Source organism: Cavia porcellus, unplaced genomic scaffold (genome assembly GCF_034190915.1).
Source record: "Cavia porcellus strain 051 isolate PalLab524CR breed Dunkin Hartley unplaced genomic scaffold, mCavPor4.1 scaffold_6, whole genome shotgun sequence".
Classification (NCBI taxonomy): Eukaryota; Metazoa; Chordata; class Mammalia; order Rodentia; family Caviidae; genus Cavia; species Cavia porcellus.
In genome coordinates, this window is record NW_026947489.1 from 37,828,840 (window position 1) to 37,900,928 (window position 72,089).

Below are 72,089 nucleotides of genomic sequence, written 5' to 3' on the forward strand. Positions count from 1 at the left end.
ACATCAGTACAACTTGCTATCCCAGCAGGTAGATGAGGGGATGAAACAAATTCATGATGCTATTGAAGCTTTAGAAAGCTCGATTGACTTGCTAGCTGAAGTGGCCCTTCAAAACTGCCAAGGGTTAGACCTCCTATTAGCTGAAAAAGGAGTATGCTTAGCTTTGGGGGAACAATGCTGCATATATGCTAACAAGTCTAGGACAGTAAGAGAAAACTTAGCCAAACTCCAGAGGGGCCTTGAAGAAAGGGAAGAGCTAAGATGGGGAACTTCAGGATAGATGGAACAAATGTTCTCCTTACCATGGGTAACTAGTTTAGTGGCGACCCTAGCTGGCCCCCTTGTCATGATCCTACTACTAGTCACTCTAGGCCCCTGTATAATCAATAAGCTGACTGCTTATATTAGACAGCAAATGCAGAGTATAAAACTGATGATGATCTGTCAACAGGCCTATGAGCTTATTCCCCAAGATCTATAACATTAGGCCAAAGGCTTGCCTCATTCACAACATCAGAGGGGAATGTTATGGCCTAGCTCTAACCAATGCACCTCCATCCTATTCTGTATGTGCTGTTTTGATAGGATTAAATTTCCATTTCCAGTAAAGACTTAAGTTTCAGCTTCTTGTAAATTCCCCTAACACCCCTTCCGCATGTTTCTGCAAGGTGTGTTTTTCTGGGAAAATGTTTAACTGCAGAGAGCAATGAAATGTACCAAGAATCCCAGATGTTATCTGAAATAGGTCAACAACTTTGCAGTTTTTAGCTTTAAAAATCCCACCCTTAGTCTGTTAGGCACACAGTCTTCCATATTGGCTACTGGAGGCTGTGTCACCAGGCCTGGACATAAAGCCTTTGTTTCAAATTTCTTAATTTCTTGCTTTCTTGGATTTGATTTTGGGGTCCAAGCTATCACATAGTGATCCACATTCCCCAGTGAGCCACATGATTACTATGGTAAGCAGGCCATATGTTGCTAAGCTAAACTGTAGGTTAGGTGTTGTAAGGGCATATTTGATATGCTCTTTCCAGTTTATGATAAATCTATGAGGTAATAATACTATTGAAAGTCAGGGACCATCTGTGCTTCTCAATGGATCATTAGTTTAGTTGTGCAATAAGTGATGAACTTAGACTAAAAAAATTCTAATGAAGTTTGTGCAATAGCAATTTAATGAGTGATTTCACTAGTTATGTACAAAAATGTGTGTGTGTATCTAGTATATGTGTCTATACAAATACATATTAAAAGGTGAAGTTTTATGTTCTAGTTTTTTTTTCTATTGCTGGATTTCTCTTTCAATTTCAGGTCTGAGCCATTTGTGCATTCATATATTCTTGCTTTGCCAGCTGTTTGATGTGTAAGCTCCAACTTCCCTCTTTTCTCAATTCATTCCATAATTTTGGAGAATGTCTAAGTACTATGGAAAGGAGAGATCTTGAGACAGGGAAGCACTTGGCCCCAAGAAAGAGATTTTGATTCACAGTCTTAAAGGTGTATCCCTGTAGGAACTGGTAAGAGTCAAGAAAACACCTGCACTAGATAAGGATTAGAACTAGGAAATATTCAACCTTGCACTGAATCTTAGCTATCAGGGCCTGGCCAAGATCTCCAATCTCCCAAATGAGTGTATTCAAAGACTTAAATGAATGAGACATGTGGTATGATTTTAGGGTTCCAGGGGGATCAAAACCCTCTAGCAGAGTTTGAGACTAGGGGCTGAGACAAGGAATGTCTCTGAGTGGCCCCTATTTACTATTCAAATAAAGAAGGGAAGTATAGAAAATGCAGGAAACAGAGCAGGACATTGGGAGTGGTTCAAGAACTTTTCCAAGTAACAGGCTATGTTAATTTAGGAGAGATATCTTATGTTAATTTAGAAGAAGTATCTTATGTTAATTTAGAGGAACTATCTTAGGATAAAGTCCCCAAGTTGACTTTCATTACAGGAGTGCAGCTATAATCTCTGTCTTGTTAACTGGGGTTGGAGCCTGGTTCCTTAGTTATGGCCTTATCTTGCCATTTGAGGTGTCTTTTTGTTCTTGGGTTAGCCATACCCTGGCTATGTCCCAGCCCTGCACATGTGTTCAATTTCCAGTTTCAGTGACACTCAGAAATCTGAAAGAGTTTAGACTGGAGATGAGATAGATGAAAGGAGCCAACATCAAGAGAAAGGAAGGGATAGAAGAGGGCCATTGATATATAGTATATCTACTGTAATATTACTGTTCATCTCTTTATCATCAGCAAACTCTAAAAAGTTCCATTTCCAACAACTATAATGATGATCACAAACCTAGGAGAAGAATATGGACACAATACTATACCCCTAGCCATAGCTTCTTATTCTATACTTCCAGTTACCCATAGTCAGTTATGGTAAAAAAATATTCAATGAAAAATTTCAAAAATAAGCAATTCATGAATTTTAAACTGTACCCTTTATGATAAGCAGCATGAAACCTCATATTTTCCTGCTCTGTTGTGCCTGGGGTTTGAATCTTTTATCTAATATATCCACATTGCCTGTGCTACTCACCTATTAGTCATTAGTATCAGACATCTGATCAACTCTTATGATGCTGTACGGCTTGTGCTTATTTTTCATAAGTAATGCATATTTTGCTTTATAATGGCCCAAAGGGCAAGAGTAGTTGATAGAATTTTGAGCATGGCTAAAAATATAAGAAATATGAAATAAAAGTGGCCTTTATTTTAAGAATGTGGAGAGAGACTCTATGACATCTGGGGTCTGGCATTCTCTCTGCCCAGCATGTGGTGTGGGGGCATACAAACAGCTTAGGCTTGGGGTGGTACCTAAGGGGCATTACTGATGCACAGGTAGGCCATTGGAATTCATTTTTCACCACAGGTAAATTGCTTAGGGGCAGGGAAGATGACCTCAAGATAGCCTCTTGGTTCCACCTCCCAGCCTCCCACCACTGCAGCTTCCGATCTAGGGCAAAACCCTTTCAGTAGAGATACCCGACAATTTCATTACAATAAGCTAGTATAGTTGTTCTGTTCTATTATTATTGCTGTTAGTCTCTCAGTGTGTCTTTTTATAGATTAAACTTTAGCATAGGAATGTATATATATATATATATATATATATACATATATATAATATATATCAAATTTAATAGGTCCTAGAATGTATCCTTTGAAGATGAGGGGGGCTACTTAAAGTCAGTTGGAACTGACTTTCTCATCTTCATAACTTCACAAAGAGAGACTGGGAAGCCCTCCCCTTTATACGTCTTGCTCATATCCCAGTTAATAACCATCCTACTAAGTCCTAAGGACAATTCTTAGAGCTTACACAAGCATCTTGTGGTATTAATATATATTCTATCCTTGTTTTTGTTTTGTCATATCTTTGGGCCACATCTACATTTTATACTAGGTTATTTTATGCTCACCCTTATGCTATGGGCCTTGTGTGAATTGCAGATGTGAATGTAGAAAGCAGTGTGAGAATAACTTGCAAGAACCATGCTATGGTTCTTGATATGAGGTCAGGTTAAGAGATAACTTCAGTAACAGAAAAACTGTACTATGAACAGTTTAAAAATCATTTTGGGAAATGAAACCATTTCTGTCTCTTCCTTTTTTTCCCTCTTTGCACGACACCTTTCCTTTGCTCCTTAATCCTTCCAAGACATCTGTTATGTATTAATATTGATTCCTTATTTTGTTTATAGATATAAAGCATTCCCTTGAAATTTATGGTATCAGTGATGTTACATGCAGCATTGATTCAATTGCTATAGATAAGGTACTTATTGGGCAATTAAATAGCCCTGGGAAGAAATTTAAATACCCTTGAATAATTAATATCATAATGTAAGTGGCCATGTCTAACTTTTTGGTTTGCCTTGGGCAAGTGGCCTGCATTTCATTGGTAGACATGTCTGATACAGCATTAATGCCATTTTTGCTTTTATTATCTCTTTATTTTCTTTCCCCTGGAAACTTTAGAGGTACTGTAACTGATATGGGTGGAGTTAATCACTTGGTTGTGTCAGTGTTTGTGTTCCTTGGACTCCCGAATTCCTCGGCAATTCAGATTTGCTTTTTTGTGGTAACCTCCATATTTTATGTTGCAAGCACAATGGGAAATTCCCTCAATGTATTCACAGTGGCTTCTGACCTTCACTTATACTACCTTATGTACTCTCTTTTGGCCAGCCTATCCTTCATTTACTTGGGTGTTTCTTCTGTCATTTCTCCCAAAAAGAGTTTGATCTCTTTAAGAAGCACAAAAGTTATCTCATTTAGAGGCTGGATCATTCCTCATCCATGCCATTGGTGCTGTAGAGATGGTGCCACTCATAGCCATGGCCTTTGACAGAAATATTGCTATATGTAAGCATTTTCACTACTTGACTATTATAAAGCAAAAATTGGGTATTGTACTTTTGGTTGCTGTATGGATAATTGGCTTAATCCACTCTGTAATTTGACTGGCTTTTGTTACAAAATTGCTATTCTGTGGCCCCTAATGTATTGGGCAGCTTTCATTGTGACCTTGTTTGGTTCATTGAACTTACCTGTACAGACACCTGCCAAATGGAATTCATGGTCATGATCAAAGCGATTTGCATCACTGGGATCATTCTTCATTTTGGTCATCTCCTATATTTCTTCAGGTGGCTCATCCAAGGCCATGTTGACCCTGTCAACTCACATCATGGTGGCGATTTTGATCTTTGGTCTGTGTATTTTTGTTTATTCTTGGCCTTACCCTATGTTGCACATAGACAAATTCCTTGCCTTTTTTGATGCAAATTTCACTTCTATTTTGAATCCATTGATCTATGCATTCAGGAACAAAGAAATGAACATGGCAATAAGGAGATCATGTGGACAATTTGTTGTGAATAGAAGGATTTCTGAAATGACCAAAGTGTTAGAAAGTTTTGTTACTGACCTGTAGTAACTTTAAATTTCTCTGATTTCATGTCAGGAGTGTTTGACTCTCAATGTGATATTTTGGTGTCCCAGATTAAAATAACATTGTTCTTTTAAAATATACTGGGCTTCACTAAAAATACCACCAACATACCTTATGGATCTAGAGAAATCACTGCTCAAATTCATCTGGAACTAGAAGAGACCTAGAACAGCAAAGACTGTTCTAAGCAGCAAAGGCAAGGCAGGAGGCATGTCCCTGACTTGAAGTTATACTACAAATCAACTGTAGTAAAATCAACATGGTACTGGAATAAAAACAGAGCCAAAGATCAATGGAAAAGATCAGAAGATACAACCACAACTGCAAACACACTCAGCCACTTTATTTTTGATAAAGGGGCCAAACATGTTCACTGGAAGAATGATAGCATCTTTAATAAATGGTGTTGGAAAACCTGGCTCTACACATGCTGAAAACTAAAACTAGACCCATGCCTATCACCATACACTAAGTTAAAATCTAAATGGATCAAAGATCTGCATATTAAAATGGAAAAAGTAAATCTATTGGAAGACAAATTGGGTAAAAACCTTGAAGACATGGGGGTAGGTAGTGAATTTATGAACAGGAATCAAACTGCATGGGAAATACTTCCCAGAATCAATAACTGGGATCACCTCTTATTAAAAAGTTTCTGCACATCAAAAGAAATCTCCAGCACAGGGAAAAGAAAACCCACAAACTGGGAAAAAATCTTAGTAAACTCTCCCTCAAAGGACTTTTGTGTAAATCATATAAAGAATTTTAAAAAATCAGACCCCCAAAATTCAAAGATCCAATCCAAAAATGGGCATCTGAGATGAATACCCACTTCTCAGATGAAGAAATACAAATGGAAAATAAATACATGAAAAAATGTTCATCATCATTACTCATTAGAAAAACACAAATTAAAACCATATTGAGATTCCATCTCATTCCTAAAAGAATGGCCAAGATTAAGAAAATTACCAACAACAAATGCTGGAGAGGCTGTGGAGATAAAGGAACTCTCCTGCACTGTTAGTGGGAGTATAGACTGGTGCAGCCTTTGTGAAGGTCAGTCTGGAGATTTCTCAAAAAGCTGGGATTGGAAGTCCCATTTGTTCCACCTATTCCACTTCTAGGCATATACCCAGAAGAACTGAAAACATCATACCACAGTGATATATGTGCACCCATGCTTATAGCAGCACAGTTTGTAATAGCCAGATCTTGGAAACAACCTAAGTATCCATCAACTGAGGAGTGGATAAAAAAGATGTGGTATTTTTATACAATGGAGTACTATTCAGCTATAAAGAATGACTACACTGAGATATTTATAAATAATGGGCACAGCTTGAGACCATAGTAATAAGTGAAATATATCAAACTCACAAGTATAAATACCGAATAGTTTCCCTAGTGTAAGAAATGTAAGAATACATAAAAGTATGCAATAAACATGATTCCCCATTATATTGCTTTGAAGCCTTACAATGTTTTCATTAATTGGAGTGATTCTATTCTGGATTGTTTGATTTAATTTTCTGTGATCATATTAACAGTTATTTTGAAGAAAGCAAGACAATATAATAGCTAGTGCTGATATAATGTCGTCTTATTTTGAAGTCCCATGAAAGTTTTGTTCTTCTGTCTCCACCTGTTTATCATGTTGTATCTTATTGGATTTTATTATATGTGATAGTATAAATAAATTTTTTATAGACAAGGGGATAATATAGAAACCATTGTTCATTTTCTGTTGGTTGGTTCTAAATACCCTGCAATACTTTCATTCTTTGGAATGGTTTTACACTGTCATGTTGTGATGCTATGATATATGCAGTTATACTCAAATATTTCAAGGAAAGAGACCTATAGTAGCTACTGTTATGTCAGGTTATCTTGTGGTGAAACACTATGTTGCTTAAATTGTTCTGTTCTGATCTGTGTTTTATGTTCTTATGTCCTCTTTTATCTTTATGTCCTTCTTTCTTTTAATTTTTTTAATAAAAAAGTATACTGGGCTCAAACTTGTCCTCCTCTTACCTAAGTCTGCTAGACTATCATAGACAACACCACCACAGCTGACTTTAAAATCTTAAGTAAGAAATTTTATTGTTATCCACACTAGGAAGAAGCGTATGATACAGTATAGATAATTTTTTTTTTGTCTTTTTTTATCGGTACCGGGGATCGAACCCATGACCACACACTGGCAAGGCAGGAGCTTATGCCACTGAGCTAAATCCCCAGCCCCATATGATACAGTAAAAATATTTCCAGAAGGCCAATTATCTGTCCTCTATGAAATATTTCTTTGGTGAAATTTCCATGATCAAGACTTCAAAATTGAAATTGTCCAATGTCACAGAATAGTTGTATAAAGAAATGCTTAAATTGAGTGATAGTAGATAAAATGATATAAACCAAGATGTCAGTGTATTAAGTTTTCATACAATGTCTATAAGCAGCCTGAATTTCTGCTTAGGTTTAAGTCATTTTCCCCTAGAGGGAAGTTTCTGATGATGACAGTATTTCTGAACAGATAGCCCAAACATAGGGTATTAACAAAATTTGTCAAATATTTAATGATGCCAAATTTTATACTTCTTATATTTTCATGTTAGACTATATCTGACATCACAAAAGCAAAAGTAGAAACCTTAGGTCAGGGCATTTTTTTTGTCTGGACAGTGTTGGGTGATTATCACAAGGCTATGTCTTGACTCTTATTTGTATGATGCTTCAGGCAGTCTAACCTCTATCTTCTCAAAGGGATCTTATATTTACATATGTGGATATCCAGATAATCCTTTTACTCCTGATAACACAAGAATATTATGGTTGCAGGCTGGGAGTATGGCTCAGTGGCACAGCACCTGCCTGGCCAGTACAAGGACCTGAGTTTGATTACTGGTACAAAAAATAAAAAGAATATTCTGGTTGCATTTGTTTGTTTTGAGTCATTGCAATCTAAATTTTTAGTTTGGGAGGATTTTCATATGTGACTATATCATGAAAAGGAATAACTGCTTTTAGTACATACCTACTATGTTGCCTGTCAAAATCAGCAACAGTACTCTTCTGATAAGTTTACCTATCCCTTACAATGACAATACATTATGCTTGGATAATGACATGTTCTGTAGATCCCATCCTTCTGTTTCTACTGATTGGTCAAATATTAGGTTTCTGAACAGGTCCAAGTGATATATCTCCTAGTCACAGTGCAGCTATAACTATATGACTAAGATAGAGCAATCTAAAATCTTTCTTAAGATAGCAAATTTAATAGTAGAGAGAAAGTAGATCACATTCCATTTTGGAGCTGTGATGTATTGAAACCTGTGGCACTATTTTCTGGTTTCAAAAATCTAATGTGGTATAATAGGAAAAGGCAGGAGCTATAGATATAAGGATAATAGAGTCTTGACAATATTCCAGTGATTGTTTCCATCTGTCATGAACACATTATTCCTACCCTCTATACAGGTAGACTGCTAAATTAATCCTCTTGTCTGAGTTTCCTAAAGTTATCATTCAATCTAAATTCTTCATGGATAAATCTAAACTAGGTATTAATACATTTCTAATATTAATACATTTCTCATATTATTTCTCATTCTTTTTAATGCTGAGATGAAACACTCCATATTTTTCTTCTTTCTTCAAAAATATTTTCCTCTTAATTACAAGAAAACAAACCTCTTTTACAAAATTTTGTGGAAATTAGAAATAAAATTACTAGAAATATTACTAGACACATTTTGATATATTCTTTTTTGCTCTATTAAAATTTTGTTTCATATTTGGAAATGACAAAAGACATAATACAGAATTTTGTTGGATAAAAAGATACATATATAGTTTTAAATTTGTATTCCTACATGTTTGCATTGCATTCACTGTGGGGGAGTGTATATGTACATAGTACACCTTAACTTTTTATGTCCCCCTGTTTTTCTCTACTTCTCATGTTTTCATATTCCTAAATGTAAATATATACTTAGAATATTGAGATCTTTTTGGTCACTATACTATTTATTGCTTTTTTATTAATACTTTATCATGAGAACTGTCTCATTAAATACAGTGTATAATTGAAAAATACATGTATAATTTTAATATGTACATAATACTGTGCTATGATATTATCATATTTATATTGTTACTAGATATGTAGTTTTCATGAACATTTTGTTCTGCCTTTAAAACACTTGCATATACCTCTTTCTTTTTTATTTAAACAAGAAAAACAGAAAAAAGGGTATAAATGATACAGAATTTCAAAAATAATGATAAGAAATCATCTCTAGTTGATGTATTACATATTGTTACATTAGAAGTAGTTGTTCAAGTTACAAAAATAAAGCATAAAAAATGAAAAATCAAACAATGACAGCACAAACTATTCTGTTTAATTAACTATCAAAAACCTAGTATAGGGGTTAGTAATATGGGGTTAATAAAAAAACCTAGTAATATGGTTATCTGTCTTGCACATTTAAACACACATACAGTTATATGTGTGTACCTACAAGTTGTTCTTTCTTTTTGAGCTGTTTCTCTCTTTCATTATTACAATATTTATTATACATTTTGGATCGTATTACTTTCAGTTTTTTATTATTATTTATTTTTTATAATAGGCAATATGATATTTACAAATGTGGGTGTGATTTATTTCACTTATGAGGATAGTCTCAAGTTGCCTCCACTTACCTACAAAAGTCTCAAGATCATTCTTTTTTATAACTGAGTAATATTACAATGGGTAAAAATACCACAGTTTTTCATCCATTCTGCAGTTGATGAGCATTTTGGTTATTTCCAAAGTTTAGCTATTACAAATTGTGCTGCTATCAACATGGGTGCACATATATCACTGTGGCATAATTTTTTCAATTTCTGGGAAAATACTCAAGAGGAAATAGCTGGATTGAATGGAACTTCCAATTCAAGTATTTTGAGGACTCTCCATAATGATTTCCACAGTGGCTGCAACTAGTCTACACTCCCACCAAGAGTGGGGTGTTCAACTCCACCAACTTTTGTTATGAGTTGATTTCTTGGTGGCAGCCATGTTTTCTGGACTGAGACAAAATCTCAGTGTTTTAATTTACATTTCTCAAATGATCAGTGATGGTGAATATTTCTTAATGTATTTATTTGATATTTGTATATCTTCATCTGATAAATGCATATTTATCTTAGATACCCATTTTTGGGGCAGGCCTTTGAATTTGGATGGCTTAATGTTTTTTAATTCTTTGTATGTTTTGGATATGTCCTTTGTTGGAGGGAATGTGGGCTAAAATTCTGTCCCATTCTGTGAGTTTTCTTTTCACTTTGTTGGTGATTTGTCTTGAAGTGCAAAAGCTTTTTAATAAGATAAGATACCAGTTGTTGATTCTTTGAATACTTCCTGTGTGGTTTACGTTTTCTTCATGAACTCTTTGCTTACCCCTATGTCTCCAGGATTTCTACCTACTTTCCTTTCCAGTAGATTTATTGTTTCTGTTTTAATATTTTGGTCTTTGACCCATTTTGACTTTAGCTTAGTATGTGGTAATACACATGGGTCTAGTTTCAGTCTTTAGCATGTGGAAAGCCAATTTTTCTGACACCACTTATTAGAGATGATATTCTTTTTCCAGTGAAAATGTTAGCCTATTTGTCAAATATAATGTGGCAAAGTGTCTTTGAGGTTGTGTTTGCATCTTTTAATCTGTTCCATTGATCCTCGGGTCTATTTATTTGTCAGTGCCATGCTGATTTTATCATTATAGCTTTGTAATACAATTTCAAGCCAGGAATTGAAATGCCTTCTGCCTTGCTTATTTTGCTAAGAATTTTCTTTGCTTTTCTAGGCTTCTTCTGTTTCCATATGAATTTTGGGAATGTTTTCTCTAGATCTGTAAGGTATGCTGATGGCATTTTGATTGGGATTGCATTAAATTTGTTTAACAGTTTAGCGAATATGGGCATTTTTACAGTATTGGTTCTTCTCAGCCAACAGCAAGGAATATCCTTCCATTTTGTAATGTTCTCTTCAGTCTCCTTTTTTAGAGTGGTATAATTTTAAACATACAGGTCTTTACATACTTGGTTAGGTTGATTGCTAAGTATTTCACTTTTTAGATACTATTGTGAAAGGCATTATTTCCATAACTTCTGCCTCAGTGAATTTACTGTTTGTGTACAGGAATGCTATTGACTTTGTATCCAGCTACACTGCTGAATTTGTTTAATAACTCTAAGAGTCTTTTGATGGAATTTTTGGGGTCTTCTATATAGAGTATCACGTCATCTGTAGATAGTGATAATTTAACTTCTTCCTGTCCTATCCTTATTTCTTTTATTTCACACTCTTGTTTAATTGCTCTGGCTAATATTTCCAGATCTATATTGAATAGGAATGGTAATAGTGGACATCCTTGTCTTCTTCCTGATTTTAGAGTGAAAGGTTTCAGTTTTTGTCCATTTAGTGTAATGTTGGCTGTTAGTTTATCACAGAGGACCTTTATCCAAATGAGGTAGATACCATGTATTCCAAGTTTCTGTAGAGATTTTTTATCATGAACAAATGTTGGACTTTATCAAAAGCTTTTTCTGTATCTATTGATATGATCATGTGATTTTTGTCTTTGGTTCTGTTTGTGTGATGTATTATATTTACTGATTTGCATATGTTAAACCATCCCTGCATTCCTAGGTAAATCCCAATTGATCATGATGTATAATCTTCTTGATGATTTACTGTATTCTACTTGGCAGTATTTTATTGAAAGTCTTTGCATCAATGTTCATTAATGAGATTGGCCTATATTTCTCTTTTTTGGTTGGATCTTTCTTTGCTTTTGGTATCAGAGTAATACTTGCCTCCAGGAATTAGTTAGGGAGGATAGCTTCCCTTTCAATTTCACTGAAGAGTTTGAGGAATATTGCATTAAATTTTCTCTAAATTTCTTGTAGGATTAGCCATGAATCCAAAACCTTGGTTTTTCTGTTGGGAAGTTGTCGGGGTCGCTCCCGGCCGGCAGGAAAGACACACGACAGATTCTGGCGGTGTGCAACCTTGCCTTTATTTGTCTCCGCGTGGGCCCCGCGAGGCCTCTGCTCTGTCACCAGCCCTTTGTCGCCGGTGGACTTTCTCTATCTCTCTTTGTGCTTCTTTTCGTGGCGGGAGAGGCATTCACTTTTATAGGGCAACAGTAGCCAATCAGTTCAAAGCGCGCGATGCGGGCTGACTGGCTAACATCAGCTGTTGCTAGGCAGACTATCTTACAGAGCGGGTTGTTTAAGTCGCCAGCGCAATCAGGGGGCAGGAAGCAGGCGCCAACTTGACTCACTCGATGGGAGGGGCAATCTAGCTCAGGCTCCGCTCCCACCCACAGGCCCTACGTCCGCCAAGTAAGGCGACCGGTGTCGGCTGCGGCTCCCAACAGGAAGTTTTTAATCACATTGTCAATTTTAGTAGCTGATATTGGGTTATTCAAAATTGTTAGATTTTCTTGATTGAGCTTTGGTAGTTTATGAATTTTAGAAATCTGTCCATTTCCTCTGCATTTTTCACCTTATGTGAGTAGAGATTTTCAAAGTAGGCATTTATCGTCTTTTGAATTTACATGGGATCTATAGTATTTGCTCTCTTTTCAGTCCTTATTGTGTGATTTTTGAATTCTTCCTTTCTTTTTCTTGATAAAGTTGGCTAGAGTTTGATTGATTTCATTTATTCTCTCAAAAAAGCTCTTGGATTCATTAATTCTTTGTATTTTTTTGACTTCAATTGCATTAATTTCTGCTCTGATCTTTTAAATTTCCTCTCCTCTATGAGCTTTGGGTTTGACTTGCTCTTCTTCTTCTAGAAGCTTGAGATGTAGCATTGGGTTCTTTATTCGTGTTCATTCTGCATTTTGATGTGACAATTTATTACTATATATTTCCTTTTTATAACCACTTTCATTGCATCTCACATGTTTCAGTATGTTGTATCTGCATTTTCATTGAAATGTAGGTATTGCTTATTTTCTTTTTACTTTCACTTCATTGACTGTTCATGAGGTTGTTATTTATTTTCCATGCATTTATGCAGGTTTTGAAATTTCTTTTATCTTTAATTTCTAATTTCAGTGCATTATGGTCAGATAATATGCATGGAATTTAGTGAAGAATGTTCTGTGGGCTATATATGGTCTGTTTTGGAGAATGCCTCATCCACAGCTGAAAAGAATGTGTATTCTGATGTGTTTGAATGGAATATTCTGTAAATGTCTACTAAGTCCATTTGTTCACAGGTTTGATACAGTTCTGTTATTTCTTTGCCAACTTTTTGTCTAATTGATGTATGTCTTTGTGACAATGGGGTATTAAGGCCTTCTGCTACAATTGTGTTTTTGCATGTTTTGCTTTTAATATCTACTGGTATTTTTCATATATAGTATTTGATGCATATATTTATGATTATTAGTTCTTCCTTGAGCTATTCATCTATCAAGTATGTAGTGACATTCTTTATCTTTTTTGATAATTTTTGGTTTAAAGTTTATATTTTCTGCAAATAGAATAGTTACCACTGCTTTTTTCTGGGTTCCTCTTGCATGGAATATTGTTTTGAGTCCTTTGACTTTTAGTCTTTGAGTTTCTTTTTGAGTCAGATGTGTTTTTTGCATATAGCATATTGTTGGACCCTGTTTCTTGATTCATTCTCTCAATCTATTTCTTTTAGTAGGTGAATTGAGGCCATTTACATTGATGGATATAAGTGATATGTACTGGCTCGACTTTGTCATGTGGTTTATCTGCTGTAGGTTTTCTGCTTTTCCCCCTTGTTTAATTGTTTGTGCAGTCTCATGGTTTCTTTCTGTTGTTGCTCTGGAAATTGTAGTCATTTTTATCTCTATCTAGTATGTCTTGATTTAGTAGATATGAATTTATTCAGCTATTCTTTGTCATTGAAGGATCTTATTTTTCCATTAAATTTGAAAGAAAGATTTGCAGTGTAGATCAATCTGGGATGAAAGTTTTTTTTTTTACAGGCTTGAAATATTTCACTCCAAGCTCATCTTAACTTGAGGGATTTCACTGAAAAGTGTGCTCTGATTCTAATGGGCTTTCCTTGATAGGTGAGTTGTGTCTTTTCTCTAACAGCTTTTAGAAGTCTATTTAGATGCTGTATGTCTTGGATCTTAAATATTATATATTTGGGTTTAGATTTATTTTAGTTGTGACTGACATTATATATGCTTCACTTATCTACATATAAGATTCTTTCCCCATGTTTGAGAAATTTTCTGCTATTATTTCTGTGAATAGTTTACTAATGTCATTGGTGTTGACTCCTGCATCTTCACTGATACCTATTAGTCTTACATTGTACCTCTTGGCATCATTTTGAAGATGGTAAATTATCATTTTATGCTGCTTTATTATTTTTAACAGATCTTTCATTATTGCTAGCTGTGATCTTGTCCTCAAGGACCAAAATTCTAACAGCTTCATTCAAGTGATTTGGTCATCATTCAACAGAATTTTTTTTATTTCTTGGATATCTCTTTGAATTTGTTTCATGCATTTATATTTTTTATATGTTCTTCATTCAAGGTTTCCATAATTTTCCCATGCTCTTGTACTCTTTAATGTATGTTTTCCCTAGCTATGCTGAGCAACTCCTTTATTAAGGTTGTCATTTCTGTCTTTATGTGAAAGATTATTTTAATCTGATTTCCTCTATAGCATCATGGATTTATTTCTCTATTTCATGTACTATCTTTTTAGAAATTTTAGGTGTCTGACTTTTAATGTCCTCTATTTCAGTGTCTCCTGTACTTATTCCTAATGGACTAGATGTTTGAGATTCATTTTGCTTTTTTGTTTTGCTATTTTTACCTTTTGGGCTAATATTTGGTTTTTCAGTCTCACTAGTCTCAACTGTGTATAATGCATATCTTAGGGTTTTACTGTGTGTTTGATGTTTGTCTGATTGTTGGGTACCACAATGAAGTGTAGGAGATAGTCTTCTCCTTTCCTCCTGCAGGGCCTGGTGGGAGATTCCTATATTCTCCCTAGGCTGACTAGTTTAGGAGTGTTGATGTAAGTCAACCCTTAGTTCCTGCTGTTACTATGCCTTCAAGTTGTTCCAGTCCACCAGATCTACCTGTCTATAGAGTTTGCCTCATCTGGGACCCTGCTTTGTTATTGGGTGTCTCATAAGCCCTTTTGATTTCCTCCAGGTTGGGGAAGGCCTTATTGACACACTCCTCAAATCACCTGATATTCTCAGCATGGAGGAAGGACTTGCCCACACTCTTGCCAGGGTCACAAAGTCCAATGACTGGAAGGGACTTTGCTACTACTCCTGTTTCCCCACTGACGACCTCTATTTTAGGAGTAAACTCACCACATTGCTGCAAGTCTGCTGAGATCCTCTGTTTGGATGAGGGGTTACTGAATCTCTCATCAGTACAGCAAGGTTAATGCACTGCAATAAATGGGTCCTGGGAGGAAGAGGGGCAGCTGAAGATCCAGGGAGGTAGAGAGGAGAGGCCAATGGTGTCTGCTGACCCCTAGATCCATGGAGGGTGTGGCGTGCCTCAGGCCATTCTTTGTTGACTCCTATGTCCACAGAGGATGGGGGCAGGAACAAGGCTCTTGTCAGCTAGCCTTTAGGTCCATGGAGGTTGGGTATGGAAGTAAGCTGGCTCCTATGTCTGTGGAGGATGGGGGCAGTAGTGAGGCCATTTTCAGCCAGCCTCTCAGTCCATGGTGGGTGGGAACAGGAGTGAGGCAGTTGTCAGCTGGCCTCTAGGTCTATGGAGGGCATATAGTTATTTCTTTTCATTACAGATAATTTTCCATATGAGTTGGTATAGTTGAAATGAACAGTAATGTCTCATAGTTTTTAATATTATCATTTCTCTCAAAAGTTTTGCAGATGAGTGCATGCATTACAACACCTTATCAATAGGCTATGATCATTTGTAAAAATATTTTTAAATTTGGAAGGTAAAAATGATAAACATTAATTGAATTCTTTGACATCTTATACATATTTTTCAATGTTACTAATCAGAACTTCTTGAATTAAAATTTTAGAAGTCCATTCCAAAAAAAAAATTAAGTAACTAAAACAGAAAAAGGTCTTTTTCAGACTATTAAGATTCCTAGCTTCATGGACTGCAAGAAGTCACTCAATATCACACTTTAGGATTTTGCTTTTTTTTTTTTTCTTTTCCTTTTTTGGTATTGGGGTTCAAATTCATGACCTAGCACATGGTAGCACTTAAGCCACTGAGCTAAATCCCCAGCAAGATTTCACTTTGTGCTTTAGTCCCCTTTTCTTCTTTTCCTCTCTTTGTCCTCTTTTCCACCTCTTATCTCTTCTGATCACTGTAACTTGATCCAGATAGTATAAACATATAAAGTTAGGTTTAAGGGTGACAAAGCTTAATAGTTAGATTATTCATGTTGTCATTTTTATTTTACAGGCACACCCATGTAAAAAGCTAAATCTTTCCATTTGAGGTACTTGCAGGTATGTTCAAAAACATAATGGGAATATATTGAGAGGCATGGCTAGTGAGACTGATAATTATAACTTTTATGAATAATCAAAACTTTTAAAATAACAGATAAAGCCAGAGACTCTCAGCAGAACCTGGGGTTGGTACAGTATTTAGAGTTCCCTCTTTTTATTTGGCCTAATTTTAAATTTATTATTTCTATATTTAGTTTTTTTGCCTGGGTGTTTAAGACCAAGTCGAAGTTATGAATTTAATTCACCAAAATATTTTTCAAGATTAGTTAAGGCTCTTGAGATGTTACTTTTAGGGCATATGAAGCGCTTCTTAGCTTTTTTAGTTTTTCCCTCTATCAGTTGTGTTATCTGTCAGGATGAGTCCCAATCTCTGTTTGACCACTTGACTTCTTGAAGCCTGTGGACATTTCCCCCTTTAGTCACCCTCTTTGTAGTGCAATGTATTGCACTGACTATTTTCTGTTCCCTGGATCCATAAATATCTTTGTTTACAAGATTGGGTGACTCACCAGAATTGTAGGATCCTTTGAAGGGGTCCTCTTACATCTTGAGCCCTGGATGACCTTGGAGGGAGAGAGCCCAAATATTGGCTGTCTTCTTAGCTCAGTTGCCTTTTTAGTTTTGGTCTTTAAGCCTCATTTTTGAATGCCCATGGCCTCATTCCACCAGTATTAATGTGGAAGCAGTAAGTTTAACTACTATAATATTGTCTGGTAATAGTGAGCACTTAGAAATTGAAAATATTGTCAGAGAACTAGTATTATTTTTACTTTTTACCAATTGTGTTTGTCATGGAAGTCAAATTTTCATAAAATGTTAGTAGATAAAAATTACAAAGCATTACAGGGAAAATTTGAAATCAAGAGCAAGCATAGCATTTTAGCATAATAATGAGAATGATATTATGGCAGAACCATTCAATTTTTTACTATCTTTTATATACATTTAAATTTTTTATTTCTTAACTGGTTCTGTTTGTCTAATTATAAGATGTTAAATGATATAACTAATTCTTATTGAATATGTCATTTAACCCAATCTGTACTTAAGTCCAGACATTTAATTAATGTCTCTTAGTTTGCTGTGTTTTAAGTATAGTATACTTGTTTGTAAATGTAACTTATGAGTTGTGAATACCAAATCTATCATGACCCAATGTGGCTCCTGAGGTTCTTGGGGTTGAGGACCATGGGAGGATGACAAAAATAAAGAAAAGACAAAGTTGGAGACCTTATCCTCCTGATGGGAGGAAAGGAACTGCTCAACCAATGCAGCATGTTTACTTATACCCTCCAAGGAAGAATGATAATTTCAACTCCACTGCCTAGTAACTTGTTTGCTGGCCCAGGCCCCTTGTCTTCTTGATGTTGGAATAACTTATTTACATAGCTTGTTTTGGTCTCTCTGTATTTTCTGAGCTGGCTTACTTTAGCTCCATACATGTGATCATCCTCTAGCTTCAATGGCTCCCTATACCAATCTCTAATCATAACAGTGACAGTGTGCAAATGATATAATGTTTAAGTACATCTAACTATCATAATTCAATTATATAATAATCACATAAATATAAATCTAAAAAATCCACTATAAAAAATTTTAGTCGAAGTCATCAGAGTAACAAAATTGTTTTAAAGTTTTAAATCTTAGAAGGTTTTCATACTTGGGATACATAAATTTATGTAATATAAGATAAGGGTGACAATAACTAGCATCATGGCTATATACCTGGTATAACTACACTGGAAAATCTTTAGACATTTTAGAAGTTTAAGAAATTATGCTAATGACCATATGCTGTATAGACTTATCTGAAAGAGTTTTTGGTGTGATAAAAGAGAGAATATAAAGCAAAAGTAGCCTTTGCTCCTAGGACTTGAAGAGAATTCCATGACCACTGGCAACCTGGATTCCTCTGCCAGAATGTGGGGCATGGGATATATATATAACCTCTGAAGGAGTGGTGCTTAGGGTAGGCATTGGTGATGCACAAAGAGCTGATTGGAAATTTCTGGGCATGCAAACAGGAAGGGAAGTTGCAATTAAGGCTGAGCAAGAAGCAGGAAGTGGTAGGCATTTCTAGTTTGGCCTTCCACCTCCTTAGACCACCACCATAATTTCTACTAAGGCAAGAACCTTTCATTCCCATCTTTGTATTGTTAGGAAAAGGGTGAAATCTCTCTTACTGATTCCTGCTGAAAGAGGGGGTGTCATATTGGGGTTTAGAAAACTTGACAGGATGATGATTAATGCCATGTAGAAGCTAGTACTAGGGTTTTAGTCAGGACAACTTTATCATTGGTGAATGCCTACATCTTAGACTAAGAAAAAAAAAAAGAGACAAGATGCTATGAGGCGGCAGGCCACTTATCATATTTAAGGACCCAGGGGAGGTAGAAGGAAAGGTGTCTTTGATTTAAATATGCCATTCCATCAGGACCAAAGTGAGGTTGAATTCTGAAAAATAAGGGGGGGGGTTATAAGGAGTGAAGTTATGAGAGGTGATTATTTTTTTTTATCTGAAAGGGTAACAGTTGAAAGTATAGGTAGGTAGGGTTTGTCTTGGGTCTAGAAGTTGAGCTTAAAAGAATAAGAAGGGTGAGGAAGGCCATGGCTGTGCGGGTCTCATGTTTGACTATACAGCTGAGGATAGAGAGAACTAAGACAGTTGTCATGTAGAACAACATGAAGATGATCTTACGCGTGATGTGGGAATCTTTAGGAAAGACTGTCAAGAGTCCTGCTGTAAAAAAGGTAACTAATTTATAGAATATAAGGAATTAGAAACCAAATTGGATAACAAAACATGACTTAGCCTGAGAGTTGTGGCTGGAGGCCTTGGTAAGTTGGAGATGAGTGGGCAGTAGATGATGAGATGACTATTCAGGATGGTTACATTTAGGGCTGGGAGGCCACCACTTAGCTCAAGTGATGTGAAACCAGGATGCAGTCCAGCAACTTTGACTGCTATTGGGGTTTCCAAGAAGACCAGGTAGGTGCCACTCCACTTTGATTGTAGTGCTGGGATGATTTCCTGTAACCGAACTTTAATAAGTATATTGGCAGTCCCCCTGATTTGTGGGAAAGGCTTTTATGTATCCTGAAAAAGTACAAACAAAGGTGAGAAGATATTTGAGAGGTTTGTGTCAGGGCATGTGTGTAAAATCTACCTGCCAATCCTCACCAGCGTTGTGTCCATGAAATTGATGAATAGGAAACGAAGCAGGTGCTATGTGTCCCTGAGGAGATGTTTTACTATAGAGATGACAGCTATAAGTTGTTGAGACCTCAGAGTGTCTGAGTCAGTCTGCATACAAACAAAGGAATAAAAAAGGCATTTTAAAATCTATGGCTGTAAAGTGAGTGGTGGAGGGCAGGATATGAGAGAGCATGGCATAAGAGTTTGGCACCACTGAGTGGATTGGGGTAATGTCATTATTGATTACCCCAAAGTCCTGACTATATGATAAGACCCATCAGGCTTGAGTACTGGGAAAATGGGAGTATTATAGGGTGCATGGGTAGGTTTAAGAAAAGCATTGTCTAAAAGGTGCTTAATTATATGTTTAAGTCCCTATAAATGTTTAGGAGCTATGAGATATTGGGGAACACAAGGAAAAATTGAAGGATCCCTGAGATTGCAATTAAAATAGACATGGCATGGGTAGCGCAGGTGGGATTGAAGATATCTCAAACTATGGGATCAACCAGAGAAGAAGGGAGTCTGAAACCTGCATGGAATAGACCCTGTCTGCAAAGGCTGCAAGGGTGGCTGTCAACTACCATTTCAGAGACTAAGGACTTAATAGAGCAGCCTGAAAACTCAGGAAGAACACTATACATGGCCTCTATGTACACAAGTAAGAGAGAATGTCTTACCTGAGACATCCAGTGGGACTTGGGGTTCTGAGAAGGATACCTTATTGGAGGGCTGTGGACCCTGAGCCCCATCAGTCTTTAGCAGCAAGTCTGAGTAGATCAGTCAGCAATAAATCCAGTGGTGATGAGATCTCCTGTGAGGGCAATGAGTTAGAGGATGGTTTACCCACTCTCTGGTGCCTAGAATAGTTTCTCTTTCAATGGCCCTTGAGATTGCAATAGGGACAAGGCCCCAAAAGGACACCAGGGTTGGGGCACTCTCTTGCCCAATGTCCTTCTTTGTTGTGCTTGAATCATGGTCTGGGAAGGGCTCGGGCAGCTCTGTCTTGTCTCGATTTATTTGTCTCAGAGCTCCAAGTGTCACTGCTAAAAGATAACAATCTGATCTTTTCCTTTTGATTTTTATCTCTGTTGAAAACATGAAAACTATATTAAGGTCTCCCTATGGGGTTTGAGGGCCAAGTTTAACCTTTTGTCTTGGAATCTGGCCCACAGTGGAAGGCATCTGTCTCCTCCACAGTCACAAGTTATCTGGTTTTTATCTTGAGCAGGTGTACAGCTTTAAGGCTGTAGGAGACAAAGGCAACGAGTCAATTACATATGCAGGAGTCAAATAATACAATCAACAGTGTATTTATGATTGTATCTTTAGCAGTAGCTTCCCATAAGGAGGATAAGAATAAGGTCCAGGGAATTTTAGAAACTGATATGTCATTCATTTGTCATACACACATTTAGGTTTTAGGTTTTATAATTGTATAAGTATCTCCTGTTGTTAGAATGTCTAGTGCCATCTGATTTTTGGAGGATGGCCTGTTTTATTAATTTTACCTTTTACTTATAAGAATGATCAGCTGCAGTGTCATTTATCACCAGTTGAGTATAGTTCATTATTGCCCCAGTATGCATCATATAACCTTTTTCTGGAAAAGATTGGGTGGATCCCAGCAAAGGGAATCCAAAAGGAATTTATAATTGTCTCTTAATTTTAGTTGTTGAACATTTAGAAAATAGATGACAGTACAGTGCAGTAGAGGCAGTAAGCTTAGCATAGAACATTAAAGGTAACTATTATTTTCTATTAACTATGGGCGTGTTAATATTTGAGCACTGAAGAACTTTGTGACATTGTTGGACTGCTCACTATTTAAGCATCTCTAAGTATAACATATACATTACATAATTTTTTTTAAAAAAATTATCATTTGACTGGTGATCTTATGTTGGTCTGACCTGAATCTCCTGGCTGTAGTACAAGAAAAAGGCAGATGTCTGGATCTGAAAGAAAACACTTGTCATCATAAACAATCCCAATTTTATATTTTAAGGCATGAATATACCATTAGTACAGCAACAATGAATTATCTTAGTCATATGAACTTTAGTTAAGGTGTCTCTCATAAGACTATGGAGATTATTGAGGCCTCCGATTAATGAACAAGAGCTGTTAAAGTTATCAGGTGGCCACTTTCTTGTTTATCAATTGGAGTCCTGTGTAATGTATCCTCACCCCAAGGGATTTTGTTTAACCAATTTTAGCATCATTTTTCCCAGCTGGCAATCTAAGTGGAAGCATGGTTTTTAAATCTATAACTCAAATAAACTTTGATTAAATGATCTGAAAATGTAATCATCTTATAAAATTAGAGTGCACTCATGTATATTTGGCCAATTTGAACTATAATAAATAGACTAGTGTGAACCCTTTTGTGGATCAATTAACAGAGATCTCTTGAAATAAGAATATCAGAAAAGTAACCTAATTTATGGCTAATGAGATCACTCAGAAAAGAAAAAAAGGAATGTAAATATTAGCTAATCTCTCAGGAACGGGGCCAACCTGTTCCTGAAGCAGGAGCAGAGACTGAGGCTGAGAAGGCTCTGGCCACTGAGTGGCCAACTATCTGGCAGATGTGTGTGGGCAATTATCTGATGATTGGCTATAAAACAGGTGCTCATCACCCTGTGACAACAAAATGCAGGCTGTTGGCAGGTCACCAGGTGACCTGCAGCAGCCTAGCTGCTGCTAGCAGCACAATGAGTGAGTGCAAGATGGAGGTTGGTCATTATGTGACCCACAACAGGATGCCTGTTGTTGATCACACAAGGAGCCACAAGAGGGGGTGGCCATTGACCCTGAGATCTGTTGCAAGATGGCAGCGCTCTGTCACATGTTGGAAGGCCCCAAGATGGCAGCTGTCCTCCACGCAAGCTGCAGCAACATGGCTGCTGGCAACCATGTGGCCTGCCAGAAGGCTGGAATGCCTGAGACCAGCTGGTAGAGGTGACGCAGGGGAAGGGGACAAAAAACCCTCAGATGGAAAAGATGGCTCAGGTGGTGGGTGGATTGAGAAGTTGGAGACTGGAGAGAGAAACTAAGGGAAGGATTAAAGGCCTCTGTGGGTGGGGGACAGCAGAGGGGTCAAAGAAATCTCTGGCTTAGAAGGCTGCAGGGTTTGGTATGAGAGATGCAGGGGAGGAGCCATAAAAACAGAAGCCACATCATTTAAAGGAGTCTGGAGGGGAGGGGGAAAGATCCTGGTAGATCAGAGTGAGCCAAAAATATTTGGGCCACCGTAGAAGACTGGGTGAGAGAAAGACACATCCTTAAAGTGAAAAAGGCCTAAAGATGAAGGGTTTCTGCCAACTTGCCACCATGGTTATAAAAGCATAAATAAAAGATCAGCTTTTTGGTTTTTATAGCCTTCTAGAGGCCAAAAGCACCAAGGTTATGAACCAGGCACCCCAGAGGTGTGTTTTTTGGGGGACAGGAAGTGGTCCCCATGACCAAATTACAAGTGAGTTGGGAGAACAACTTCACCTTGGGATATAAGAGCTTTAGCTCTCTCCCAAGGAATGTGGAAGCTGCTCTGGGTCACACTTAATAAAAGAGATAGTCATCTATTTTGAAAGTGTGACACAGAAAGTCCCAACACCCATTCTTCTTGGCAGGGTCACCAAAGACTGTGGGAGGCATCCCAGGGAACAATATCAGTCTTGCCTCAAGCTGTATGGCCTAAGGAGTGTGAAAACTGATATCCCTGTTTGGGGACAACAGGATGGGTCTTCTGTGGCAAGCTTGCTAAGGAACAGAAACAGAAAACCCCGGATGGATGGTAGCTCGCCTGTGTTCAGTGAGGAAGGTCCCTGTTGCATGCAGATTAGCAACGGCAAGTAAGCAGTACCAGAGGAAGAAAAAGGTGGTTCTTAGGAAAGGGGACTCAAACTGGGAGGGATTCCCAGGAGCTACTCACTCTGCCATCCGAGTCACATGGGACCCATTATCAAAGAGCTTTTGGCATGATAAATAGAGAATATAAAGTAAATATAGCCTTTACTACAAGGATGTGAAGAGAACTCCATGACGTGGGGCATATAACCTCTAAACGGAGTGGCTCTTAGGGTGGGCATTGATGATGGGCGAAGAGCTGACTGGAATTTTCTGTGTGCCCAAAAAGTTGCAATTAAGGCTGAGGAAGGAGCAGGTAGTGGTAGGTGTTCCCACTTTGGCCTTCTGCCATATTAGACCACTGCCATAATTTCTACTAAGGCAAGAACCTTTCATTATCTAATACTAAAGACTATCTCATACAGCAATAGAATACTGATATAATCAAAGCTGATATATGTAGACTAAGTTTTAAATGACAGCTCCAATTTTAAAGAGATGCTAAAAGTTTTGATAATTTTATTTGTCCATGGTGTCTAAATGTAATTTATATTGTACAAAAGCACTTATAGTTATTTTGTATTTCATAAACTTCACTTTAAAGCTTAAATACACAGCATGTTTTGTCTTTGGATATATATGCATCTTTAGTCCCTAGTATATAAGATGTGTTTTAAACTAAGCTATTTATGTGATCAATTGTAAGTTGGTTATTGAAAGCATTTTACAACTTGCCATTAAATAATCTTTAACTCATAAAACTTAGTTTTGTAGGAAACCAAAAGCCTAATAATGGAAAATAAAAGAAATCATCTTAGAAAAAATAAAACCTTTGGTTTTAATCTAGTTTTAAAAGTACAGCTGAGGGCTGGAGATTTAGCTCAGTGGCACAAGTGCTTTCCTGGCAAGCACAAAGTCGTGTTTGATCACTAGTATAAAACAAAAACAAAAACAAAAATCCAACAAAAATTATAGCTGAGAGTATTTTAATATTTCAGGAAATTTTTATTGTTTTTGACATATAAACAATCTTTTAATTATAATCAATGTAATTACATATTGTATATATACTATATGTTTTCAAATAATGTTTGATGGCATGGTGCTTAGTAAGACTGGTGAAAAACTGTAGAAACTATATCAGTGGAGGAAATTTTAAAAAATTGTCTTAGGTATCTGTTTTCGCTGCCACAGAATGTAGTTTTTGAAATTAGTTCCTGAGGGGAGGGGTGGCTGATGCTCCTGCTGAACTGTATGTGAGAATGTTACCCATGAGAAACAGAGTCAATAAACAAGTGAACTGTATTTTATGAGATGCAGAGGTGAACAGCAGGCTTAGGCTGTTGGAACTGCCGGCTTTGATCCTTTGTTCTGTTTTCTTTATATACTCATGTATGAGTTCACAAGGTCATGGGGTTGCCATCAATGCCACTTTTAAGCCATCATTGCTTTGAAATGTTGTAAGACCTTCTTACACATCTGATTAATTAACACACAGGATATGAGCATCTGGCAGTTTAGTCACCTTGAGATAAAATTGTTCCTCTTTTCATAGTTTTATAGCCAATTAAAGGAAAGAAGGATTTTTTGGAATTGGACCAAAGTTCACTTGCTATTTAAAGTCTTAACTGTTAGCTACGCTTCTAAGCTAAATCTATAGGCTATAAAGTAAGTGAAGTTTTTGAGACTAGGGTTTGGGGGGTTTGAAGAGAAAAGGGCCAAGAAAAGAAAGCAAATAGTGGGCATTTGAGGTTATTAATGCCCTTCCAGTGCCAGCTGCTGAGCTTCTCCAGGTTGGGTAGAGGGGTGGCTGACACAGTCACCAGCTGTGATGTTTCTCTGACTGAAGCTGTGTGTGTGTGTCAGCATAATTCATAATAGTTATATCTTGGAAATAACATATCTGTCCACTAGTAGGTGCACTGGTAAAGAGAGTACCCACAGTGCAATGTTACTGTTCCATAAAGAAAGATTAACCTGAGTTATTTATAGGAAAATTGGTGCTCTTTGATACCTTAATGTTAAGTAAAATAAATTAGACAAATAAGCTTAAATGTCACAAGATCTTTCTAGCATAAGAAATCTAAAATATATAAATAAATACCAGAATAAAAGGCAGAATCAGAAGTAGGAAGATAGATCCTTTTAAAAGTGAAAGGGTATCAAGTGCTGGAGCAGAAGAAAGAGGTGAGAGAAAGGATGAAATAAAAAATTAAAATGTTTTAGGTATATATACAAACTCCTCCAAAAATGTAAAAAATATGTATTATGAACACGTGCTAATAAATAAAATAAAATTTAAAAAGGTGAAAAGAAAGAAAAGTACAGATGTTCTTCAAAAACTGTGAATTAGAGTTACCATGTTTTCTATTAATTCCATTTCTGGGTATATGTCCAATAGAATTGAAACCAGCATGTTGTGGTTTCAATGTATGCACTTCTATGGTTGTTTTAATATTATTTCCCATCATTAAGACATAGAAGATATATATATATATATATATTCACAGATGAATAAATTATATAGTATACATACATTTATGAAAACAATATCTATGCTACTCTCAAGTTTAACTGCAGCATTTTTCATAAGAATGAACATGTGGAAACAACCTTATTTTACACTAGCTGATGAATGGATAAAAATAGTGTTATTGATTCTCTCCTCTTTCTCCTTTTCTCTGTTTATTTCTAAGTATTTTGGAATTTTTGGATGGTATTATGATTGATATCGTTTACTTGATTTGTTTTTTGGGTAGTTTATTGTTAGTAAATAGGGATGCCACCAAAAGTTATATGTGAATTTTTTATCTGCAACTTTGCTAAATTCACTTTTACTTCTAAAACTTTTTGGTAGAGCTTTATGTCTTTATATTAATAGATCATGCCCTATTTGGGTGAACCTGGAGGACACTATGCTAAGTGAAATGAGCCAAGAACAGAAAGACAAGACAAGCATATGTGCAGACTCTAAAAATGTCAAGCTCATAGAAAGAGAGTTGAGTGGTGGTTGAACAGGAGCTTGGGTGCTGGCAGAGTAATGAGAAAGATTGGCCAAAGAGTGCAACGTTTCAGTTAAATGAAGTTAACAAATTCTGGAGAACAACTTGTACAGCATGCTTACTATTAGTTAGACTAAAATAGAAAGTTGAAAATTGCTAATTGTGTAAATCATAAATATTCTTGCCACAGAATAATGTCAGACATTTAATTTTTTAGTAGATTGTTTAGTCATTTAAAATATATACATATATCATAAAATCAGATTATACATATTAAATACATGTAATTTTTATTTGTTAGCTAAGAAAAAGAAAACAGAAGAAAAATAAACTATAGCAAAATAAACAAAAGAAAATTTTCTAACACTCAAAACCATTCTGGGAAATGACAAGCAGTCTTCTGATCAGCAGAAATTTGCAAATCTCTGATTTCATGTTATTAACAGCTTCTGTATTTTGCTACCATGGGAAAACCTCTAGGGAATATTATTTGAGTCTCTCAATCTGGCAATCCTAGCTCTAGGTAGCATCATTTGGTCACTTTCCTTCAGAGCTGTAGTTAGTTTCTCCTCTTAGTTTGACATTGTGCACTGAGGTGTGTGTGTGTGTGTGTGTGTGTGTGTGTGTGTGTGTGTGTGTGTATTAATGCACAAGATGGGTTGTTATTCTGGAGCAGATCACACTTGAATATTTAGTGATACTATTCTTAATTCACTTGACAAAACAGGTAGGTGAGTGGAGAAAACAATAAAAAATAAGAAGGATGGAGTTTCTCTGCTATAAGGGTACACACAGTTTTAGTGAAATGACAGATTTTAGTTTAGATTACTTTTATTGCTGTCTTAATTGGTGCCTAATAGCACTAGGACTGCTTTGACTTTAATCATCTTTATCTCTTTTTTATCCTTTTCTTAGTCTGTCACATTGATAAATGAGTAATAGTCCCTGACCACTGTTCTTATCATGAATTCCTTACTGCTATATCTTTATGTCTCTTTATTAGTTTAGTCACCTTAAAGTCTAAGTTCAGGAAAAAGGAATCTCATTTTTCTTTTTCATATTATTTTCAAATGTTACCATAGACAATTTCTTTTTTTGAGATTACCTGCACCCTTCTCCATTATTTCAAGGTGCCTTCAATTTACCTTTCTGTTCTGCTCTATATTGTACTTTCTCCTTTAAATGATTCCTCAAACTCTCTTTAAACATTGCAATACTTCGCATTGGGTAACCCAAGTTTAGTACCATATTTTCCATTTTGTTTTGTACAATCACAGCTATATTCATCTCTTTCTATTTAATTCAGGAATTACTGAGTCTGTGACATTTCTGTGACACTGAAAATACTGTGTCTATCAGATATGCATTTAAATGTTGGATAGGTATTGTCTTTCTAAGTACTTAACACAGACTAGGTTCTTAGTAAATTTTAATCAAATAATGAAATAAAAACATAGGATGGAAGAGAAATAAATAGCAGTAGGACTGCTTTGACTTTAACTGATCATTTGCATCTGCATAATCATTTGTATTATTTGATGTGTGTAAACAAATGGTCTTTGCACTTGTATACAACAAGAACTATGTTTAAAGAATGTTTAGTGATGGGTGAATATGATCAACACGTGCTGTAGCATCTATTGAAGTATTTCAATGTGTACTATTAGTATGTACAATTGATGTTTTAATAAAATAGATATTAAAAAATAATGCTAAGTGGACATTGAAAATGGTAGTTTGAAAACAAGATACACATTGTATACTGTTGCCTATATCATCTTCTGTTTTGAGAATAAAATCTTATTTCCTGAGATGCACGTATTTGTAGATTTGCCCGTCATTATTAGGCAAGTTTATACTAGTTTTTAAAAATAAAATGAACAACTACTTTTCAAGATCCCATGATGCCTCCATCCTGATGCAGATATAAATGACCAGCATTATCTGAGGTAGAAATTGAGAGTCTTCAAGAGTTTTTGTCTAAATTTACATAAATTTTCAGCTGTAGGTACAGTGTGAAAAGTGAGAAAATGGCACAGCTAGATTTATTCTTAGAGCTAGAACTCCTCCAAAGCAGGCCCTGCTCAGTGAATTTGTGTCCACATTTAAAAGCAAAATCGTTCTGTGGACAATATCAATGATAAAGTCTTTGAAAACACTGGATACCAGTATAATAAACATGAATCATAACTTAAGCCCACCTTTACTTAATCAGTTAATAGTAATTTACTCAGATATGCTGCTGTATCTAACATATATATATATATATATACACAAACAGTTGGAAGTGAGTACAAGGACATGGAGTTTCCTGACCCTTTATATACATTAGGTACATACCTTGAGAATGTGTTAGACTCTGTTTAGTTATGTGTCACATCTATCATTTTACTAGTACTCACATCTTGTAAGAGAGAAGGGAGTTATTATCTCCTTCCACAAATTAGGAATATGAAGCTCAGAATTAAGGGAATGTCCCATGATCACAGAGTAAGCACATGATATTTTCAAAATGTAAGATTTCCAAGTCCAAGACACTCACAGCTCTGCTGTAACATACAAAAGACAGTCAGTGAAACTTTGTGTTTTTAGTCTCTTTTTTCATGAAGAGGAAAGGTGTAAATTTATAGTTTCTGAATTTTCAAGTGTGAGTATTTCATGTGGAAAATATGTTGTGAAGATAAGCTATGGTTTTTGGAGCTTAATTCACTGTAACATTCTACTAGTAGTTGACTGGATGGTGAATCCTAGGTGGAAGACTACTGATGAGCATGCCATAGAAAATAGCTACTATATTAGCAATTTGTGTTTTGCCAGTTGTTTTGTTTGTTAGCAACTCACAGAAGTTACAAATCTCCTGTGTTATGAGCTGAAATTATAAAAAATATTAGCGTGAAATAATTTAGAGTTTTAATTGATTTTTGAGGACATTAAACATTTAGATGCAGGAAAATACAATAACACAGATTATTTTAACTCTTTTATCATTGCTATGTTCTTTCAGAAGAGTACTACAGTAATGAATATACATAAAATATAGTAGCAAAAATGATCTCATTTGTCTACAATTCATTCCTAATACTTAGTCACATTTTATATTAAATTTAGTTATTTTGATTAAACAATTTAGTGCAAAGAATAAAAAATTTGAAAATGCTTATGAGTGGTGTTGAGTTTAACCCAGAAATTATGTCTAATTTTGATGTTTTATTATTCTTTTTCAGATCATTTTTATGGCATCTGTAATTTCTTTTTTACTGAGGGGGGATTTTAAAAAAATTTTATTTAAGGAAAGACTAAACAAAACAGAAAATAGGTAGAGATAATACATAGGTTCAGAGAAAAAAATAAGCAGTAAGCAATCACAAGTTGATGTTTACATATTGTCATTTTAAAAATAGTTGTTCAAGGTACAAGAGTGGAATATGTAAAGTGGGAATTCAAACAGCTAGACTGCAAACAGTTCTGTTCAACTGTCCAACAAAAACTTAGTAACATGGTTGTCAGTCCTATACACTTAAACATACATGCAATTACCCATATCTTCTTTTATGTTTAGATTAAACAAACTAAAGCAGGTTAAAATCATTCTGAACAAAGAATAATAGTATTGCTGGATTTCACATCATGACACTGTAATCAGCACTGGGTACTGTAGTGCCTTTTTAAAAAAAATTAATTTAAAGAAAGACTAAACAAAATAGAAAATGAGTAGAAATAATACATAATTTCAAAGAAAAAATAAACAGTAAAAAATCACTAGTTGATGATTACATATTGTCTTCTTATAAATAGTTATTCAAGATACTAAAGTGGAGTACATGAAGTGGGGATTCAAACAGTGAGATTGCAACCAGTTCCATTCAACTATCCATCAAAAACTTAGAAATACAGTTATCAATCCTATACACTTAAACATACATTCAGTTATCCATATCTTCAATTATGTTGACATTGAATAAACCCAAGCAGTCTAATATCACTCTGAACAAAGAATAATACTATTGCTGGGTTTCATATTATGGCACTCCAGGATCAGCAGTGGGTATTTTAGTGTCTTTTTCTTCAAAGTATCTGTTCATTTCATCATGTGTCATAGGATCAGTTCTCACAAACTGTTTATAGATTCTACACATTCATGAGTCTTAACATGTATTTCTAGCCTTTCTATATTAGAGGGAGAAACAAAACAAAGCAAGGCAAAACAAAATATATTCCTATAAACACACAAAACAAAATAAACATATAAGACCATTGTACAAAGTGTTCTACCATGGTTCCTATGTTGTCTCTTGTCTCTAATAGAATTGGCTATATCATCAAACATAATATAATTGAATATATCAGTACATAAAAGTATTAATAAAAACACAACTTTGTATATAGTATAGAACTTCAAAAACTGGCAGTTATCAAACCAGAATGTGTATCAGAGTCTTGTCATCTTCAGTGTAGTTGCCTCTCCTCTCAGACTTGATACTATCAAACATATCAGTTTTGAATAAAGTCTTCTCTGCCTCATTTCTGTTATGCTCTTGTTTGCCATCAGTTGTTTGCTTATCTTCATTCTGTTTTCTACTCCATTCATTGAGGCCTCTCTGCCACTGTTCCTGGAATCCTAGTACTTTTCTCTCTATATATAATGCCCTACAGTATTCTCTGTAGACTTGGCTTGGTGGTTGTGAATTTCCCAAGTTCCTCTTTGTCTTGGAAGCAACTTGCTTCTCCATTGATTTCTAGAGACAGTTTAGCAGAATATATCAATCTGGGCTAGAAGTTATTTTCTTTCAGGGCTTGGAATATTTCACTCCAGGCTCTTCTTGACTTGATGGTTTGTGTTGAGAAGTCTGCTGTTATTATGATGGGCATTCCTCTATAGGCTATCTGTTTCTTGTCTCTAACAGTTTTTAATATTTTGTTCTTATATTGAATTTCTGGGATCTTGATTATTATATGCCTGTAGCTCTGTTTTGGTTGTAGGTGGCTGGAGTTCTGTATGCCTCATATATCAGAATATCATTTTCTTTTCCTATGTTTGTGGAGTTTTCCTTAATTATTTCTGTGAATAGCCTTCATAGTTCCTTTATTTGTACCCCAGCTTCTTCACATTCTTTACTCTCACATTCACATTCTTTATTCTCAAGTGATAGATCCTTTTGTCATCTTCTAGCCTTTGTATTGTTACTGCTTGTTTCCTTGTTATTTTTAAAAAGTTTTCCCTTTCATACGCCCACACTGCAAAATTGTCCTCCAGTTTGGATAATCTATCCTTAGTTTCTTTCAAGCTGATTTTCCATAGAGTTTTAATTTCCTGGTGATCTCTTTGAATCTGCTTCATGTATTCTATATCTTTTATATTCTTCATCAAATGATTCTCTTCTTTGAGTTCCTCCCTTCTTCCATTTGTGTCTGCTTGAGGGGTGCTTAGTATCTCTTTAATTAATTTTTTATATCTTGCTTTATTTGGCTAAATATTTCACTTTTGAACTCATCTATGAGGTACTGAATATATCTCTTTATGTCCACTGGTGTTGTGTCTGATATTGCATGTTTGCTGTTCTTGTTCTCCTTTGTATTTACCTGTCCTGGGTCAATGTTCTTAGGGTTGGGAGCTGGGGACTTTTTGTTGTTGCTTCCTCTTCCCATCTTTTTTGCTTCTTCCAGGAGGCCCCAGTTTCTTTCTTTGTTGGTTACAATTCTTCTCAAGCATGCTGGCTAGATGACCCTTCCCAATGCAGTGTGCTAGTGAGTTGCAGACAGGGACAGCGTATGCTGGCCCTTTCTCTCTGGATCAGTCAAGCACTGTGGCCTGCACTGTAAATTGTGTCACCTCCCCTCTAGGTGGTGGCAGCTGGAGCATGGTGGTGGTGGTGGTGACAGCAGCATTGGTGGTTGCAGCAGTGGCAGTGGTGAACTTTGTGCCACCTCCCCTCTGGGTTGGTGGCTGAGGCTGGGTTAGGGGCAGGGACAGGGGCAGCTGTTGGGTACCCAGTCAGTCCCGGGCCAGTGACAGCAGGTCTTACTGGCAGCCCAGAGGCACTGTAGGTGGAGGCTGAAGTGTGGCAGCATGGGAACCAGTCAAGTTGCTGTGAGGTGCACTGCATTTCTTTGCACCACTTCCCTTCCAGGTCAGTCAAGTTGCTTTGGCCTTCACTGTCAGTCAAACTTCTGATATTTCACTGGGTTAGTGTGGTTAGTGTGTGCCACCACTGTAGGGACTTGATTTTGAGTCTCAGGCAGGTCACATGACCCAGGCCTAGCTCACTCCACCAATCACATTCTGGAAGGGAGCAATTGACTGAAGTTGCTGCTGCCCCTTGTCCTTGCCAGTCTTGCCTGGTCCCAGAATGTCGTCCACCGGAGCCCCCTATTTATGAAATGGCTCCACTCCCATCACTCACCACAGGTCGATGTAGGCACCCTGCCAACTTTCCCTTTGGCTTGCCGGCCCCCAAATTCAACCCCGAAGCGGCAGGACCTCGGATAGTTCGGCAAGTCACGGCAGGACCTCCTCAACCATGGTGGGACCTCGTCAAGCCACAGCAGGATCTTGGCAAGTCATGGCAGGACCTCAGCAAGCTGTGACGGGACTGCATCGGGACCTCGGATGGTCGGCAAGTCACCTTAATTTCTTCTTGGGATGAGAGAATTCATTTCCTTCTGTTTGGGGCTCCCCACTCTGTATTATGTTGAATTCTAAGTTGATTACCTCAGAGAGCCTGTGTGGCCAGTTGTTATCTATCTGCCATCTTGCTCCTCCAAGGGTGGCATCTGTAATTTCTGAATCAGGAGTCCAGATGTTTGGGTTTTGGTGTCCACTACTGCCACAAATGTGAATATGAGCAATTAGGTTTGCATTTTTGAGTCTTCATTTTTTGACAGAATTAATGGTGAAGTTATCCAAAGACATTTCTTGGGTTGAAGTTGTATCATTGCATTGGGTGTTTCTGCTTTGCCATACAAAAATGTCAGTGTCCTTTTATCAGTGAATATTTCAGCCTGATTAGTAGCATGGCAGTCTCCATCCATTCATTCACTGTCTTCCTCACCCTATTCCCTCCATTTCATCTGGTTTTCCATTCTGAACAGTAGGAGTGGTTCGTCTTCTCATCCCAGGCTCACAGGTTTCCAATAACTGAAGAAAAGAGAATGTGTTCCTCTAGGCTGTGGATGATGGGCTCAGGAAATGATGGCAAAGCCACTGAAGTTAGCTGAGTATGGAAATGCTCAGCCCTCTGGTGGTCAGGCAGAGTTGGAATCAGGACACAGTGAGTATTTCCAAAGAGTTGGAGGCATAGGATATGTTAAATTGTATGAAGCTATTAGCTAGGTGAGCATTTTTGTAATAAAATTCTTCATATTTATGAAGTTGTGCCTTCACAAGGAGAAGAATGTCAGTAAACCTGTTCTTCAGCATCTCATTATCTTCTAAAGTAATCTTCAGGAATTCATTTTTAGGGTTTATCATCTGCATTAAACTGATCATGGTGAGTATTTGGAACCCTCAAAATGAAACTCTTTCTGCCCTTTCCACCTCATTCATCAGAAGCAAACACACTTTGGATGTGATAAAAACCAAGTAGAAAATTCTGGTCTATGTCACTGAGGTTTGTAACTCTGATCATTTTATAATGAGCTAAAGTCATGATAAAAAATTATCTTGGGAATACAAAATACCTGGGTGGATTTCAGATATAATCAGCATGATGACACAAAGTATCAAAGCAGATTACAATGAAGCATTGAGTACTTTTAAAAAAAATAATTCTATTGGTACATGGCTGATACACATAATGATCACATTTATCATAGGAAATTTTACCTCTGTATAATATACCTTGATTCTGAATACTTCAAAGAGAGGTACCACTGACCAGAAAGGAAATGGGTGCATGTGAGACAATGACAAAGAGCAACTTAATAGCTTATTGTTTACAAGTACAGTGCTAACCATATGTATTTTAAGATATAAGGATGAATTGAAAATATACTTTGCATCTTACATAGGTACATAGACATGTGCTTTGGCAGAAAACAGGGTAAAAATCCTAAATATTTTAACATTTGTTAGGTTTGGAGAGAAATCTTGTAGCTCCAGGTGCAAGCTACAGTGAATATGTTGAGTTCTATGATCGGGAAAGGGATTGGTATGATCTTGATAGAACTTGTGAAAAAAAGGAAGACTGTGGATAAGTTGAGGATATTTTAGGAAGTGAAAAAGTTGATAACAAAATGATAAGTATTGTAAGAATCCATTTAGATGAAGTATATGAACCCAATAAATTATTTCTGGAAGAAGATGGTAGTAACTCAAATTTAAAAAATGGGAAAAAGGATCTTTGCTTGAAGTTGCTTCATTGACATAGAGCCTCAAATTATAAAAAAAGCTTTGAAGATCTGCTTCAGAACAATATGAATATACTTATATCAGTGCGTGGTACATTTAAAATGGTTAAAATGGAGAATTTGTGTCACTTTTTTATCACAGTTTTTAAAATGAGAAGATTTAGAAGATAAGTAAATTCTCTGAAACATGATGAAAATAAATGCACATTCTTTGATAAAGTGCATAATGCTTTTTCTTCTCTTTTATGTAGGTTGAATGTTTAAAATTTTAGTTTCCTTTACCTTAATCTCATTCTACATAGTATTCTTTCATTCTTTTCTCTGTATTTCTAGCTTATTTTCATATTTCGAAGAACTCTGACTCTTAGATGATGATGTATCCATCAGTCGTAGTTACCTTTCACTCCATCTTTGTAAATTTTATGGAAAAGTGGGTATGAAAAGGAGCATAAAATAAAAATGAAATGAGTCTAGATAGGGATAAATATGGGAGATAAATATGAATAGATGCTTAATTTGTCCTTGTACACCTCTGAATTACTTTTCTTTTGTACTCTTCATTTGCAAATACTGCACAATTTCTTGCTTCTAGCAAAATAATAAGATTTTAGTCATAGTTCTAAGTATAATATTTGCTCCACGGTGATGCTTTCATGATCATAACATTATTACTGTTATTAGCATTGTTATTCAGGATGTGTGAAAAATTGAAATAACAAGTAATTATCATTCATAAAATAACTAATATGACTATAATTCTTAATAGTCCTATCTTCTCTGTTGCTTTAGATCTCATTGGATTGGTTGGAGGCTCATAGGCTGGATCACTGGATGGAGGGAACCACTCTGTGGTGTCTGAGATTGTGTTTCTGGGACTCATTCGCTCTTGGGAGATCCAGCTTCTCCTCCTGGTGTTCACCTCTGTGATCTATGTGGCAAGCGTGATTGGAAACATTCTCCTTGTGTTTTCTGTGACCACTGACCCTCACTTACACTCCCTCATGTACTTCCTTCTGGTTTGCCTCTCCATTGACTTGGGAGCCTGCTTTGTCACTTCCCCCAAGATGATCTGTGACCTTTTTAAAAAGTGCAAGGTCATATCCTTTGGGGACTGCATCACTCAGATCTTCTTCATTCACATGATTGGTGGTGTAGAGATGGTGCTGCTCATGGCCATGGCCTTTGATGGATACGTGCCCATTTGAAGACCTCTGCACTACCTGACCATTATGAACCCATGGATATGCATTTTGTTTCTGGCGGCTGCCTGGGCCTTGGCATTATTCACTCTCTGTTCCAACTGACCTTGCTTATTAATTTACCCTTCTGTGATGGACAGAAGTCTAGTCATCTATACATTGGACAGATGTGACAGATGTATAGTCTGTCCATCTGGTAGAAGGAAGATTTAAAAAAATAAAACCTTAATTCAAAATTTACATTAATGTGTTATAACAAATATGTAGCAGTTATATTAATCCTTTCATAGCTGGACTGTTGCCTTCCTTTATCTGTCTGGATAGTTTATTAGTACCTTTCATATTATTTATACTTTTACTTATAATCTGTCTCATTTGTTACCATGGTGCTGTTTACCATCATTTATAGTTTTTGCTTTTAATAGTAATAACTCATTTACATTTTTTTACATTAGTTGGGTAATATCCCCTTCTCACCCAAGGTTTTCAGACCTTGCACAATCTGTCAAATTTTACTTTTTTTTTTTTTTGTCTTTTTGAGACAGGGTATCTCTATGTTGTTGTCAAGCTGGCCCTGAGCTCACTTTGTAGCGCAGGCTGTTCTCAAACTCATAACAATCCTCCTGTTCCAGCCTCCTCCGAGTGCTGGGATTGCAGGTGTGAGCCACCATGCCTGGCCAAATTTTACTTTGACTTTGATGATGTTGTTAGATTTCTGCCAGGAAAGTTTCTTTCACATAGATTTCATGTAGATTTTTAGATGTAGACATGAATAATCTAATCTCAAATGAATCAATTCTAGTGTCTCCTGTCTTTGTGTGTTTTATCTTTTTGCTCCCCCTTTCACTACTTTCCCTTAAAAATTGTATCATTTTGTTTGAAATGACAATATCTTCAATCTAAGTGGAGTGAGAATGTGTATATATGAGATAAAAATCGATAGAAGCGATATGACAGACAAAACTGCACTCATACATGGAGACTAGACAACTCTCCTCATTTATAGTATAACATACCCAACAACAGAAAAACACTTTCTTAAATATGCATGGAAAAGATCATATTCTAGAGCATTCCACAAATTTTGCTAAACTTGTATAGTAAAACTAAGTGAAATCATAAGAAATAATTATGATAATAGTATAATTAAATTAAAAATAGCAAAATAACATTTGAAAGATTTCCAATTATCTGAGAATTACACATTTCAAACAAATGTGATCAAAAGATCACATAACTCAAGATCAAAATAAATCTTGTTAATTATAAAATATTTTGAGCTGAAAGAAAATTAAAATTCATCAAATGCATAAAATTCAGATGCAGCAACAATTCTGGTAAAAAGTGAAAACCACAATTTTTTCCTTTTTGGTTTTTGAAGTGGCTTTTCTAGGTAATCAAGGGTGACATTGAGCTCACTATGTAGCACAGGCTGGCCTTGAAATTATTGTCCTTCTGCCTTGCATCCCAGCAATTGACATGGCCAAGTTCCAACCATAAATTCTGACATGAGGAAATGAGACAAACTGTAAATCATTACTTTAGAATTTTATCTTAGTATATTAAGAAGTTAGGTTAAACATATAGCAGAAGAAAAGAAATAATAATGAGAATGGGGGAAATCTTTGAAATAGAAATTTATAATGTAGCAACAATAAACCAAAAAGTGAAATATGATTTTTTAAAATGTGGCTATATAATTAAAACATATCTAACCAGACTAACAGAGAGACAGAGAGAGAAACAGAGACAAAGACAGAGTGACAGATAGACACTATAAAGTTGTCATTAGAAATAGATCTGACTTTGTTGTAACCCAGTTTTAACCATTGCGCCTCATTTTCTGTTCTGTATGCATCTTACTGCCTCCCCCTCCCCTTCCCTTCTTATCTTTCTAGGTTAAGTTTCAATTTCCTGAAAAGGGTAAAAGCCTTAGGTGTCAGTTTCCTGTAACCCCCTCCCCTACCCTCATCTGGCTATTTGTAATAAAATGTGCTGTTCTTTAAAGACATGATTAACCTCAGGACATTACAGAGAGTTCTTTAAGGTCCAGCTGCCGGCTGCAATCTAATTGTGTCAATAGCCATAGCATTCCTGTGGTCTTTTGCTTCATAAGTCACTGCCTTTAGCTGTGAGATGTGTAGTCTCCAAATTGGCTCCTGGAGACTGTGACGCCAGGTCTGGCCTAAAATAAAGCCTTTGCTCCCCAAATTTTAATTTCTTGCTTCCTTTGGTTTTATTCTGGGGTTGGAGCTATCACAACTTCAATTCATACTCCAGAGAAATTCTGAAGATAACAAAGAAACAGTAGAAGTAAATTATTTTGGTGACTTTAGTAATTTAAGTGAAAATTCTGTTTTTTAAAGGCACAAGATACAAGATTAAGTAAATGAGAAATAATCTGATAATCTCACATTAGTTTAGGAGACCAAATTTCTAGTAAGAAACAAATCAAAACAAAAAGAACCCAAATCTTCAAAAGAGAAGCCCAGTAAATGAAAAATTCTATCAAGTATTTAAGAAAGAAATACTACCAATTTTTAGAACGTGGTAAAGGAGAGAATATCTGTCATTCAGCACACAAAACTACCATTATCTTGATTTCAAAAGGATACAAAGATATTATCAGAAAAAAACACAGAATGAAATTCACCATGAACATAACACAAAAATGCTCAATTAAATTTTAACAAATTGGAATATATATACATATATATATATATATATATATATATATATGTCACTTCAGCAGTTGGTAGGGGTAAATAAAAACTGCAAGTGGCTCTGTAGTTAAAAATCAATTAACAGTTTAAAGAAATACAACCACATGATTCCCTAAGTTGTGGTTGAAAGGCATTTGACAAATTAAATATCCATTTATATTGAAAATCCTCTCAGCAAAAAAGAAATAAAAAGGAATTTGCTTATTCTGATTAACAGAATTTACAAAATCTTACAGCTGACATCATATTCAGTGATTTAGGAGTGAGTTCTTCTTATCATTGGCATGGAGGAAATTACTACTTAGTTACTACTCCTAGGTATCATCATACTAGAAATTCTAGCCAGTTCAGTCAGAAAAGTCAAGAAAGAAAACATGGTTTGAAAGGAAGAAATAAAATTGAGTATGGTCTCAAGTTGTATCCATTTACCTTTTTATAGGTAAATAAGTTTATCCTTCTTTGTGGCTGAGGAGTATACATCTTTTTTATACATTCCTCAGTTGATGGACATTTGGATTGTTTCCAGGATTTATCTAATACAAATTTGCTACTATAAAAATGGACACACAAATATCACCGTGGTATGCTGTTTTTAACTCCTGTGGGAATATACCCAGAAGGGGAATCAAATGAGATCCTAAATTTCTGAGAAACCTTCTCACTGATTTCCACAATGATTGTATCAGTCTAACTCCCACTGACAATGGAGTAGGTTCCTTTTCCCTGACATCCCCTCAGGCATTTGTCATTGGCTGATTTCTTGATGATGGCCATTTTTTATGGAATTAGTTGAAATCTTACTGTTGTCTTAATTTGCATCTATTGAATGAAAAGAGATGCTGAACATTTTTTCATACATTCTTTTGCCTTTTGTATTTCTTCATCTCATAAATGTATATTCATCTCAGATGCACATTTTTCATATTTTTTTGCCATTTGTATTTTTTCATCCGAGAAGTGTGTATTCATCCCAGATGCCTATTTTTGAATTTGGTTTTTGAGTTTCAGGGGCCTGATTTTTAAAAATTCTTTATATGTTCTAGATAGAAGTCCTGTATCTGAAGGAAAATTGGCTAATGTTTTTCCCACTCAGTGGCTGTCTTTTCACTTTGTTGATGATTTCTTTTGTTGTGCAAGAGGTTTTTAATAAGATGAGATCCCATTTGCTGATTCTTTGAAGAATTTCCTCTGCAGTCTGGGTTTTGCTCATGAATTCTTTACCTACACTTATATCTTCAAAATTCCTACCTACTTTGTCTACATGTAGAGTTAGTGTTTCTGTTTTAATACTTAGTTATTGGATCCATTTTGACTTTAGTGCATGGCAATAGACATGTATCTAGTCTTAGTCGGGTATATAGAAAGCCAGTTTTTCTAGAACCATTTATTAAGAAGACTTTCTTTCTTATGGTGAACATGGTCAGTCCCTTTATCAAAGATCAGGTGTCTGAGTGTGCTTATAGTTTTGTCTGCATCTTCTAGTCAACTTTTCTGGGCCTCAGGTCTGTTTTTTTGTACCATGCTGATTTTGTCACAGTAACTTTGTAGTATAATTTCAAGTCAGAGATCATGGTGCTTCCTACCCTACTTTTGTTTCCCAGAATTAACTTTGCAATTTTATGTTTTTTCTGTTTCCAAATGAATTTTAAGAATGTTTTTTCCAGTTCCGTGAGGTATGCTAATGATGTTTTGACTGGGATTGTATAAATCTGTATAACAGTTTTGCAAGTATGGCCATTTTAATAATATTGTGTCTTCCTATCCATGAGCAAGAAATAACTTTCTATTTTCTTTCTTTTTTTATTTAAAAAAAGAGCAAAACAGAAAAATGGTAGAAATTATACAGAATTTCAAAAACATTGACATTAAGAAATCATGAGTTGATAAATGGCATATTGTCATCTTAGGAATAGTTATTCAAGTCACAAAATTAAAGCATAATGCCCATCAACCACAGAGTGGAAAAAGATGTGGTACTTTTATACAATGGAATATTACTCAGCTATAAAAAGAATATTGAGGCCTTCATAGGTAAATGGAGGCAAGTTGAGACTATCTTCATGAGTGAAATAAGAATCATATTTGTAAATATCACATTGTCTCTCTGGTGTAAAAAGTAATATAAACTGTAGGAATAGTAAGATCTAAAATTTGTGATACTATTATAAAAAAGAAAGAGAAGGAAAGTGCTCTAAATAATATAACTGCATGTATGTTTAAGTGTGTAAGATAGATAACCATATAACTAAGTTTTTGTTAGATCCGTTTTCTGATATCCTCCTGAATACCCTTTTTCAGAATGCTATAATATTTTAACATATAGATCTTTTGCTTCCTTTCTTAGGTTGATTCCTATGTATTTCATTTTTGTTGGATGCTATTGTGAAGGATATGGTTTCCCTACTTTTGCTCTCAGTAAATATTCAGTATTTTAAATTATGAGTTATTGTTAACTTGATCCATAAATTTAGAAAAATCTTAAAAAAACTTCCAGTACTTTTAAAGGTATAAAAGCCTTACCCTAATATTTTCATGAAAATTTAAATGTGGAATAACTAAAAAACAATTTAAAACGTAAAGCAAATGTGAATTTCACCCTGTGTACACAGTTCATTGTAGCAACAATAAAATATTCCAGAAATAAAGTCATATAAATATATGTAATCACAATTCAACTGAGAATAAGTGATATTTTCAAATACATTATACTAGAACAATTAAACATATTTTTCAAAAACTTAGTTCTTGGCATGTATCTTAACATGCTACACAAAAATTTATTCAAGACATGTTCTAGACCTAAATATGTGACTAAGAATTTGGTGTTGAGCAGTCCTCTGATTTTCTGATATGTATAATTACTTTCATTTTATCCACTTGCAAAAATTTTTCTTGAGATTAATACTAAAGAATTCCATGTCATAAAAAAGGGAAGTTTGGCATAAAAATCTGTTTTCCTGACAGCAGACTTCTGCAGTTTGGCTTCTTTGCTTTAGCAGGTCCCTAAACTAACCATGTGAGTGGACAGGGGCTTTAGAAATCTGAGGCATCTGTTTCTGTCCTTCTGTCTTTCTTCTGCCTGTTAATCCTAAAGGCAGAAGAAATATCCAGTGTTATCTAAAGTATTTTTCCTTTGAGCTTGGTAACTGATATTCATGGCTTTATATTGTGAAACTCACCACTGTGTAAAAGAGCACAAATCTTCTAATGGCCTTTAGGCAGTATTTGATTAGGATTTATATGAGGAAAACTGTTTTATGGGAAGTACATATGATGATAGGAAGCAGGTGTAGACACAAATGTCTTGCCTAAATATAGGTCTTGTCTCCATTCCTTAGAACAATGGAGGATTTAGAATTTGAGGAATAACTGTCTACACTTGAATGCCACTCTTGTACATAGTATTCAGTGTATACCAGTTACCCTTTACTGTATTATGTGGTAGGTACTGAGTTTGATGTTTACATATTTATGCCATCTATTTTCACAGACTTTGCAATGAAGGTATTATTATCTTAGTCTAATTACTTTGTTATAGGCACATGGCAAGTGAGGGGTAAAGCCTATATTAAAAAATGAGAGTGCTTGATTTAAAAGTTCAAGTTATTAATCTTTCTTCTATGATGTATGAAAATCAATTTGAATGTTTTTAATTTTAAGGATTTAGGAAGAGAGAGAGAGATGAAAACGGTTCCTGCAAGTTGGCACAAACTTACTGGAATGTCATTATATTATGGTGATGGACCAAAGTCTTTGGAAATAATGCTACTGTGACTCAGTAGCAGAAACTGACTGGACAGCATGCCCTACTGAGACAGTGGAACAGAATGAAAAGGCAGTGGCAGGAAGTTCATATGCCTATTGTTTGCTCTTCTATCCACACTGTTTTTTGAGTAGTATAGGTGGGGAATTCAAATAAGTAACAAAGAGTTCTATAGTGATCTTTATATGTATATATATCTCATATAAAAATTAATTTTTTCATTTGTTATCATATGTGATTCTTATAGACTCTCTGTACCTTTTAGGGCAGGTAATAGAAGATTTGCTTTTTTTCTCTTTGTTTAAATGCAACACAATGTCAAAGTCAGGAGCAACTATGAATTAGTAAATTAAAGCTAAAAGAGTAATCTTATTTAGGTTTTCTTTCAAAAAACTATGTTTCGAGGAACAAAGACCACCCAATTTTAATACTCTGAATTACTCACCTTCTCTTTTCCTTTTAGGCTTTATTTTTAATTTTATTTTTCTTTATTACTGTGAAAAGTTTACCTAATTTCTTCCTCTTTATCATAGTTCTGATATTTGGAAGAGTCCCTTTTTTCTCTACTCTAGTTTTTCTGTATCTCAGATTATTCTACAGATTTCAGGAAAATGAGTGAAATACTAAAGCGACAACTTAAAGGCTCATATCCAGCAAAAAATACAACATAAAGTAAAGCTTTTTTCCACGTGTATCATTAGTCAAGTCTTATATAAGTTTTAAAAGGAGATATTTTTCCTACGTTTGGCCACTATAATTTCTTAAAGAAGACATATCCTCTTATGCATGTTGAACATGTTGAAAACATGATGTAGAGGAGAGAAGCAAGAGTACTGAAGGTTTTTTACTTTAATGCATGGCCTTTCTGCATAGTTGAGTCACTGATTGAGCTTGTCAACATAGATCTATTCCACTTTCTCCATGTAACTGAGTATATGAATTAGAGACACAGGATAGTAAATACTCAAATTTCTCTTCATCTTCTATGATTTAAGTTATAGTGTGAACATGCTATGTCTCTTTCCTCTGCTCTTCACTCATTAATTCCTACATCACCAGTAATGTATTGGTCCCTTGTGCTCCTTCCATACTCCTGATTTTCTTGTGTTTCCTGCTCTTGAACACGTACAGCACATCTCCATTAAATTCTCATTGGTCTTGCTATTCATTCCACATATATAATATACCACTTTACACTGTGCTTTTGATATGTACAGTTCATGTCCTTTCATCAGTTTTCTTGGTTCTTTGATTTCATAGGAGTTAGAGAACAAACCTTTATGAAGAATCATCAAAAAAATTACGTAAAGAGATTGTGATTTTATTTGACCTTTCAAGATAATACAATTTAGAAAGAATCAAAAGATGAGTTTCTTAGAAACAGAATTTTAATATTTTAACAGTTATAGTTATTAGCTACATAAGCAGAAAAATATAGAGTACACAAATCATAGTAATAAATGATCACTTTCTAAAGTATAATTTACTATTCTACAAGTTAGTCTCTAAATAGATTAACATTTTATGTTATTTGTTGTTAAGTTACTATTTAACAGTATTAGTAATGGATATAGTGTATGAATATTTCTTTTTAGTTTTGGTTTTAATCAGGAAAAATAACTTTTTAAAGATTTAAGTATTGATTTTTCATTTATTATGTTTTTTACTTATTTGTTCATTCTTCTTGATTCTTATTATGATTTGTCATTCTGGAATAAGAATCAAGGAACCTGGGCTCTGGTTGATATTCTGTCAATTGTGAATTTTGGAGACAGTTTACTATTATGAGTCTCTGAATGATGATCAATGAGGAGGAAATGTTCTTTATATATTCCAGGTGCATTGTTATTTTATCATAATAGGGACATAACTTTTCCATCACCAAGGCTTCAGATCTTTTCAGCAATGACTGAATTTTGCTGCTTTCCTTTTCAAGGCCTCATTCCTTCCCCGTGCTCATGAATACCACCAGTCCTGTGCAAACTCACCAGTACCAGTGGTTGTGTTTCCTCCCTACTCTTGGTCATAGGTCTATGGTTATTAAAAGTATGCACTTTATGACTATGGGCTGTTGGCTTAGGAAGAGGCAGTGCAGTCAGTGAGTGTGCAGGAGAATAGAGTGTAAGAGGCCAGTGGTGTGATCAAGGATTGGAGTAAGAACACAAATGTTTCTTCTGTGAGTTTGAGGGTCTAGAATGAATGATGGCATGAGGAAGATGGCTCTTTGTATGAGAAATTCTAGAGCTGTAGTTGCTAAAATGCAGGACATCAACATACCAAAAATAATTAAATTTTACTGAAGATGTGCAGGTAGAACTTTCCACTAGGCAAAACTGATTATGCTGAGTATCCACCTGACATTTAGAAGCATAATTTTGGTCTTTGCTCAATCTTTACTTTGTGCAAAATTATATTATGCATCACCATTGTAAATCTGCAGTGCCACAGTTTGTACTTTGTTGTGGACTATACTACACCAACTCTACTATGTGTTCACTTCCAGTCCATATTTAAACTACTGTACTATCCTAAAAAATGAAAGCAATATTTGACATTCATCTAATTTTATAATTATGAATTAAAGAAATGAAGTTCCTATTTTGCTTGAAGATAAAATACTTTTATTAGAATGAATTTTAGCCAAGGTAAACAGGAAAATATTAAGTATCAGAACAATTTATCATGCAGAAGTACTGAATCGTTACAGGGTGGGGATATAAATCGATGTAAGCTAATGTCATGTGAAAGCTGAGACACCAACAAATCAGCACAGAATATATTGGCTATCCCAAATGCTAGTCCTCAGTACCATAATGTATATTATAGAGAGAAGCTCCAAAGTTATCTTTTATCCTCATTAGCTGCTTTAGACATGTGTATTAGCAATAGCTAGTAAAATCACCCCATGCATTTACTAGGTTGAAAGAAAACCTTATATGACAGATGGTACAGGCTCTTTACAAAGTCATTATAGTGTATAGAACTATTTATAGATTTATAATTATGAAACATTATATAGAATTGAAAGCAGTTGATACCAGTGAACATCAGGAAATCTGCTACATAACAGTGATTTAGTCACTGAGAGCCCATCTGCTTCCCTTGTTGCCCTAAAGTTGAGAGCTCACCAATTTTACATAACCCACCCCATTTATTCTCAGTATATGGCCTATCTCCATTCAGTCTCAGTTCATTTCTTAAGCACCTTTTATTCCAGGTGATGACCCTCTGTTAATTATAATCTTTTTCTCTTATTTTTAATTTGTGTTAGAAATTTATGATGAAAGAAAGTGATTATGAGACTATGCATGAGCAGTATATAGAATATCTTGGAAATGCAGAATAGTCAATATCACAGGTAGTTTACACAACTGAGAATGTCATGAATAGTCATGAATATTTTATTCTTTTCTTAACTTATAATTTGAAAACAGGACATTATTTGGTATCTGAGACCCTTTCAGTGGTGTAAGTTATTGGGACCTCTGCAATGAGTCCCCAGTCTCCTGTCAAGTGTGATGACACACCAGCGACAAATTGCAAGAGGCAAAATATTGGTGCAGCAGCTATCTGGGATGATCAGTTTTTCATGGGGAACAAAAGGCCATGGAGAACTTAACATCTGAGTCAAGGACGGTGGGTGAAGGGCTGTGGGGGGTTCCAGGAACAGTAATGGTGAAAATGGTGGGTTAAGAAAAACAAAGCATTCTTGCAAGGACAAGGGTGAGACAGAGAGCAGTAAGGAAACCATAATTTCCCCAGAAATTATTTGCCTTACTGTCTTCTGAAAGATTTTATCTTGCTCTGTTAGAGTCACAGTAGTCATTAGCTCCAGGGCTCCCTGTTGTGATGAGAACAGAGCAGGGAGTTTCTGCATTTTAAGCTGGCACAGATGCCCAGAAAGCACAAAGTGTATTGTGCTTCCTAGACTATATTGTAGAGTTCTGAATTTAAGTGATTAAGAAAGGTATACTTAATTTGTTTTGTTTTTATGGGAACATAGTCAATGTTTTGTCATTAAGTATGATTCTAGCTATAGTTTTCCCATAGATATTTTTTAACAGGCTCAAGAAGTGATTTTTCATTCAGTTTGTTAGAATTTTTTCCAAGTAGGAATCATGCTTGGTTTTGGAAAATGCTATTTTTCCCCTTAAATGAAGGCAATGCTGAGGCATATTTTTTCTTTTTGAATTTCCTGCCAAGATCTTGTAGAATTCATGTAATTTTTCCTTAAAAATAAGAGTATTAAATACTTCTTCTTCAAGTTACTCTGATGAAGATGATAAAGTTTGATATATGAAAGAAGTATCCATATGGTGATTTCTAGATGTTCAACTATTTTAACACTAGGTATACAATTTGGTAGGCTAATGTCACTATGATTAAATGGTGTTAAGGAATTTTTTGAAAGAAAAAACATAACTTTTATGGTGTTTTGTCAGATAGCATAATGACAGTAACAATTAGTGAAAGAATATTAATTTAGTGGCATAATTTTTTTAAGTGTAGAGATATATTCAGTTGTGAGAGTAACTGGAGCTAGTAGCATTTTTTCTAGAGACCCAAAGGCATTATATGTCTTATTTTCATTGTGTTGACAGTTGAACTGAGGATTCTGCACATGGAAAATGTTCCTTGTTTTTCAGTGTAGGCAACAGTTTAGTATAACATTAGGTACTGTAGTAAGTACCAACAAAATGAGCAAACCATGCAGAACAATTTACAAAATAGCTCCAGCTTTTTTTCTTTTTTCAACTTGTAAGAGGAAACAACCCATGGGATTTTAGATGTGTATTTTAAGAGACGGTGATGTGAAAGAAATATGGTCCACGAGCATTTAGATAACTTGATTATCTAATTTATGTCTTCAAGATCTGCTTGATCTCTGTCTTCTAACATTTCAGTATGATTATGGAGTTAGACTTTGCATCTTTTGCTTTATAGCTTGGTGGGTCACAGCACTAGATTTATTATGGGAAGTTCAGGTTACAAAGTATCTTGTTGGCTTTTGCTGAAGATCAAACTTTACTAGGACTAGATGTAAGGCAACATTCCTTTCTAGAAATAGATTCAGAACCTAGTCAGAAATAACAGTCTATCTTTAATCTGCTGCATGTGCACAGCCAATTTTCTCAGCACCAGTTGTGAAAAGATTATCTTTCCTCCAGTATAGTTTCAATCCCTCTGTTGAAGATCAAATGGCCAAACATGCCTGGAATTGTCTCTGCATCCTCTGATCTGTTCCACTGATTTACATGTCTGTTTTTGTGCCAGTAGCATGCTGTTTTTAATTGCTATAACTTTGTATATATAACTTGAAATCCAGGATTGTGAGGCTTCATGATTTTCCTAATTTTACTATTCTGGGTGACTTCTTCTAGTTGCATATAAATTTTAGGATGATTTTCTCTGAAAAATGCTATTGGTATTTTGATTGTTATTGTATTAAATCTATATATCAGTTTTGAACCCAGCTATTCCCCTCTACATATCTTCCCAAAATAAAGATGTTATATTACAGTGATACAAGCATATTTATGCTTATAAGAGCAAAATTCATCATAGCTTAATTTTTGTAGCAGTTTTATTTGCCCATCAACAGTTGAATGGCTACAAAATTGTAGTATTTATATGCAATAAAGTATTACTGTACCATGAAAAGGGTAAACTCGATTCATTTGAAGGGAAATGGATGTACTTTGAGACTATAATATTAAGTGAAGTAAATCAGACACATAAGCATGAACATTGTATGGTTTCCCTTATATGAAAAATTAATACATAAATAAGTAATGAAATAAAGGACAGACAATAAGAAGTAGGGAGACAGATCTTTTGTAAATGAGAAGGAGACCAAGAAATGGTGGGAGGAGGAGGGAAGGGAGAAGAAAGGGATTATCCAAATGAGTAATTCCAAACAGGGAATAATCAAATACAGAATTGAATGCCATCATCTTGAGAAATAATATCAAAAGCATAATATATATTATTTGATTAATAATAAGCCTCATGTGCTTATTAGGTGGAGCTTTTTAGAGCTAGCTAGATCCAGGGATTAAGGGTGTGTGACATCTGGATTAGTCCCCTACTATATTTCTGGGTAGGATCAATGAGAACCACCCCCTTGATGTGGTACCATCCCAAAGACCTGTGGCCTAGATGCAGTAACAGGGGAAGGGAGTTCACTGCTTGGTACTGGCTGCTTCCTACCTATCCTGCCATGGACTGTTTCTACTTCACTGTGCCCCTCTGCCATGCCACTTTGACTTGGAGCCTCTGACTATGGACTGAAGGCTCTACGCACTGTGAGCTGAAGTAAACCTGTACTCCTTTGACTTGTGGATGTCAGGTGTTTGGTCCCAGCAATTAGAAAGTAACCCAGACAGAGGGTGAATTTCAAATGATGATGCTGAAGAATTTTTAAACATAGGGGAAAGATCTTAACCATAAATATAAAAAATACAATAAGTCTCAACTGGGTTTTAAAAATTGCATAAAGACAAATTGTAGCAAAACTGCTAAAAATGAAAGATAAACAGAAAATATTAGATCTTCAGAGCAGAAATACATATTATATTCAGAGAACCATTGGATAAAGCCTTCCTTGCCATCAAAACTAATAGAGGAGACAAAAATAATATTTTTCCTGGTTCATTTGTTTCTGTGACATTGAATTCAAGGGCCTCATGTATGCTAGACAAGCAGTTTAGCACTAAGCAGCATCTGCAGCTAATGTCACTATCCTTGGAGTGATACCTCAGAAAGGAAACCCCCTCTTAATGAAAACCTCCATTTTAATTATTGTTCTTATTATGTTTAATTTATGTTATACTCCCCAAAAAAGGCCCCTCAAGATGAAAAAGGGGGCAAGATGACTTCTTTTTAAAAGAAGCACTTTTATTTTACCTGGCCCAGTGACACAGAGCAGATGGAATTGTAAAGCTGTGCAACTGAGTTAGAATTTTGACTGATTTTTATAGTTCATTTATGATTAGCTCATTGATCATTAAGTACATAGTGATGAGAAACAGAAATAAGATGGGTCTTTGTTCCCCTTTGCTTGAGGTCAGAGGCATTTCACAGTGGGTGGTTAACCAATTCATAGCCCCTGGTCTGCCAATTCCAGAAACATTTGTGTCTCATAAAGGGAATAATGGTTGACACAGCATCATTTATCTTTTACAAGGGGAACAAAAGTTGACACAGCAAACGGGTTACTGGGGTGGAGGTGGGGCGATGAGGCATACAGAACAGCATGACGATGCGGTCAGTTAATTTACAACTAGTTTATAACAATGTGGTCAGTGCTCCAGGTACATGGTTACTAGGGTGATAAGCATGGAGCATAACAGTTTATTATTTTACTACTTACAATATTTACCACTTATAATATTTTGGATGTGTACATGACATATCCAAAATCATTTTAACTTCTCCTTCCCCTCTGAGGGGGTGTGAAAAATAGGACAAATAATCAGGATGTATTAAACACATGTACCTATTTCCTCAGATGAGTGTAAACTTCATGTATGGCAAACACATACTTACAAATTAAAAATTTAATAAACAATTACCAAAATGACAGCAAAATAAAGATATTTTCATACAAGAGCTGAGAAAATTTTTACCTCACCAAATATATGCTAAAGAAAATGCTGAAGGAGATTCTTTGTTGATGCCAGATAAATATTGAAAATTCATTAATTGAAATGTTCACTTATGGTAAATACAGAAAATGAACATTGAAGAACAGACTGTGGTAAGTAAATATAGGATTAGTTAACATTATTAATAAATTATAGACTATTTCAAGAAAAATAATTGACATATGCACTGGGGTATGTAATATGCATAGAAGTATAAAGTATAAAGTAGAAAAGTATGGGGAAAATTATAGTTATGTTTCTTATTCTCTAAATAAAATAGTACAATTTTAATTCAAGTAAACTGTAATGAGTTAATGGACATAATAATTTCTTGGAAATTATTCAAAATAATATAAAATTATTTATATGATTATATTAAAATCCAAATTAGGTAATAAAGTTGCATACTAAATGTAATCTCAATAAAATAGAAAAGTGGAAGAAGAGAGACAAGGTAGTGAAAAAGAAATGTCATAAAAGCAAGACAAATACCATGATGACAGGTTTAAATTAACTGTGATAGTGATTGAAATGATAAAATACTATTATTAAAAGATAGAACTTGTCAGGTCAGAAACTAGACCCACATGAATATATTTATAAGAGGCTGGAAGTCAGGGGGATAATATTTTTAGAATGTTCAAAGATAAAACTGTCAATCAGTAATCCCATCTTCAGTTTGGCTATCTTTTCAAAGCATGAAGAGAAAAAAAGGACTTATCCAGATAATAAAAGCCAAGATAACTTGTTGCTGGTAGATGTGCCTTTAAAAAATTAAAAGAATTTCTTCAGGTTGAAATAACTTCAAATGATGTTTGAAATCCACATACATCCAACACAAAAAGTACTGGCAATTGTAATTGAGAAATTATGAAAAACAGTAAATTGCATATTTTTCTCTCACTGATTTTAGAATCAGCAGTGTTGTGTTACTTATATAGGCCAACTCCACACAAAGATTGTAAACATTATGTGCCTCAAACATGTACTTAAGAACTTTCTCAACAAAAACATAGGATTGGACAACCTAAAAACAAAAATAACAGTAGAATAAATAACTACAATACAGGAAAAATAAAACAAGTGATATACCAATAGGTGAAGGATACAGTAATAGTAAATAACCGACACTTCTCAGTAGCATCTATCAATGTTACTGGTCTCAACTCTTCAATCAAAAGACAAAGGCATCCTAGATGTATTGTACATGCCTGTAAATCCCTGACTCAGAAGGCAGGGACAAGAAGATAACTGTGAGTTCAAGGCCAGTCTGGGACACAAAGTGAATTTAAAGCCAGTCTGAACTTCAAAGCAAAACTTTATCTCAAAAACTAAAACAAAACCAAACAACAAACAAACAAAAAACACAGCCTGGCAGACTAGATAAAAAATAAAATCCAGTAATTTGTTGCATAGACTTAAAATTAAAGAATGGAAAACAACATTTCATGCACCAAGACTCCAAAGACAAACAGGGTTAACAATTCTAGTATCAGACATAATAAATTTCAAGTCAAAACTGATCAGAAGAGATTAAATAATCCAACAGGAAGAGAGAACATTGATAAATTTCCACTGAAGCACCTGCCTTCATAAAACAAAGGGAGAATAAAAATTAACACAATTATAGTAGGGAATTTTAACACTACATTTTCCCAAAGTGACAGACCAAAAAACTAAAAATAAAGAGATTTTAGAGCTGACCCACACCCTTGAATTTGTGGACTTAACAGATATATACTAGTACCTCACTCCTGTATAACAGTGTATACATTCTTTTCAGCAGCATGTGGAACTTTTTCTAAAATAGATAACATAATAATACACAGGCATGTTTAAGCAAATATAAAAAAATTGCAATTACCTGATGTGTACTATTCAACATTAGTGCAATGAAAATAAAAATTGAAAACAGAAGAAAATTTGGAAAGGGAAAAAGCTGGGAAATTGGCAAAATAATCTTAAACAACCAGTTGGTCACAGAAAAAGAATCAAGAAGAAATCAAAATATTTCTAATGAACAACTCAATGAAACATTTGGGACACTTTGAAAGCAGTTCTAAGAGGAAATTCATTGCAATAAATGCTCACATTAAAAAACAGAACAAGCCCAAGTAAATAACCACATGAGAAATATTGAAACACTTCAGAAACAACAATAAGACAGAGTTGAAACTAGGGAGAAAAATTATAAAGATGAGAGTAGAAAGTAGGAGAACTAAAACTGAGGACAAAATTATAAAGACAAGAGTAGAAATTAATGAAATTGAGACTACAATGTAATTCAAATCAATAAAATGAAGAACTAGTTCTTTGAAAGAATAAATAAAATAGATAAACCTATAGAAAAACTTACTAAAACAGAGACAAAAGATTTTTATAATTGCAATTAGGAATAAAAAAAGGAAATCACAGCAGACATTGTCAAAATCCAGTTTACTGAAAAATTATATTTCAACTATTTCACTGAAAAATTATATGCTATTTCATTGAAAAATTATATTCCAATGAATTAACAAGTTTTGAAGAAATGGACAAATTTCTCAACTGACACAAATTACCAAAACTACCTCAAGAAAGCACAAATACACTTAAAAACACATTGCAACAATGGAATTAACTCAATAATAATCTACTAATGAAAAAGTCCTGAGGGATTTACAGTTCAATTCTACAAAATATTTAAGGATGTCATGTCACCAATATCCCTTGAGATGTTCAAAGAATTAATTTAAAGGGGTTTAGTGCTCCCAAATTCATTCATAGAAGCTCAATCCAGACAAATACACCACTAAAACATAACTATAGGCCAATCTCTTCAATGTAGATGCAAAAATCTTCCACAAGACATTAGCAAACAGAATGCAGCATATTATGCAAAAGCTGATACATCTTAGGTAAGTAAGTTTCATCCCAGAGATGCAAGGATGACTGAACATACATAAATCTACAGTACAAAGAAAATGATGAAAGGCGATTGAAAGGACAGGGGGACAGATCTCATTCAATGTAGAAATGGACCAAGGGAACAGGGAAAGGGGAAGAGGAATAAAGATATGTCATGTACAGGGACCTGATAACCTTAATCAGTGTAAGCATTATTAAGACATAGCATATGCTAAGATCGATAGTATCAACAGGTATGAAAAAGATAATAAGGGAAGTACAGGAGGAGAGAGCAGGGGATTGGAAGGGGAAAGTATAAGCAACAAAAGCTGTAATACGTGCAAGCAACCACCCTCCAATATGACTGTAAACTACATGAATTACAAACACATACTAATAAAATAAAATGGAAAAAATGGTTTGAGACAAGAAGAATAAGTGAAGTTATACCATTTTGTGACATCATATGTAGGAAACAACTCAAAATTGATTAAAGCCTTAAATTTATATTTGAAATTATTAAAATACTAGAAGAAAACATAAAGAAAAATATCTATGTCATTGGTCTTGGCAAATATTTTTTGGATATAAGCCCAAAATATAGGCAACAAAAACAAAAACAGACCAGTGAACTGACATGAAAGTAAAAAGCTGCATAGGAAAAGAAACTATAATAGAGTGAAGAGTCAGCCTGCAGAATAGGAAAGATATTTGAAAACTATACATTTGATAAAAGGTCAATATCCAAAATATATAAGGAACTAAATATATAAGGAACTAAAACTACTTATTAGCAAGAAAACAAAGAACCCAAAGAAAAAATGGACAGAAGATCTGAACGAACATTTCTCCCAAAAGGAAATATAAGTGGTCAGCAGATGTTATGGTTGACACATTGTGTCAACCTGAGAAGTTTAGAAGTTCAACTGAGACCCTGCAGGGTTCTTACTTTGTAGTATTATCCTGTGCAAAGGTGGGCAAGGAGATTTTGTGAGTGCTACACCCAACTGAACAAACTAGGAAAAAAGAGAAATAATATCAGTATCATAATATAGAACTACAAATACATCCAAAATTATAACTGACAATGAAAAGTGGAATATAATTGAACTATACAAGTATTAATACTAATATAATTCACAGCCACATGGATGGAACCAGTGGACTTCGTATCGAATAAGTTAGAGAAATGCAAATGCCACACCTCTGTGTTTTCTTGAGGAAACTAATAAAGTTGATCTCATAGAAGCAGAGTAGGTTATTAGAGGATAGGAAGGCTGAGAAGAGGAGAGAGAAGTTTTATGACAGATACCCAGTATTTATAGCATGGTAGGAAACAGTAATTACAACCATCAGTTATGCATTTGAAAAGGACTGCAAAACAAGAATTTGAAGTTTTCTAACAAATAGAAATAGTAAGTGCTCGAGGCAATAGAAATGCCAGTTACTTAGATTTGACCAGTATGTAGAATAGTCATGTATTATCATACCTTACTCCATAAACATATGCAAATGTTAAGTATCAATTCAAAAAAGATAAAATGGGTCTGCAGTTAGTTCAGTGGCATTAGCACCTGCCTTGCAAGTGCGTGGTTGTGAGTTTGATTCCCAGTACCAATAAATAAATAAATAAAATGTTTAATTAAATTATCTTATAGTTTTCTGTCCTTGTCTTTCAAATTTCTCTTAAAGAGACCAAGAAGTCACCAAGAAGCGAGCACTTCCCGTGAACCAGCATCACATTCGTGTTGCTGGGAGGACAGGCAGATGCCAGCCTCTTCAGGCAGGTGGGCTGGGAAACAAGAATTGCCACACAATCCCCTGCATAACAACCACTGATCTGGAGAAACAGGCTGTGATGGTAGCTATTGAGGATAAATACAGTTTACTGCGTGTAGTGTTGAGTGTTTCACTAACATTGCAGGTCTGATCAGAGGATAACAATACAAGGTGTAGCATCTATGACGGATCTCCTTCTGAAGGTGATGCCACTATTGATTCCCTGTTATTTTGCTTTAAAGTCTAATGTCATTTTCATTGTTTTACTGGATTGTGTTTTATTTTGTTTGATTTTATTACGTCTAATCACATGAGCAGCTATTTCAAAGATAACAAGATATATTACGATAGCCATTTTGGATTTGCTATTATCTTGCTTTGAAGTCCTTTAATACATTCATTGTTTTGTTTTTATTGGCTGTATTTTTTTCTGTTTTGTTTGATTTTTACTATATCTGAAGGTATTTGCAGCTATTTGAATACAAGAGATATTATGGTAACCATTGTTGATTTCCTATTGTTTTGAAGTCCTGTGTCACACTGTTTTGTTTTGATTGGCTTTCTCCTATTTTATTTCCATTAAAATAAAAAAAGCAAATTTAAGCAAATGTCTCATGACCTACACCCTTTCCCATGAGCTCCTGTTACTGCTAATGTCCTCCCTTCCAATTGCCTATCTGTGTATCACTCAGCTTTCCCATTACTGGGACAAGATAAATGACACCAACAACTAAAAGGAGGAGCAGGATAGAATATATATATAATTATATTTATTAAATATATATATATATGGAGTAAACATAAGAAATGCTGATTAGTCATGCAGATTCTAGATCAGATTTCTTGCTTTGAAATGCAAGTGTCACTGATTTTTAGACCAAAGATTAAGAGGAATGTCTGCTACTTGGCATAGTTATTAAACATTAGCTACTATATTTGCATTTGCTGTCAACCGTGGATGTGAAGAATTATTCAGACATCTCAGTTGTTATATATGAAGGTTAGATACTGTTTTGCTCTTAAATTATGTTTACTCCTAATGTATGTATTTTTCCTCCCTCAGTGTATTGTCATAGATGATTTTAGGATTTTCAGTATCTGATAATTTATTTCAAAACTATTACTATAGAAAATTAACTTTTGCATTGTGTGTGCAGATTTAAATGATCATTTCTAATATCTGTGCTAGTATAGTTGTTGGTGTTTACATATTACATCATTGCTAATTAAAATTATTTATGGGCAGATAGGTTTTGAACATTTTTCACCCAGGATTTTGTGGCTTGCATTTTATTTATCCCATTGCTTTATCTCCATTTTCCATGAAGAAGTTAACAGGCAGAAAAAAAGCAACAGTTATTTTGCAGTTTCACCTTAAGCACTTATGATAAAGCCATTGTTTATATTCTTAATATAGCACTTCATATAGCTTTAAAAACATAAAATTGTTCACTCCATTTTTCCCCTGTTATTTTTATTCAATTATAATTTGCTTTACTTGTTATTTGGCTTCATGACAAAAAAAAAAAAACTTAGAAGAAAGGATAATTTAGAGAAATAGATGCTATTCCCTAGTGACTCATTAATCACTTTTCCCTCTTAGTTACCCTGGGAAATGCCAGGACATGATTCCAGAAGATAAGTCCCATAGCATACTAAGTTCTAGCAGGTCTTTGAAGTTTCACTTGGTCACTCCCCAAGCACAATTAGTGTTGTTAATTAACTGCCTTTACTACCACAGTGTTTTGTGTAACTCTTTACACTGGAGAGTATTATGTAACAGACAGAAACTTTCTCAGTTGTTCCAATTCCCTGAAGACACTGCCTGTGCCCCAATTCACAGGAATAAAAGTTCTCCTGTTCTTTGTATTTCTCTGTTGACAACAGCGTGCACTGATGGGATTTGCCCCTGACAGTGATAATTGATTGCTGGCATCCAAACAAGAGTGGTTACAAGTTTTATACTGACAATTATTCACCAAACTTTAATCTGTATTTGTTTAATTTATTTAAAAGTTGTAAAATAAAACAATATAGGAAATAGCATGAGATAAATTCATTTTATAAAGGAATCACTTTATAATCTTTTATTATCAAGATATACAATGTGTTAGTCATCCCAAAAATCCTCCATATGACTTTACATGTAGTCATTCCAAGATTCTATGAGTTAGCCTTGCTCATTTTTCATTTTATGTGTTTTGAAAATCTCTTTATGTAGCAGAATGCTTTTCCATAAAGTCTCTTCAAAATAGCTGTCCATATCTTTACATATGTTGAAATTAAACATAAGAGACTAGACTAATGTCACTCTGAACAGTGAATTATAGTATTGCTAGATTTTATCATAATGCTACAGAATTAGCACTGGGTATCTTACTGTGTCTTCTTCAGAGTATCTGTTTATTACATCACACGTTATATCATCTGTTCCCTTAAAATGTTTAGAAGTTCTACACATGTATGAATCTCTGTTTTTCCCTATAGTGCAGAAAGGATAGGGAAAAACAGATCAAAACAAGACAACAAAACAAATTCCTAGAAAAACATGAAATGAAAATATAAAACCACAATACTAGGTGATGTACAGTAGTTACCAAGCTGTTTCTTGTTATTTTCAATAGAATTATCTACATCATCAAGCATAATATAATGGAACATAGCATCACATAGCAATTTTAATTTACAAAAAACAGTGGCAACATTGTAGGACTTCAAAAGCAGTTAACAAACAAACCTGAATGGGTATCTTATTGCATCTTGTCATCATCAGAGTAGTTGCCTCTACTGTTAGACTTGATACTATCAAGCATACAAAATTTGAATAAAATCAGTCACGATAAAACATCGGGCTAACAAACCAGATTCAAATAAGATTAGTCATAGTAAGATAATATAAATAATAAAGGGCTTCAGTTTAATAGGAAATTAAGGATAGTTACCATAGTATATCCTGCCATTTTGGGGAAAGCTACTCAAATCTAGTATGAGTAGACAGACTAGAGCAGAATAAAACCAAACTAAACAGAGAGATAAGACTAGTGTGGCTTTTAAATCCTGATACACTATTAACAATGTCCTCTGCCTTCCTTTTTTAGACAATTACCCACTTTCCCTTTCTCAGGGTGCTTTGTATATTTTGGGTCCCACTAACTCCTTTAGTTTTTAGATTAGGGGGCAACCCATTATATATCTAAGTGGTGCTGAACCTTTTTTCCCCTGAGCTAGATCTTGAGCTGTATTCCTGTACCTACTCAAGCCTCAAGGTTTTCCTCCCTTGTAGCTGAGTAGTTCTCCACTGCACAAAAGTATCATGACTTTCCAATCTATCTCCAGCTGCTGGGTGAGTTGTCCCTAGTTCTCTCTGGTTCCCTGTCACATAGAGCATTGTTTTCTCATCTTTGACTTTTGGCTTATTAACCCTCTTTCAGGTTGAGTATATTTCCTATTCAGAGCATCTTGATGGATCCTACCTTCTGATCTACTCTGCCTGCATTTCTTTTTGTTAGTGTATCAAAGCCATCTATATTAGAGATTATGTGCCAACCTTCTCTGCCTCATCTCCGCTATTCTATTTTTCTGCTATTATTTATCCACTTTTGTCCTTCATTGCACTGTCTCCCCCATTCATTGAAGCCTCTCTGCCACTGTTGCTGGAATCCTGGTATTTTTCTTTCTATCTCTCTCTAGAATGTCCTTCAGAATTTTTTGTAGGATTGGATTGGTGGTCACGAACTCCCACAGTTCCTCCTTGTCACGGAAACATCTTGTTTCTTCATTAATTTTGAGAGAGAGAGTTATGCAGGGTACATCAATCTGGGTTGGAGGTTATTTTCTTTCAGGCTTGGATTACTTCACTCCAAGCTCTTCTTGATTTGATAGTTTGTGCTGAGAAGTCTGTCATTTTGGTGGGTCTTCCTTTATAGATAATCTGTTTCTTTTCTCTGACCACTTTTAATATTCTGTTCTTGTGGTAAATTTCTGGGATCTTGATTATTCTATGTCTGGGTGTAGATCTGTTTTGGTTGTAGTTGGATGTGGTTCTGTATGTCTCATTTCTTTTTCCTATGCTTGGGAAGTTTTCCTTAATTATTTCTGTGAATAGCCTTTGTAATTCATTTGTGCTCACTCCTGTTTCTTTGCTCACGTTTTTTATTCTTAAGTTATAGATCTTCTTGTTGTCTTCTAGCCTTTGTATTGTTACTTTCTGGTTCCTTGTTATTTTGGGGGTCTTCACTTTCATGATCAGATATTGCAAATCTATCTTCAAGTTTTGAAAGCCTAACTTTACTTTCTTTCAGGGCATTTTGCCAACTTTCAATGGAGTTTTTAATTTACTGGTAATCTCTTTGGATCTGTATCATGTATTCTAGATTTTATTTATATTCTTCATCAAAGGTTTCTCTTCTTTTTCTGGGTTCCTCCATTCTTCCATCTGTGTTCTTGAGAGGGGCTTAGCATTTTTTATTGATCTTTTTATATCTTACATCACTTGAATTAGAATTTCCATTTTAAGTTCATCTATGAGGTCACAAAAGTATTTCTTCATGTCTGCTGATGCTGTGGCCGATATTGCATGATTGCTGCCCTCAGTCTCTTCTGTATTTATCTCTCCTGTACTTATTTTCCTAGGGTCAGTGGCTAAAGTCTTTTTCTTATTTCTTTCTCTTGTCATGTTTCTGGTTTCTTTCAGACAGGTGTATGGTGGAGGTCTCAGGCCATCTCCATATTGCTTATGGTTTTTCTAATGCATCCTGGCTGGGGGCTTGCTGCCTTCTCCAGTTTACTATTATCTGATGTGCACACAGGCCTGATGCAGGCTAGCCCCTCTTCTCAGAGCCAGTCAACTGGTGAGTAGCTTCAGCATTTTAATCTGTGCTATGTGGATGTCACAGGTTTGGGACAGTTTTGTCCCTGGCTACTGGGTCCTGACCAGGGGTGTGACCCAGCCCTCTCTGGACCAGGGGTAGCTGACTGATGCCACTGTGGTTCCAGGTTCTGTCCTGCCCAACTCCAATATGTCCTCCAGCTGGCCACACCCACCATGTGACCCAGTTTCCAGGACTCACCGTGAATTAATGCAGCTCTCCACCTTGGCTGCACTCTATGCTATGCCGAGTCCTCCTGCCAAGGGCCCCAGACTCACCAACTCCCAATTTCAGCAGCTGTGGCTTCAGTGCGACCCTGAATCATGTGACTCCAAGGCGCACCCAGCATAGCACGGGACCAGTCCCAGTGAGCACGTCTGGTTCCAGCCTTTCATCCACGTTTTTCCTTCCTTTTTTTCTTTTTGTTTTTCCTCAGTTTCTTCCTGGGTTGTGTGAATCCCTCACCTTCTGTCTGGTCTTCTCCATGTTGTTAAATTCTAGCATCTGAGTTGTTTTTCTAAGAGAGGCTCTCTACCCTGCTACCTTTCAAGCTGTCATCTCAGCCCAACTTCCTGTTTACATTTTATCTAAGCATTTATTTTATTGGCAATCTGAAGTTATGATTTATGTGTTTTTTTTCCTAAGAGATTATGATCTCTGATACTTGTATCATTAATCTAATTTGAATTTTGTTTATGGCATGAAGTAAAAAAGTTCAACATCATTCTTTTCCTTTTATTAGTGAATATTAATTATGTAGACTAAAATATCTGTTTTAAAGATCTGTGCATGCATGTCCCACACTTCCATAGCTTACCCACCTGTTCCTTCCCTGCCTTTCCTTGTTCCCTTTCTCTTCTACAATCATCTCTCTTCTACTTTCACATCATTTTTATGTTTTTGTTTGTTAGATTCCACAGATGACAGAAAGCATGCAACATTTGTCTTTCTGACTCTGGCTTAACATACCAGATCACTTAATGCGGTGCTCTCCAATTCCATCTATTTTAAATGCAAATGATATGATTTTGTTCTTTATGGCTGAATAAGATCCTATTGTATATATATCACCTTTTCTTTATCCATTTACCTAAATGGATTTTATAGTTTAGCTTTGGGAAGTGGCTGCAATGAAAGAGAACTTTATGGTGCAACAAATTTTAATCTTTTTTTTTTTTTTTGGTCTTTTTCATTTTTATCGGTACCAGGGATCAAACTCACGATTGCCTGCTTGTAAGGCAGGCACTTATGCTGCTGAGCTAAATTCCCAGCCCAAATTTTAATCTTTTGGGATTTATACTGATGGGTATTATACCTGATTCAAATGGTGTCTCAAGTTTTAGCTTTTTAGAAAATGTCCATAGTGATTTCTATTAATTTACATTTGCATTAACAGTTTATAGGGTATATATGTTCCTCCATATGCCAGTGAACATTTTTTTAAAAGTATTTTTTAATTTTTGGTTATAAACATCCTGATTGGTATGAGACAGAATCTGGGTGTAGTTTTGATTTGCATTTCACTTATGGTTAATTGAGCTGCAGATCAATAAATATACTTATTGACCATTTGTATTTCTTCTCCTGAAAAGTGTCCTGTCATTTGTCCATTTAGTAATTAGGTTATTTATTTTGTGGTGTTATTTTTTCAAAAATTCACTTATTTTAAAAATTTCTTATGTGTATGTAACATAATTTGATCATATCTTTGATGGTGTTTTTCAGTAACATTACCATTTTTACAATGCTAATTCTGCCAATTCATGAACATGGGAATGCTGTACATCTTCCATTGTTTTTTTTTCAATATCTGTCCTCTATGTTTTGTAACTTTCACTGTAGAGATGTTTCACCTCTTTGGTTAGCCTGAGTTCTAAGAATTTTAGTTTTTGAAGCTATTATGAATGGAGTTACTTTTATGATTTATTTCTCAGGCAGTTCATTATTTATATATAGAAAAGCTGTTGGCTTTTGTATATCAATTTGCTATCCTACAATTTTGCTTAATTTATTTTTTATAATCAGAAGTCTTCTGGTGGAATTTTTAGGGCTTTGTAAGTGGAGGATAGTATCATTCACAAATAGTGATAATTTGATTTTTTCCTTTCTGTCCATATTCATTTTATTTCTTTCTTTTGCCTAGTTGTTCTGCCTAGAATTTCAAAGACTATGTTGAAAAGAGTTGGTAACAGTGGACGTCCTTGTCTTATTCTTGACTTTAAAGAAAATGGTTTCTGCTTTTTCCTATTCAATCTGACATTGGCTGTCATTTTCTCAAATATAGCATTTATTAGGTTGATGTGTGACCTTTCTATATCTAGTTTCTTCATACTTTATTATGAGATTTCATTGAATTTTGTCAGACTTTTTCTATATCTCTTGAGATGCTCATGTAATCTTTAACCTTGGTTCTGCTTTTGTAGTATGTTACATTCATTGATTTATGTATGTTAAGCCACTTTACATTCCTAGATCATTGCCAACTTTATCATGGTGTATGATCATTTTAATGTGTCTTTGAATTCTATTTCTTCAAGTATTGTGTGTAGGATTTTTGCATCTATGTTCAAGATATTATCTGCAATTCTCTTTTAGCTTACTGAGTCTTTGGTTTGGTCGTAGAGTGACATTTGCTTTTTAGAATCATTTGGAGGCATTAATTCTCTCTGTTTTCCTGGAATAGTTTAAGGAGCATGTGTTTTAATTCTTTAAAGTTCACAGAAAGTACACTTAGTCCTCATCTTTTCTTTATTGAAGGACTTTTTATAATAGATTCAATCTCATTGTTTTTCTGGGTTTTTTTGTTTTTTGTTTTTTTTTTTTGTACCAGGAATCAAACTCATGACCTTGCACTTGCGGTAAAGTGCTTATGCCACTGTGTTAAATCCCTGGCCTCATTGGTTGTTATTGACTCATTTAAACTTTTATACTCTTATTTCTGCTTTGGGGGGGGTAACATTTCTATAGGAAGAGAGAGTGAGAAAGAGATCCAAGATAGTTTGTGGGTGTGTGATCTATACACAAAACAGTTTTTAAAACCATAAAATTTAAGTGAACCTTTTTTTTTGCATGGATTTTTATAGGAGATTATGGTTAAGTTCACATCTTTTTCTGTGTTGTCATTTTACTTTGGCCTAGAGATTTATCCATTTCTTCTAGATTACCCAATTTATTGGAACTCAGACTTTTAACAGTTCATTTGATCCACCAGATTGCTGATTAGTCTGGCTAAGGGTGTATCAATCTTGTTTATTTTTTTAAGGAATCAACTCTTTGCTTACTAATCCTTCTTTCATTGTTTTAGTTTCTATTTCATTAAACTACAGTTCTACTCCTTATTACTTTCCCTTTATTGTTTTTTTTTTCTTGTTTGCCTAAGATCTTAAAATGTGTTGTTAGGATTTAAAAAAAATTGATATCACTATGATTTCTAATCTGCTGCCTTCTAACTCACTCTTTCCAGTCTGTAGTAATTACCATATTACACTGATAATCTTTAGCATGCGCACATGATTAAGAAATATTTGCTTTTCTGTGCGTGACTTAATTCATTAAATACAATAATTTTTAGTTCCACCCAACATGCAGCAAATTTTAGGATTTCATTCATTTTTGTTCTTGTATATTTCATTTTGTATATGTTCCTTGTTTACTTTACTCATCTATTGATGGACATATACGTTGATTTCATATCTTAACCACTATGACTAACACAGAAATAAACATGAGTGTGAAAGTGGCTTGATATACAGGCATTAACTATATATAGTTAACACATATAAATAAATAATTTTTTGATATATATATTATTAGAAAATATATATATGAGCTAGAGAAAGAGACAGAGAGAGAGAGTCAAAAAACATCCCAAAACACATACAATTCAGCAGTCTGTTGTAATAATACATGTCTGGAAGCTTATTGCCACCACTTTGAGTACCTCTTGTAATTGTAGAGGACTAAGGTAACTTGTTTTTAATCTCATGATGTCTCTCTAAATTTAGTGTTAAAATATTTATACAAAGCTTTATTTTCCCAGTGTATTCATTTCCTGATGTATATATGGGATAGCTTGATATTATGATAAATGTATCTTTAGTTTTTAGGAAACCTTTATATTGTCTTCTATAATGGCTGTTCTAGTTTATGTTCCCACCAACAGTGTGCAAGAGTACCTACTTTTTCCCCACATCTTTACCAATATTTTCTGTTTTTTTCTCTTTTTGATAATATTCAATTAAATTGAAGTGAGGTGCTATTGCATGTTAGTTTCAATTTTGCATTGTCCTATTCCTAATGATGAGAGTATATTTATACATTTGTTGACCAGCTGGATTTGTTCTTTATAAAATGTTTATTCATAATATTTACATTTTTTACATTTATATATTTTAAAACAGAATCATTTATTTTTCATTATTGAATCTGAGTTCCTCAGGCCTGGGGATTTAGCTCAGCGGCATAAGCACCTGCCTTGCAAGTGTGAGGTCGTGAGTTCTATCCCTGGGACCGATAAAGAAGAAGAAAAAAAAAAAAGAATCTGAGTTCCTCATGTATTTCTAGGTATTAATTCTTTTATAGATGAACAGTTTGAAATATTTTCCTGTTTCATAGGGACCATTTCTTTCTTATTTCCTTAGCTACTCATAAACATCCTTCATTTGACATGTTGCTTTTGCTTCCTATACATTTAAGTCATGTACAAACTATCTTTTTCAGAGTGTCTGTGTACCATCCTGAGCCCCGGGATTTTGGGATCATTGCTCCCACCACCACTCAAGGAACTTCCCAAATTCCTGCCACACTTGACTGGCTCCTCAGGTCTTGGGCCTGCCTGCACCACCTTCCTGGCTTCGTGCCATTCTCGGCCAGCTCCAGGGATCCTAGGCCTGTCTGTGGCTCAATTCTGGAAACTGGGCAGCCGGAGGTGAATGTCCCCACACCATCCCGAGACCTGGGAGTTTACGATCATTGTTCCCACTGGCCAAGGAACTTCCCAGCTTCCAGTCACACTTGACTAGCTCTGCAGGTCTTGGGCCTGCCTAGCCCATCTACAGTGACCCTCTCTCAATCCTGGATACTGAGCAGATGGAATTGAGTGTCTGCGCACTGGCCTGAGCCCCGGGAATCTGGGATCATTGCTCCCACCACTGGTCAAGGAACTTCCCAGATTTCTGCCATGGTTGGCTGGCTCCAGGGGTCCTGGGACTGCCTGTGCCCTCAATTATGGAAAAATGGTGACTAGAGGTGAGTGCCCCTGCACCATCCGAGGCCGGGACATTGGGATCATTGCCTGCTCTGGTCTGGGAACTTCCCGGATTCCTGCCACACTAGACCTGCTCCACACGTATTGGGCCTGCCTGCCCCACCTCCCAGGGACCTTCTTGCAATCCAGGGAATTGGGCAGCCAAAGTCTCAGGAACTGAGGGCACAGAAGACAATTTCCAACGGGCCCAGAGGAAGCCTTGGAAGAACACTTGAAACAAAGAAATATAGGAAAATGACAAAACAAAAGAGCAAAGTGTAATCTCAAACCTACAGCCTATCCCAAGAAAGCTTAGAAGCTATGTACATAGAAGAAAATATATGCCATAGACCTGAAATACATGACATAATAACAACTGGAATAAAGAAGCCACTCCAGGGAGATTTAAAGGAATTCAAACTAGAAATAATGTCTCAGGTTAAAGAAGAAATGATAAAAGAAATGAAAGAGATGCAGAACATGTCTAAAGAAGACACAATTAAAAAATTAGAGGAACAAAACCAAAAGGTAGAATTCCTGGATGAACAATATAAGAAACAAACAGAATACATGAAGCAGATTCAAAGAGATATACAGGAAATCAAAAATGCCGTTGAAAGTTGTCAAAGCCAATTTATGAAAGTGAAGATAGAATTTCAGACATCGAAGACAAGATGGTAGCTAGTGAACAGGCAAGAAAAGATTTTTTAAAAATAAGAAGGAATCAGGAAATAACAATTGAAATGCTGCAAAATTATGCAAAGAAAAACAACATAATATTGATAGGAATAAATGAAAAAGAAAGGGACAACACAAAGGATATCAAAAGGATATTCAGGGAAGTAATAGCTGAAACTTTCCAAAATATGAGAATGGAAACTGACATCAGGATTAGTAAAGCATATAGAACTCCAAATAGCCATAACCAAAATAAAGCTACACCTAGACATACAATAATCACCATTTCAGAAATCCAACATAAGAACAGAATATTAAAAGCTGTCAAAGAGGAAAAAAAGATCACCTATAAAGAAAAACCTATCAGACTTCTCAGCACAAACAATAAAGTCAAGAAGAGCATGGAGTGAAGTATTCCAGATCCTAAAGTAAAATGATTTCCAACCTAGAATGATGTACCCTGAAAAACTGTCCTTCAAAATGGATAGAGAAATAAGATACTTCCATGACAAAGAACAGCTGAAGGACATCATGATCACCAAGCCAATCCTAAAAAAAATACTGAAAGACAGTTTAGATACACTTAGGAAAAAACCACTAAGCAAAGCAGACAAACAGAGTAGAAAGATAAAATGCAACAGCACAAAGATAACATGTAAACAATAAACCAACATATAACAGTTATAACCATTAATGTAAATGGTTTCAATTCAACAATTAAAAGAAAAAGACTGGCAGAATGGATCAAGAAACAACATCCAACCATATGCTGCCTACAAGAAACCCATATAACCCAAAAGGATACTCATAGACTGAAAGTCAAAGGATGGAACACTTCATGCAACAGAACCCCTCCCCCCAAAAGTTGGGGTAGCTATTCTGTTTGAAGACAATGTGAGCTTCAAGCTAAGAATGACCAGAAGAGATAAAGAAGGTCATTATATGCTGGTTAAGGGAAAACTTCAAGAGGAAGCGATAACAATCTTAAATATACATGTACCAAATTCCAGAGAACCCAATTATATAAAGCAAGTATTAACAGAAATGAAAAATCAAATTAGCAATAACACAATTATAATAGAAGACCTTAACACACCATTGACACCAAGGAACAGATCATCCAGATAAAAAGTAAGAAAAGAAATCAGAGAACTAATTCACACCTTTTAACAAATGTACTTGATATACATATACAAAGTTTTCCGTCCAACAACATCAGAATAAACATTCTTCTTAGCAGTACATGGAACATTCTCTAAAATACACCATATACTAGCCTAGAGAATATAATTAAATAAATGCAAAAAAGTTGAAATTATCTCATGCATGTTATCAGATCATAACACTATGAAACTAGAAATTAATGGTAAAAACTGCAAAAATCGCACAAACACATGAAAATTGAATAACACATTCTTGAGCATCAGTAGATCACAGGGGAAAATAATAAAGAAATTAAATAATACCTACAAGAAAACAAAAATACAAATGCAACTTACCAGAATCTGTGAAATGCAATGAAAGTGGTCCTCAGAGGAAAATTTATTGTACTGAGTTCCCACAACAGAAAAACAGAATGAATACAAATAAATAACATGATGCTACACCTCAAACATCTAGAAAGAGAAGAGCAAGTCAAGCCCAGAGCCAAAAAAAGGAGGACATTATAAACATCAGAGCAAAAATTAATGCAATAGAAACTAAGAAAACAATCAAAAGAATAAATGAATCAAAGAGTTGGTTCTTTGAAAGAATAAACAAAATTGATAAGCCCCTAGCCAACCTTATTTTAAAAAGGGAAGAAAAAGCTCAAATTCATGCCATAAGCAATGAAACAGGTGAAATCATTACAGACTCTGTAGAAATATAGAAGATCATCAACACCTATTTTAAAAACCTCTACTCTCATAGGTTCGATAACACAGAAGAAATAGACAGATTCCTAGAAACATGTGAAGTACCAAAGCTGGATCAAGAAGATGTAAAACTGCTGAATAATCCAATTTCTATTAATGAAATTGACAATTTAATTAAGTCTTAACTACAAAGAATAGCCCAGACCAAGACAGATTCACTGTGGAATTCTACAAGAAATACAAAGGAGACTTAATGCTGACACTACTCAAACTCTTCAATGAAATCAAAAGGGAAGAAATTCTTCCTAAGTCATTCCTAGAAGCAAATATTACTCTAATAACAAGACCTGAGAAAGACCCAACTAAAAAAGAGAACTACAGGCCAATCTGCCTAATAACATAGATACAAAAACCCTAAATAAAATATTGGCAAACAAGATGCAGCAAATCATCAAGAAGATTATACACCATGACCAAGTGGGATTCATCCCAGGCATGCAGGGGTGGTTCAGCATACGTAAATCAATAAATGTAATTCACCATATCAATAAAGCCAAAAGTAAGAAGCACATGATCATTTCTATAGATGCAGAAAAAGCTTTTGATAAGGTCCAACATTCATTCATGATAAGAATCTTACAGAAAGTTGGGATAGATTGTCTTTACCTCAATATTTCCCTATAGGGAAAATTATACTAAAAAATAAATTGAAGATTATCTCAGAAATTGGAAAGACATCCCTTGGTCATGGATAGAAAGAATAAATATTGTGAAAATGGCCATTATCCCAAAACTGTTATACAGATTTAATGCAATTCCAATAAAAATACCAGCAAAATAACTCTTAGATCTAGAGAAGTCAATCCTAAATTTCATCTGGAACCAGAAGAGACCTAGAATAGCAAAGTCAGTTCCTAGCCACAAAGGCAAGGCAGGAGGTATCACAATCTCTGTAGAGGTATCACAATCTTTGTAGTTATACTACAAAGTTCTGTAGTAATATCAATATGGTGTTGGAATAAAAACAGAGCTGAAGATCAATGGAGTAGATTAGAAGATACAACCACAACTGCAAACACACTCAACAACCTTATGCTTGATAAAGGAGCCAAACATGTTCACTGGAAGAACAACAGTCTCTTTAATAAATGGTGTTGCAAAAACTGGCTCTCCGTATGCCAAAAATTAAAACTGGGCCCATGCCTATCACTGTGTACTAAATTAAAATCTAAATGCATCAAAGATCTGAATATTAAAACAGAAACACTAAATCTATTGGAAAGAAAATTGTGTAAAAACCTTGAAGACATAGGGATAGGCAGAGAATTCATGAACAGGAATCAAATCACACGGGAAATACTTCCTTGAATTAATAACTGATATCACATCTTATTAAAATGTTTCAGCATATCAAAAGAAATCTCCAGCATAGTGAAAAGAAAACCCACATACTGGGAAGAAGTCTTAGTGAACTGTCCCTCAGACAAAGGTCTTCTGTCTAAATCATATAAAGAATTTAAAAGAATCAGACCCAAAATTTAAAGATCCAATCCAAAAATGGGCATCTGAGATGAATACACACTTCTCAGATAAAGAAATACAAATGGCAAATAAATACAAGAAAAAATGTTCATCATTATTACTCATTAGAGAAATGCAAATTAAAACCACACTGAGATTCCATCTCAGTCCTGAAAGTATGGCCAGGATCAAGAAAACTACCAACAAGAATTGCTGGAGAGACTGTGGGGAAAAAGGAACTCTCCTGCACTGTTGGTGGGAGTGTAGTTTGGTGCAACCATTGTGGAGATCAGTCTGGAAATTTCTCAGAAACTTGGGATTGGAGGCCCCATTTCTTTCAGCTATTCCATTTCTAGGCATAGTCCCAGAAAACATCATATCACAGTGATATATGTGAACCCATGTTTATAGCAGCACAATTTGTAATAGCCAGATCTTGGAAACAACCTAAGTGTTTCATCAGCTCAAGAATGGGTAAAATAGACGTAGTATTTTTACAATGGAGTACTACTCATCTATAAAGAATGATTAAATTGCGATATTTATAGATAAATGATGTGGCTTGAGTCCATACTCATAAGAGAAATACATCAAACTCACATGTATAAATACCGTATAGTTTCCCTAGTGTAAGCAATGGTAAGAATACATGAAAGTATGTGGTAATCATGATTTTCCATTATGTTGCTTTGAATCCGTATAAAGTTTTCATTCTTTAATAGGAATGGTTTTATTCTGGGTTGTTTGGTTTTATTGTCTGTGATGATATGAACAGCTATTTTGAAGAAAACAAGAAATTATAATAGCTAGTGCTGATTTAATATCACCTTGTTTTGAATTCCTACCAAGCTTTTGTTCTTCTGTCTCCATTGGTTTTATCATGTTGTATTTTTTGAATTTTATTATATGTGATAGTATAAACAAAATTTTTTATGAACAGGGATATAATATAGTAACCATTGTTTATTTATGCTAGTTGATTTTGAATACCCTGTAACGCTTTCATTCTATTGAATGGTTTTATACTGTCTTGTTATGTTTGATACGATAGTGCGTGAAGATATACTCAAATATATCAAGGAAAGAGACACTATGGTAGCTACTGTTATGTCAGGTTGTCTTGTGGTGAAACACTCTGTTGCTTAAATTGTCCTGATCTCTTTTTTTATGTCCTCTTTTATCTTAATCTTTTAAAAAATGGAATAAAATAAACCAAAAAAGCCTATCTTTTTCTTGGCCTTCATCCTCACTGCACAGATGTAAGGGTCAATGGATCATCGGCCTCACCCTACTCCTCACTACACAGACCTACAAGTCATCAGGAACATTGGTCTCACCCCTCCTCTTCTCTCCATGGACCTATGGCTCAGCTGGAACTTTAGTCTTCCCCCTTTTCCTTGCTCCAAGTTCCTAGGGGTAAGTGGGAATGTTGGCCTCACCCACTCTTGCTCCACAACCTAGGGGTTGGTGAGGCTGTAAGACTCACCCCACCTCACTTCATGGATGTAGGTGTTAGTGGGATAGCTGGTCATGCCCCCACCCACCCAAAAAACCACAGCTGCCCACTGACAACTAGCAGCCTGTTCCACCACCTGCAGAACCTTGGTAGGCTGGTAGGAGCCTCAGCAACCCCTCACACATGCAGAGGACCTCAGTGGGCTTGGAAAAGTGTGATGTATTTTCTCCTCAAATAGAGAATCTCAGTGGGTAAACTGGAGCAGCAGTGCACTCTTGCTGTAGAATTTTGGTGAATCTGGTGAATCTGCCAAGAGGCTTTCCCCCCAAAAGATAACACCAGGTAGGTTGAGGAGAGTGCCAAAAGGGCCATTCCAACCCAAAAGTAATTAAAGGGGCCTATGAGACACCTTGTGGCACAGTAGGGTCCCAGCTGAGGTGTGCACTAAAGCCAGGTAGATCTGGGGGCCTGGAGTAACCTGAAGCTGTAGTAACAATAGGAACTAAGGACTGATTCACAACAATGCTGCTAGGCTAATTGGCACATAGAATACCAAACAATCATAATTAAAATACATCTACACCCAGACATATAATAATTAAGATCTCAGAAATTCAACATAAAAGCAGAATACTAAAAGCTGTTAGAGAAAAGACACAACAATATTTGTGTACTATTTGCAGAAGAAATAGCAGAAAATTTACCAAACATGCAAAATCTAGGAAGAATATAGAACTCATCCAATAGGCCCTTCAGGAAGAATTTAGGTGACCAGCTGCTCCCTTTTATAGTGAGATTCAGCAATTGGACAAACATCAATCACACAGTAGGATCCTAAGACCTACATGATGGACAGGTGAGACTAGTGGGGTTCAAAAGTCCAAAATATTACTCCAAGAGGTGAAAATGATAAAACAAAAAAAGCAAAATTCAATCTCAATCATCCAGTATATCAGGAACAAGTATAGGAGCTATTGAAATAGAGAACATTAGAAGTCAGACAGCTGAAATTTCTGAAAAGGTAGAAAGTGAAATAAAGCAACAAATACCATGAGGCTATAGAGGAAATCAGATTAGATATAATCTTTCATGTAAAGAAAGAAATGACAATCTTAATAAAGGAGTTGCTCAGCACAGCTAGAGAAGAGAAGGTTTGAAAAGTACAGGAGCATGGGAAGATGATAGAAACCTTGAATAAACAATATAGAAAAGAAGTATAATGCATGAAACAATTGAAAGAGATATCTAGGAAATAAAAAAAATTCTATTGAAAGCTGGTGAAACTGAATGAAGCTGAGGATAGGATTCTGGATCTCAAGGACAAGATTGCAGCTAGAGATCATGAAAGGAAAAACTTCTAAAAATAACAAGAATAATCAGAAATGACAAACAGCTTCAAGATGATGCAAAGATAAGCAATATAAGATTAATAGGCATCAATGAAGATGCAGGAGTCAATGCAAATAACATTGGTATACTAGTTGCAGAAGTAATAGCAGAAAATTTCCCAAACATGCAAAAAGAATCAGATGTACAGACTAGTGAAGCACATAGAATGACAAACAATCATAACTAAAATACATCTATAT

The 72,089-nt window shown here is 35.2% G+C and overlaps 2 pseudogenes; both read left to right on the forward strand.

The window, feature by feature from the left end:
- Nucleotides 1–4,000: 4,000 nt before the first annotated feature.
- On the forward strand, nt 4,001–4,942 carry LOC100722099 (olfactory receptor 4F3/4F16/4F29-like; annotated as a pseudogene).
- A 28,110-nt stretch (nt 4,943–33,052) lies between these two features.
- On the forward strand, nt 33,053–36,252 carry LOC134476302 (olfactory receptor 4F3/4F16/4F29-like; annotated as a pseudogene).
- The last annotated feature ends 35,837 nt before the right edge of the window (nt 36,253–72,089 follow it).